Source organism: Saimiri boliviensis, chromosome 7 (assembly GCF_048565385.1).
Source record: "Saimiri boliviensis isolate mSaiBol1 chromosome 7, mSaiBol1.pri, whole genome shotgun sequence".
Taxonomy (NCBI): Eukaryota; Metazoa; Chordata; class Mammalia; order Primates; family Cebidae; genus Saimiri; species Saimiri boliviensis.
In genome coordinates, this window is record NC_133455.1 from 119,543,799 (window position 1) to 119,615,887 (window position 72,089).

At 38.5% G+C, this 72,089-nt stretch overlaps 1 protein-coding gene and 1 non-coding gene across 5 annotated transcripts; both read right to left on the bottom strand.

The window, feature by feature from the left end:
• Window positions 1-6,873: 6,873 nt before the first annotated feature.
• Window positions 6,874-6,978, bottom strand: LOC120360820 (small nucleolar RNA U13). The gene has a single exon (XR_005577237.1). It is a non-coding gene; the product is annotated as a small nucleolar RNA U13 (small nucleolar RNA).
• Window positions 6,979-19,604: 12,626 nt separating this feature from the next.
• Window positions 19,605-45,387, bottom strand: CLEC12A (C-type lectin domain family 12 member A). 4 transcript variants are annotated; one of them, XM_074403301.1, is made up of 8 exons: window positions 45,187-45,387; window positions 41,011-41,906; window positions 34,971-35,081; window positions 27,018-27,116; window positions 26,558-26,746; window positions 25,368-25,519; window positions 23,964-24,073; window positions 19,606-20,708 (listed from the first exon to the last, which is right to left on the bottom strand). In XM_074403301.1, the coding sequence occupies exons 3-8, from the start codon at window positions 35,059-35,061 to the stop codon at window positions 20,552-20,554; spliced, it is 798 nt and encodes a 265-aa protein (XP_074259402.1). In that variant the 5' UTR covers window positions 35,062-35,081; window positions 41,011-41,906; window positions 45,187-45,387; the 3' UTR covers window positions 19,606-20,551. The 4 variants fall into 4 exon arrangements, with proteins under 4 accessions (XP_039317628.1, XP_074259403.1, XP_074259402.1 ...); XM_039461694.2 differs by lacking the exon at window positions 41,011-41,906 and having other exon boundaries at window positions 19,605-20,708; XM_074403302.1 differs by lacking the exons at window positions 41,011-41,906; window positions 45,187-45,387 and adding an exon at window positions 35,191-36,452 and having other exon boundaries at window positions 19,605-20,708.
• Between the last annotated feature and the right edge of the window lie 26,702 nt (window positions 45,388-72,089).

Consider the following 72,089-nt stretch of genomic DNA (forward strand, 5'->3'; position numbering starts at 1 on the left):
GAAGATGAAAAAGAAAATATCAATGGTGTCTATTTTCACAATGGGAAAATAGACCCTGTCTTCTGTAAGAACAAACATTATTTAATGTATGAAAGGAAGGCTGCCTGGTTAATGTGGACCAACTATCTTAATGCAAAGAGAGGGACAGGATATCACAAATAAGGGCTTTATTTGTATAATAAAAGTTCTTGATGAATGAATCAGTAGCCAAAAATTGATTATTTCTTCCTTTCTTCTCTTTGCAGTCATTTTTAATATTATTTTTCATACCAGAATCACTTACCTACACCTTTCCTTGAGTATCCAGAAGACATGTGAATTGATCAGTTGCTTCCCAATATTATGTTTTCCTTTAATTTTCTTCTTGACTTCCATTTCTAGTGATCTGAACACAATATAAAGGACAGTATCTTGAGATATACACATATAAAATTAAAATCAGGACAACATAGGTTAGGGCTTAATTAAGTTGTGTAAAATATCTATGTTTAAAATCTGTGAAGAATACCTAAGTATGAAAGACAGTGTTAGATAGCAAAAAGAATACTAAGTGTGGAATCAGTAGAATGATTTAGATAATCTTACTTAACTAAAGTACAACCACAAACCAATCACATAGCCTCTTTAACTTCCCTTTTCTCATATTTAAAATAGGAATAATTACATTCTTTGTTCATAACTTACAGTTCTACAACTTAAAGTAAAATGTTTTAGTGTTGACTATACCCAGAGACTCCACAAAAGCAGACACAGTGACTTCTCCATTTATTATTTTATTGTCAGAACTAAGCTCAGTTCCTGGGTCACAGGAAACAGAGAGACATTGCACAAATACAATTACTATTTCAAGTTCATTTCTGCTTAGACTCAACAGCAGTAATTTTCTGTGCAAGAGAAGCAAAAGAAAGCTTACAAGAAAACTCATGGAGTTTGTAAAATGAATAAATGTTTCTTAACAAGGCCAAGAGGGTACTAGACAGAAGGAGAAGTAAAAAGACTTTGCCCTTTACCTAGGTCTTTCCCTAACAGTTCTATGCTTGTTTTTTGCTGAGTAACTCAGGAAGTATGTATAAAATATGTGGAAAGGCACTCTTTTACAGGATAACAGGCAAAAATTGCATATCTTTCCCACAGCTTCCCTTCTTTAGTGAATACAATTTGTAAACATATTCTCAAACATCTCAACTGAGGTGTTGGTAAAAAGTGGAGATGTTCAAACACAAATGCTAATGTTACTCAGTCAGAAGGCTGGGGAGACACAGAGGCTGGTGTTTTGAACAGGCGCCATCACGTGATTCTGATACAAGTAAACTTTAATACATTTAGAGAAATATTGCTTTATAACTTACTCTCCATGTGGTTTATGCTTAAGTTAATTGTGAAGCTCATTTAATATAATTATATAAATTATTGATCAGCATACCATGAATGTAATAAATATGAATTTATATGTAATTATGTTACTATATAATTATATACATGTATATATTATCTATAATAATTAAAAATAATATATTTAGAAGTATCGTTTAACTCTTTCTGAAAGAGTAAAGTATGTGCTTTTCTTAAAACCACACTACAGATCCAAGATGGCCAAATAGGAACAGCTCTGGATTGCAGTTCCCAGTGAAAATGCAGAGAGTGAGTGATTACCACATTTCCAAAGGAATTTTTACTGCCCACAGACCAGGAGATTCCAGAGCAGAAAAGTGCCAGGAGCCCCCAGCGCAGCTATTTCAGCTGGCGCAGTGGGTCTCCACAGAGAAACTCACACAATTCTGGGCGCCTTTTCAACTGGTGACTGGAAATCCTGGGAGGTGGAGTCGCTGTGCAGCTGTAAAAAAAAAAAGGGAACTGAGACAGGGAGCCAGGTGATCTGGCTAGGCCAGTCCCACCCCCACAAAGACCAGCAATCTGAAATGCTCTGTATTGAGAGCACAGCAAGCACAGCTGGACCTGGGATGGTCCAGCTCTGTGGGGTAAGGGCGTACCGAGGCAGTCTGCCATTACTGTGTCAATGGCCTCATTGTAAAATAACAATATAACTTACTTCAGAATATTGTTTGGGGATTAGACCATAAATATATATCAATATGGTGAGAATAGTCTTGCACAGAGTGAACACTCTGTCATTGTTTGCTGTTGTTCTCTGGAGTACATCACGAGTCATCTCTAGGTTTCAACCTTTGTGCATTTCAGGGAAAAAAAGATACTTTTTTTTTTTTTTTTTTTTTGCTCCTGATGCAGGGATATTGAGAAGTTAAAGTTTATGTGTAAAACATCAGCAGTACTCTGGAGAGAATATTTGCTTTAAAGTTAATGGATTCTCCTCAAATAAATCTATAGACAGTCTCTGTCCTAAGTCTGTAGGCCCCCTGAAGCATGAATTATCTTGTTCCCAAGAGATAGTTAATAGCTATACGTTGTAATTTACAGAAAGAACAAATTCCTTAATATTATTATATCACTTTTTACCGCTTACCATCCTTACACCTTACCACACAGTAGGTTCTCAACAAGTATTTGCTTAATTCAATATGATTTTATTCAGTTCTTCATTTCTCACAAAGAAGAGCTGAGGTATGTTAGATTCTCATCTTTTCTTCTTCAGGATAAGGACATCACTTACTTTGGACACAGTGGCTCATGCCTGTGGTTTCAGCACCTTGGGAGGCCGAGGCAAGCAGGTCACTTAAGGTTAGTGGTTTGAGACCAGCCTGGTCAACACAACATGGTGAAACCCTGTCTCTACTAAAAATGAAAAAATTAGCTGGGCTTGGCGGTGGGCGCCTGTGATCTCAGCTTCTTTGGAGACTGAGGCAAGATAATTGCTTGAACCAGGGAGGCAGAGATTGCAGTGAGTCAAGATTGCGCCACTGCACCCCAGCCTGGTTGAAGGAGTGAGATTGTGTCCCAAAAAAACAAAAATAAAAATAAAAAAAGCATCACTTAAATATACAAAGTAGAAATACAACCTAATTCACCAAGTCAGTGGAAATCATGTAAATAAAACTAAATACCTTGTTACCTAAAGGTTTTTTGGGTTTTGTTTGTTTGTTTGTTTTTTGGTTTTTTTTTAAACAATGTATAAGGTCATGTAAGGAAGGGAAAAGCATGTTTTTATTTTTATTTATCTTTGACCTGGAGTTTAAATGTGGAAGTTTAAATAAAAGAGACTTTTCTCTAGTGGTCTGCCGAACTTGGCAAAGAATAGCAGAGAAAACACAACATATATTGCCGTCTGTGTTTGGTTTTCACAGCTGACAGCTGGCAGCTGAATGTAATAGCCTGGAATAAAGAAGAAATGGTAGCAGAGTTTACTAGTAAAGACTGTCTTCAAAGTATTGTCATGGAGTTATGTTTAGAGAAAGGATAGGAAACATGTATAATTATTCTTAGAAAAAGTGCAATGAAGCAAAAGGGCAAACATCCTTCAGCTGATGTCATCCCCTGTGTGTGATGCAGCATTTACAAATTGGAATTTATCCACAGTGCAACTGACTTCAGCTCCTACACGTCTCCTCAGCAGCAATGCTGCTTTCCTCACAGATACTGTAGGTGGGAGATTCTTCTCTGCATGTTGCTTTTGGTCCAGGATTCAAGGCATTTTCGAGACAGCACTGGGAACACCAGTCATATCCTAGTCCCACCAACAATGAATTGGGCATCTTAGATCTCTCTCATCAAGTTGTAAGTTAGCTTTAAACAAAGGAAAAGAAAACAAAGTAAAACTGTCCTGCAAATGTAAAGAGGTTTAGTTAGGTAGTTTTGTTAAAGTACATTAAATGTGTAAAAAGAAAAACAATAGGATAACAATATTGGTAGAATTATAGTAGATAGTATTGGAGCCTAAAAAGTTATTCATACGTGAAGCTTATGCAAAAGTCAAGCACAGTTTAAATCAGATTATCCTGCTGTTTGTAATCTTCAAAAACCATAAGACTCTCTCTACAGAGGAGCTGACTCCCCAAATATTAAAACTGGCCCTGAGACAACCTACTAGACTTTTCTATGTTTATAATCTGTTTGCATCCCCAAAATAAAAGCTTCCCATTACCTTTTTCACACTTCCTGCTGTAACAGGGCTCATGGCCTGTCTCCTGTTGATAAATTCTGAGAGCGGGTTTGATATCCCTGGGTAAGAAGGAACTCGGTATGTATTTTAGGGATCTTAGCTCTGCTAAGAAAGGCTAGGCTCTTTGTTTGACTGTTCCTACAATTTCCTCAGAATTACATAAACAAGAACGTAGAAGAAAAAAAAAAGTCTCCTCATGCTGATAACCAATTCATGCAGTGCCCTTCTTTGGTTCTTAACTGGATATTGTTCTCGGCAAATCAGTTAAAATTTCATTTTATGATTATTTCCTATTCTTAAAATCGATGTGAAAAATTGAGTTGGGAGAATGTTATGCTACACTCTTTCTGTTGTTTTGAAATGTTTGCTATTTTTTTCCCTCTTCACTCTCTTAAGTGATACTACTGCTTAGTCCCAGACTTGGAAAGACACCATTCAACACTCACTCTGCAAGTAGCTAGACTCTTCACATCAACAGCGTTTAAAGAGATGCTTGCCATACATCCCTAAGCTGGCCTGCAACTACATAGGATGCTAGGGGTCAAAACATTTAGAATACATGTCTCTGTTTTACAACTTAATCCCCCAAATCATTTGACTTTCTCCATGAACCATATTTTCTTTTTGTAGCACCAAGGCTTACATAACAATTGCTTAATTACAGACTGAATTCTCCCTTCTTCTTGTGTATCTATAATATGAACTACTTTCACTGAACATCTGCTCTCATCACAGAAAATATTTGCTAATGATTTCCTTAGCTCCTTAATGCAGGCGTCCTTCTACAATTTTTTCTTAAATACAAATCTCCAAAGAAGTTTGTTGTTAAAACAAGTTTAACTACAAAACTTCTCCTGTTGTCTCCTTACATATTTTAAGTTCTGTCTAAAGGTTTCTCTGTACATTGTCTGAACTATAGCAAGGTGACATGTAAACAGACCCTAGCCTACACTTGTGCTGATCACCATATTCTGGTCAATCATATGTAGCCAACTGTTTGAACCATGTTCAAACAAGGCAAACGCTGAGCTGTAACCAGTCCAGTTTTTTCTCTACCTCACACCCTTTTTCTTTACTACACTTTGCTATTTCTGTCCATAAATCTTCTTCCACCACCTGGCTGTGCTGGAGCCTGAGTCTACTCTGGCTCAGGAGGCTGCCTAATTTACAAAACATTCACTGCTCAATTAAACCCCCCTAAATTTAATTTGTCTAAAGTTTTTCTTTTAACATTGTTTATGCATGTTTGTGCTCCCCTATATTCAAAAGTAAATCACTAGATCCATTTTTTTTTTTTTTTTTTTTGAGACGGAGTTTTGCTCTTGTTACTCAGGCTGGAGTGCAATGGCATAATCTCGGCTCACCGCAACCTCCGCCTCCTGGGCTCAGGCAATTCTCCTGCCTCAGCCTCCCGAGTAGCTGGGATTACAGGCACGCACCACCACTCCCAGCTAGTTTTTTGTATTTTTAGTAGAGATGGGGTTTCACCAGGTTGACCAGGATGGTCTCGATCTCTCGACCTCGTGATCCACCCGCCTCGGCCTCCCAAAGTGCTGGGATTACAGGCTTGAGCCACCACGCTTTTTAAAATATTTTCTTGATTTCTCTTACATTTTATATTGCAATTCAGATTATGAAACTGATTTCACATTTACCTCATTTCAGCTAACAGTAATATTATGAGGAAATTATAACTATTTCTACCTCATAAATAATGAAATATGCTCCATGAAGTAAAACAATTTGCCAAATAAGTAAATCAGAATAAGAGATCTAAAATCCTCATTTTTTGACCACAAATACAGTTTTCTTTGCAGGACACAATATATCGACAGAACTTGTTCAACCCTGAAGAAATGTTTAAGGAAATCAACAGAAAATGGGAAGTTCTCAAGGAAGAATCTGCAATAGTCTTTGCTAAGCAACAATTTATGAAATGAAGTCTTACGAAAATGAGCACTGTGTTCTTTCTATCATGTAATTGCTACTCTATGTTAGTTCAAAATGAAACAGATGTTTACTGAAAACAAAAGTGAAGCACCTTAGTTTCCACTATTGAAAAATAAAGATTTCTAATATGTTATCCTTCTAGCATCAAAACCCCATAATTGATTTATCAATGAACCAATAAACTTGGTAGCTGTGATGGTGTCACTCACAACAATCCCAGTTATGTTTGCTCATGGAGTCATCTCAAGAAAGGAGTGCCTACCAAAGGAAAAGCTACACAGATGTCACTGTCTGTTCATGTCTCATGATCTGATTAGAAATCATGTGCACTAATGCAACTCAGCTTACTCATCAACCAAGTATTGATGCCACGAGTTTGCCTCAAAATATTTCATTTTAGTAAAGTGTTAGAACTGTTCCCTTGTAGACAATATGCATTTCAAAGACGTCTTATTTTTTTCCCAAATAATCACATAATCAGTACTCTTGTCGATTCCCCAAAAACTCTCAGTAAGGCAGATTGTTATATTTTGAGAAGCACTCCCATGCTGAATTTTCCCCCAAATCGTAAGTCCATTCTAAAACACACACTTCACTGTGGTCGCATTTATTATCATTAAATCTTCAGTATATGAATGGTGTAAATTGGAGTCAAATGAAAGAAAATAGGGACGGAAATCAAACTATTACAGGTGCACATGAAGAGAGTGACTTTTTTTGGTCTTCAATTTTGAAGGGAATATCAGGGAGAGTAATTCTGATATGGAATTGAGTTGGGATATATTTCTTTCCCAGAAGAAATTCCTATGGAAGGCAGACAATTATCAGAAATCCACCCCCCCACCCCAGGTCAGATGGGTAATGTACCGACATCGTAACAAGGTTCAGAGGGAGGCATATATCACATGTGCTCATGAACACCCAATCATCATGCTCATGAACTACAAAAGGACCAAATTACCAGAATCTTAATGGACACAGGGATGGTTGTTTATAGGACATTGAGATTCTCATAACAAGAGACATCCCTGTTGGGAAGCAGGCCATAGACATAGTAGATGGGGTCTTTACTGAGGGACTGGGAAGTGAACAGTGTGAACTGAAACAAGAAAAAGATTCCTTGTGCATTTGGTGGTACAATCTGGGGAATGACTGTTAATTCAGATGGACTACTTGGCTGTCAGGGCAAAAGATGTTACTTCCCAATATTTCTTCTACTTTAAAAAGTTTCTCACTCCTCCAGATGTAAAGAAGACATGGAAACAGGGAGGTGATATTACACATTGAGAATAAAGAAAGCTAAAAGTTATCTCTAAGCCAAGAAGGTAGATGACATTATGAATTTCTGAGACTGGTTAGTGGCATATAAATAGGACTTCTTGTGACTGGTAAATATGTGCATGGACCCAAGCTTGGAAAGGCTGGTGACTGTGAGCAGGAAACATGAGACTCCATCTTGTACTAGTGACAGAGATGGTCTTTCCTGATAATGTTTCATTGCCCAACGTCTCAAGTAGCCCTTGCATTGACCTCACTTGGCTCAACTCTGTTGTAGTTGCAGCTGGAGAGTCTATCACTTTTGCCAAATGGTTCAGGGAGGCTAATGAAGGCTTTTTGGCTTCGCTTTTGCCACCCTCCTCTCACACGCACACCACCTCAACTCTTGACAGTCCTTTGAGAAAGCCATTCCGTTGATGATGGCCACACAGCCTCTGCTTCTTGGGGTTGTGTCATCTAATACAATATGAAACCTTTAAGAGAAGGAAAAAGTAAATTTAATCACACTCTATTTCTAAAGAATGGGATAAAAAATTGGAATAAAGTTCAGAAGAAATTCATTTCTCTCTCCATAGATAGATTATATGGAAATATACATAATTTTAAGGATAAAATGAATATTTTTGGCCAGATAAATGTGTGGACTAAAAATGAACTATTCTCAAATGTTTTGTCAATGGCATATACATCTAGTGAAATTAAAATACCAATCAATTTCCAAACCAAACGTGTACACTTTCTAAGAACTCTCTTTACCTATAAAATACCAATTTACATGGCCAGGTACAGTGGCTCACACCTGTAATCCCAGCACTTTGAGTGTTCAAGGTGGATGGATAACGAGGTCGAGACATCGAGACCATCCTGACCAACATGGTGAAACTCCATCTCTACTAAAAATACAAAAATTAGCTGGGCATGGTGGCACACACCTGTAGTCCCAGCTACTCGGGAGGCTGAGCCAGGAGAATTGCTTGAACCTGAGAGGCGGAGGTTGCAGTGAGCCAAGGTCACACCACTGCACTCCAGCCTGGTGACAGAATGACACTCCATCTCAGAAAAAAAAAAATTAAAAGTTAAAATACATATTTTCATATCCAGTTATGTTATCCTGAATTAAAATAACTGGAATTGGATTCAGGTTATCTACATTTTTGAACCAGTCCCTGTATGATTCTTAAAATTTGAAAACCATAGTTATGAGTTTGTTTACTTTTCTCTAGGAAAGAATTTGTAAGAACATCTGCTGAGGCAAATTGAGACATAACCCTGTATTTTATTTACTCATAGTATTATTTTTATTATTCTAGTTAATTGTTTTTATTGTTTTAAGTGTCTGCATTTGAACAGTCCCTTCATGTATAGGAACACAGACACATATGAACAGCACGCTCCCAATAACTGATGGTGAACTTGAAGCACAAATTCCTTATTCAGTTTGCCAGACCATTAGTTAAATAATACTTGGCTCTTGGTTTCACTGGTGGGAATTCCAGCTCTCTGTTGTAAGATAGCACGGGGGTAGAGTGACCAGGACATGCTTACCTCCAGTTTTGTCCTAGAGCACACGACAGAGTGTTTCAGTCACATGCTGCAGTTTTTCTGCAAGCTCCATGTTCTGGACCTGAAGAGATTTTAGCTGTTGGGAGATATTTCTTAAGGTTTCTTTCTGTTGCAAGGTGGTGTCTTGCTGAGTATTGACGAGATGGTGGTACTAAAAAACTAACCCAAATAACCAAGTCAGACCGGACAGCTTATTTCTATTTTCTGCATATGAGGAAGACAAACAGTATCTTTTTTAGTATCCCAGAGATCTTATATTGCCTATATTTAAGTTTAGATTCCAGAGCATATATGATATATTAATTACATCACTTTGGGAAGATTAACTTCTTTAAGTCTGTCTAAAAATGTAAAGTCACAGGGAGAAAATGACAGGAGACAGGAGTAAGGTACAGCTCCCACTTGTATGACAGAACCGTGTTTGAAGACTCAAACTGTAAACTTTTCTCCAAAAGCACCTCAGAAATACATGAAGCAAACTGAAAGAATTCATAGATCCATTGAAACAATTTGCCACTGCAAATTCTGTGAGATCGCCAAAAAAGTTCGTGGGGGAAAATCTGCCTCTGAACACACAGCCCCACTGGAATCCTGAAAGGGAGCCATGCAAAATATAAAAGTAGAAGAAGCAGCTGGAAGAGCCTGGTAGGTACTCCCATTCTCCAGATTGAGCCCAGCAAAGCGATGGATGACTTTATCTCACAGGGGTCCTTGGAGAAGGCGACCAGCAGAATTAGGGAGGATGTCTCAGGATGAAGGAAGCTTCCAACTGAACTTTGTAATTATGCTGACTGGGCACAAATTTTCTTGATGGCAATCCAGGGAGCAAACAGGGAATGCTGCAGATATAAGCACAGGAGCTGTGGCTTAAAGTGTGGGAAGGCATGGAGGGGTGTGGCCTAAATGCCTGATTGCTTTCTTGGAGGCTTGTAGCCAGGGGCAATGACTGATATAAACTTGGCCCTGTTGGTGGGTCACAGCAGGAGCAAGACTGGTCTCCTCAGCTGCCTGGGAGTTGGTTAAGGATTGTCACTGCCAGCTTTCTTCCACTTCCCTGGTGACCTGTGTGACGCAGCACAGGCAGCCATAATCCCCTATGAAACATAACTCCTTTGGCCTGAGAACCAACCCCATCCCTGACAGCAGCTATGGCAAGCGCCACCCAAGAAGAGTCTGAGTTCAGATATGCGTAACCCTGCCCCCACCCGATGTTCTTACTCTTCATGCCCAGGTATCCAAACACACGCACAAAAAAACATAAATTTTGGGAGCAATATGGCCTTGTTCATAGCCTAAGAAATCTGAATACTTATCCTGGCCAACTTAGAGCAAGCTTTTGTATCCCTTCTACTCCAACAGCTGTTGCTGTCTTGAAAGTGCCACCTGGCTGGAGCAAACAAACTCAAGCCATTACAGCAACTCATGGCAGTAAAACCCTGCTCAAAGTAAGAAGACAGCAGCCAATTCCACTGACTAAAACATCCTGGCTAAGCAGAGGTCCTGAGTCTGTCCACGTGACAACTTCATTGCTAGCATAACCAGCGCTCGAGAAAGTCAGCACACTACACATATCTACAATCAAGGTCCTCACAGAATCTCCCCTGCCACCTACATCAGTGCAGATCCTGGTTTCCATGGCTGGGAGACCTGAAGATGGATCATTTCACAGGACTCTTTGCAGACATTTATCGTGGACCGTCCGGGACGGGTAGGCACGTCTGCCCGGGGGTCTCTCGACCTGCAAGAGGGTCCCAATACCTGGAAGAGGGAGTGCGCCTGGGAAAATAATAAAGACAGAGAGAGAGAAAGCGAGGCGTCTGGAGGGCTGATAGGCTGTGCCTAAACAGCAAATTTTATTTTTCAAAGGCCAGGAATAAATACACTTTCTTGGCTCTGGTTTACATCATAGTAAGAGGAATGTAAATGTATGCCTCACATGGCCTATACAATAGAGAAGTCAAATACACAATGGTTGCAAGACGAAATGTAAATGTATACCTTACATGGCCTATACAATTGAAAAGTCAGATACACAATCAATGGTTGTAAAAAGTAACAATTTCCTGTGATCACAAAGCTTGTTTACATCCAGACATTATTCCTCCTGGCTGCAGGTATCTCTGGTTTGATCTTGTTTTAGAACTGAGATGTGAAAAGGTTTTCTGGTTTTGCTTATCAGAATATCTTTTAACCGGATTCTCCTTTGTCTACTCCTAACTCAACTCAATTTCCCCATTCAGGAATCTCTGAGTCAGGAATCAAAGCCATCCCTTATGGTGGCATTTTGCTTTGCAAATATTGACAGTTAAACCATTATCTAGGGTACAAGGCAGTCTGGTAAGTAAGGTTTAAGGATTATTCTTAAAGTCATAAAAAGGTTAAAAGCAGGAACTGGTTGCCGGTAGGGGGTCACTCGGTCTAGCAGCAATGCATAGTTTTAGGCCCAAATGATATTGTGGTTGATATTAGAAACTGATCATTCATCTTTCAGTTCCTATATTTCCGGATAGCTCAACTGCCTCCAGTAGGAAACTGTGTTTGGGATCAAACTCACCGTATTGTGAGACTCACGCCTTTTAGGGGTCTCACACGGGAGTGTTCCCCACAGACATTCCCCAGCAGCACCCTGGAGCCTGGTAGCCCTGCTAGGTCACTAGACCCTGAAGAGCAATAACAATCACTGCAGTCCAGCTTTCAAGAAGCCCAATCCATAGGGGAAAAAGGAGAACATCACAACAAGAGATTACCACATGGAATGAAAAAATCTGAACAGCAGCCCTTGAGTTTCAGATCTTCCAACTGAAATAATTTACCCAAATGAGAAAGAATCATGAAAATAATTCTGATAATATGACTGAACAGGATTTTATAACACACCCAAAAATCACACTAGATCCCCAGCAATGGATCCAAAACAAGAAATCTCTGAATTACGAGATAAAGAATTCAGAAGGTTGATTATTAATTTACTCAAAGAAGTACCACAGAAAGATGAAAACTACCTAAACAAATTATTTAAAAAATACAAAATATAAATGAATAATTCTTCAGAGAAATAAATATCATAAAGAAAAAAAAAACAAGTACACCTTGTGAAAATGAAAGACACACTTAGAGAAATACAACATGCATTGAAAAGTTTCAACAGTTGATTAGAACAGATAAAGAACTTTAAAGCTTGAAGACAAGGCAATTATCCCAATTTGACAAAGACAAAGAAAAAAGAATTTAAAAATGAGCAAAGTCTTTCAGTAAGTTGGAGTTATGTTAAATGGGCAAACTTAAGAATAGTTTTTGTTCTTGAGAATTAAGAAAAATCTATAAGTTTGGAAAACTTATTTGAGAGAATAAACCAGAAAAATGTCCCTGGCCTTGCTAGAGATGTAGACATCCAAATACAAGAAGTTCAAGGAACACCTGGGAAATTCATTGAAAAAAGATCATGACCTAGGCACAGAGTCATCAGGTTATATAAAATAAAGATGAAGGAAAGAATCTTAAAAGCTGCCAAAAGCATCAGGAAATCTCTCATGGAAAACCTATCAGATTAACAGCTGACTCCACAACAGAAATCCTACTGGTCAGAAGGATTGGGGTTTTACCATGAGCCTTCTCAAACAAAGTAGTTGTCAGCCAAATATTTTGTGTCCAGCAAAACTAAGCTGCATAAATGAAGGAAAGATAGTATTTTTAAACAAATAAATGCTGAGAGAATTTGTCACCACCAAGACAGAGCTACAACAAATGAAAGAAGAAAAAAAAAAGAGTTCTAAATCTTTATTTTTTTTCCAATGGAGTGCAATAAGGAATTCTAAATCTTGAAACAATACCTCGAAACACACAAAAAAATACTACTTTCTAAAAATATAAATCTCACAGGGCCTATTTAAAAATTAAGAGAACCACACACACAAGTTATTCAGGCAACAACTGGCATGATGGATAGAACAGTACCTCGCATATCCACACTAACATTGAATATAAATTCCCTAAATGCTTTACTTAAGAGATACAGAATGGCGGATTTCTAACAAGAAATCCAACAACTAAGTTTCTGCAGTCTTCAAGGGACTCAACTAACATATAAAGACTCACATAAACTTAAGATAAAGAGGTGCAAAAGGTATTCCATGCAAATAGAAAGCAAAAATAAGCAAGGGTAGCTATTCTTATAGCAGACAAAACAGTCTGCAAAGCAAAAACAGTAAAAATCTAAAAAGATGGACATTATATAATGATAAAATAAATTCTCCGACAGGAAAATACTACCATCCCAAATATATATGCACCCAACACTAGAGCTCCCAAATTCATAAAACTGTGACTACTAGATCTAAGAAATGAGATAGACATCAACACGATAATAGTGGGAGACTTCATCACTCTACTGACAGCTCAAGACATGTTGTCAAGACAGAAAGTCAACAAAGAAAGAGTGGACTTAAACTATATCCCAGAATAAATGGAGTTGGCACATGTTTATGGAACATTTTACCCAACAACTACAGAATACACATTCTTGTCATCAGCACAAATAATATTTTCCAAGATAAACCATATGCCGGGACACAAAACAAGTCCCAATAAATTTAAGAACATCTAAATTATATTAAGTAACCTTGTAGAACATGATGAAATAAAATTGGAAATTAATAACACAAGGCACGCTTAAAACTACACAAAATCCATGGAAATGAAATAATCTTCTCCTTAATGAACTTTGGATAAACAACTAAATTAAGATAGAAATTTAAAAATTCTTTGAACTAAACCATAATAGTGACATGTTATGAAAACCTCTGGCATACAACAAAAGCAGTGCTAAGAGGAAAGTTCATAGCATGAAATGCCTACATCAAAATGTCTGAAAGAGCACAAATAGACAATTATTTAAAGTAATATCTCAAGAAACTAGAGAAACAAGAATAAACCAAACTCAAACCCAGTAGAAGAAAAGAAATTACAAAGATCAGAGCAGAACTGAATCTAATTTAAAAATCTGGTTCTATAAAAAGATAAACAAAACTGGTAGACCATTAGCGAGATAAGTCGAGAAAATAAAAGTTCCAAATAAGCTTAATTAGAAATAAAACAGGAGATATTACAGCTGATACTAGAGAAATACAATTATTCAAGGGTATTATATACACCTTTTCATGCACAAAATAGAAAATCTAGAAAAAATGGATAAATTCCTAAAAATATACAATATCCTAGATTAAACCAACAATAAATAGAAACGCTGAACAGAACAACAGCAAGTACTGAAATTGAAACAGTAATAAAAGCATTGCCAAAAACAAAAAATTGCAGAACCTGATGGATTCACAGCTGAATTCTATCAGACATTTAAAGATCTCTTACTAATCTTACCAAAACTATTCCAAAGGATAAAGAAAGAATCTTTTAAAAGTCGTACTATGAAGCCAGTACCACTCTAATACCAAAACCAGTAAAGTAACAAAGGACAACAACAACAACAAACTACATACCAATATCCCTGATGAACATTAATGCAAAAATCCTCAACAAAATACTAGCTAAATGAATTCAACAGCATATTGAAAAGGTAACACCCCACAGTCAAGTGGATTCCATATCAGGGATTCAGGGATGGTTTAAAATATATAAGTCAATAAATGTGATATATCACAAAAATGGAATTTAAAAAATGACCATTTCAATAGATGCACAAAAGGCATTTGACAAAATCTAGCATCACTTTATGATTAAAACCCTCGTAACATTGGCATAGAAGAGAAATACCTCAAGGTAATAAGAGCCATATATGACCAGCTCACAGGCAGCATTATACTAAAAGTGGAAAAGGTAAAAGCATTTCTTCTGAGAACTGGAAAAAAGGCAAAGTGGCCAACTTTCCCAACTGCTATTCAACATGGTACCAGAAGCCTTAGCCAGAGCAATCCGAAAGAAGAAAAAAATAAAGGGCATCCAAATTAGTAAAGAAGAAGTCAAACTGGTTTTCTTGGTGATGATGTAACTGCGTACTTAGAAAACCCTAAAGACTCATCCAAAAAGTTCCTAGATTTGAGGAAAGAATTGAATAAAATTTCAATATGCAAAATCATCGTACACAAATGAGTAGCACTGCTGTACCCCAATAACAACCAGGCTGAAAAAAAATTAAAAACTCAATTCCTTTTACAAAAGCTGCCAAAAATAAAATAAAATACTTAGTAATACACCAAACCAAAAGTTGAAAGATCTATTAAAAAAATACAGAAAATGCTGAAAGAAATCATAGAGGACACAAACAAATGACAATACATCCATGCTCATGGTTGGGTAGAATCAACACTGTGAAAATGACCATGTTGCCAAAACAATCTACAAATTTAATGCAATTCCCATCAAAGACCATCACCATTCTTCACACAACTAGAAAAAATATTCTAAAATTTATATGGAACTGGAAAAGAGCCTGCATAGCCAAAGCAAGATTAAGCAACAAGAACAAATCTAGAGGCATCATATTACCTGACTTCAAACTATACCACAAGAATATAAATACCAAAACTGCATAGTACTGGCATAAAAATAGTCATGTATACCATTGAAGCTGAATACAGAACTCAGAAATAAAGACAAATATTTACAATCAACTGATCTTCAAAAAGCATGCAAAAACATAGAGTGAAGAGAAGATACCCTATTCATCAAATCATGCTGTGATGATTAGCAATCCACATGTAAAATAAAACTGGAGCCTCATCTCTCATTTTTCTTCTTCTTCTTTTTTTTTTTGAGACAGAGTTTCACTCTTGTTACCCAGGCTGGAGTGCAATGGCGCGATCTCGGCTCACTGCAACCTCCGCGGGAGAGAATTGTGGGGTTAGAGTCCCCACACGGAGTCACTGCTTGGGCACTGCCTAGTGGAGCTGTGAGAAGAGGCCTGTAGCCCCTTGCAAGTCTGAAATACTGTGGGGCAGTAAAATACACCCTTCGTTATGGCCAATTTCTCCCATTGAGAATGGCTGTATTTATTCAGTGCCTTTACACTCATTTATCTAGGAAGTAACTAACTTGCTTTTGATTTTACTACCTCATATGGAGAAGAGATTTGCCTTGCCTTAGATGAGACTTTGGACTGTGGACTTTTGAGTTAATTCCGAAATGAGTTAAGACTTTGGGAGACTTTTGGGAAGACATGACTGGTTTTGAAATGTGAGGACATGAGATGTGGGAAGGGCAGGGATGGAATGATATGGTTTCCCCCTATAAAACCATCAGATTTTGTGAGACTTATTCACCAGCATGAGAACAGTATTGGGAAAACCGCCCTCCTGATTAAGTTATCTCCTACCAGGTCCCTCCCACAACACATGGAAATTATGGGAGCTACAATTGGAAGTGATATTTGGGTGGGGACACAGCCAAACCGTATCAGAAGGGGACTGCCTGACTTTCCCTGTAAAATACCAAGTGAAGCACCCCAGATGAGGTGATTAATATGCTTCACATGCAAGCCGTATTGGACTGATTTTATAACTGGAATATCCTCCTAGCAAATGTGCCTATTACCCAGGTCATGGTAAATTTTGGGGTTAAGGGATCCCGTTTTGCGTTGGCGTCCCTCCCACAGAATCATAGGACTGTTTAAGAAGGCTTATCATACTTGCTGTCCCTCATAGGTCTTACAGATGCAACTCCCTGCTGGGAACCCAAATCTTTTTCACTAGAAAAGGTAAAATGGGCCTGACATTGTGACTCACTCCTGTAATACCAGCACTTTGGGAGGCCTAGGTGGGTGAATCACTTGAGGTCAGTAGTTTGATACCAGCCTGGCCAAAATGATGAAACGTTGTCTGTACTGAAAGTACAAAAATTAGCTGGGCATGATGATGGGCATCTGCAATCCCAGGTACTTGGGAGGCTGAGACAGGAGAATTACTTGAACCCAGGAGGCAGAGGTTTCACTGCACTCCAGGCTAGGCAACAAGAGTGAGACTCCATCTCAATTTAAAAAAAGAAAAGTTAAAATTATCTGGGGCTAAGAACAAAACAAGACAAAACAGAAAAACAAATGAAAACATACAGATTAAAAGAATCATCAAATGTAAGATGTTTAAACAAACTTTACAGAAAGTAGCTGTAAGCCCTTTACCTAAATATCTCATGAAAATGGGTACTACATTTGACTGGGGAATGTTTCCCCTTTCTGGTATTATAAAACTGAAGGCATGTAAGTCTATTCTTTTGGTAAATGTTATTTGAACACAGTAAATGGGAACTAGTAAAATTGCCTGAGCAAACAAAGCATTGGTTGGAGTGGTAGTCAGGATAAATCTTCCATTTCTTAGCTATTTATGGCACATTTATTGGGGCTGATTGCAAAAAAACTGCAAATAATTCCCAGTGACAATAACTGAACTGAGAATTTCCACCTGAGAGGCATTTACTGCCTTGCTATGGAATTTTAACTGAAGCTATCCCTATGCTAATACAAATGATGGTGCCCAAAATAGTTCCATAAAAAATAAAAAAATGATTTACATAGAATCTTGCTACCTGGGGATATTAGGAGAAAATACTAATAAGTAGGGAACCTCTTTCCTAGATTCTACCGTACCTGATAGACAGTTTTTATGAGCTGTTGGCTTGTAAACAGCATTTCCAAAATAAACAAACATGTTGTTTGAAAGCTACTGCTCTGGCTAAAGCATGGTCAGTAAAATCTTTTTCTTTTGAGTTATTCAGGCAAAGTGCCTTGTTGTAAGAAAATTTACCTTTCTCTTTGAGTTCTAAAATTTAGATTGTGATTTTGTGACAAAATAGTTATTTGCATAAATTCAAAAAATGTCTTTTAAAACAAAAGAATTTGAGACACTGGTTATTTTAACAAGACTTTAACTAAAATAGCATATTTTTAGGTAAATTTCTGGCAAGGTCAACTTCAAGAAGCCTATATGGCCAATCAATTCTTGCTGCATTATTTATTTATTTATTTGGAAACAAAGTCTCCCTCTGTCACCCAGGCTGGACTGCGTTGGTACAGTCTTGGCTTGCTGCAACCTCCGCCTCTTGGGTTCAAGCAATTCTGCTGCCTCAGCCTACCAAGTAGCTGGGACCATAGGTGTGTGCCACCACACCTGGCTAATTTTTGTATTTTTAGTAGAGATGGGATTTCACCATGTTAGCCAGGCTGGTCTTGAACTCCTGACCTCAGACAATCAGGCTGCATTTTATGCAAAATAACCAGGCCAAGTATAATAAGTCTAAAACTTATTTTGAACACAAATTGGTCTTGTTATAATTTCTCTTTAATAAAAAAGAGGGGGGGCTAAAGAAATTGCTTCAAAGGAAAACATTTAATACTAGATTTCAGGACTAACTTTTTTTTTTTTTTTTTTTTTTTTTTTTTTTTTTTTTTTTTTGAGTGCAGACTGAATCATTGTTTCTTGGCTACAATAATCCACTAGAGAATACCAGATTATAATTTTTCTTTATATTTTTAGTGGGTACCCTAATGGAATATGTTCGTTTTTCTGTTCTGACGCACACATTACTCTTTTAATTGTCAAACTACAAATATTGTTTATCTCTTCTTGTTTTACTTCCAAGAAAGCCCAAATCATGGTATTTTGAAGACCAGAGATGTTAATCTCCCTCATCTTGGCATCCCACTGAGCCGGAATCTGTATTTCATTCTGCAGCAAAAACTATAACAGCAACCTTCCCTCTAGGCCCAGCTACTGTAACAGAAGAGGGAGTGTGTAAGATTGTAAGGGCTGATTTTGAGGGATAAAATTCATTCAAGGTCAAACACTCCAAATCAAGGAGAGGTACAAAAATGCCTAAACAGCTGGTGAAACAAGTTTAGTTGTCTTCTAAACTGTTATGTGTCACTTTTCCACCAACCCAAACTATAAAACAGTTTTTGCTTACTATAGAATTACAAAAAAATTTTTTCCTAACTAGATTTAAAAAATACTTTGTAAGTTTCCATGTAGTTCTGAGGTTTTTAGTGCGTTTCTTGATTCTGAGTTCTAATTTGATTGCACTGTGATCTGAGAGACTGCCTGTTACGATTTCCATTCTTTTCCATTTGCTGAGGAGTGTTTTATTTCCAATTATGTGGTCAATTTTAGAATAAGTGAGATGTGGTGCTGAGAAGAATGTATATTCTGCTGATTATGGGGTGGAGAGTTCTGTAGATGTCTATTAGGTCCACTTGGTCCAGAGTTATCCCATTACTAAGTATATACCCAAAGGATTATAAATCATTCTACTGTAAAGACACATGCACACATATGTTTATTGCAGAACTATTCACAATAGCAAAGACCTGGAACTAACCCAAATGCCCATCAATCATAGACTGTATAAATAAAATGTGGCACATATACACCGTGGAATACTATGCAGCCACAAAAAAAGGATGAATTTATGTTCTTTGAAGGGATATGGATGAAGCTGGAAACCATCATTCTCAGCAAATTAACACAGATACAGAAAACCAAACACTGCATGTTCTCACTCGTAAGTGGGAGTTGAACAATGAGAACACATGGACCCAGGGAGGGGAACATCACACACTAGGGCCTGTTGAGGGCTGGGGATCTAAGGGAGGAATATCATAAGAAGAAATGTAGATGATGGGTTTATGGGTGCAGCAAACCACCATGGCATATGTACACCTATGTAACAAATCTGCACATTCTTCACGTGTATCCCAGAACTTCAAGTATAATAATAATAATAATAATAATAATAATAAATACCTTGTAATAAAGCCTCTTGGGTATAATACTCCCAGTTGTGAGTTATGAAGATAAACATATATACATAATTTTTTCAGAACAATGCTTATGTTTGTGTAGCTAATTGCTTTATGTCTGTAACAAAGACCAAGCTTATAGTAGCTCAACACACAGAAGTTAAAAATAAGTCAGTCTCATAACTTTGCCTTTTCATTTTTGTTTATTGGCTTTTACACAAAATAATAATTTTAAGAGGTAATACATGCCTGTTCACATCCATTCTTATCTGGTCTAAAACAATCAATTGGCTGTAAGTCCTTCGACTCATAAGGCCTTCAGCCACAGAGAGTCCCGTGGAAGTACAGGACGGACCTGGGACAGGCAGCCGTGCCACCCTGGCAATGCTACAGGACAAAATAAAAATTTGCTGGTCTTTGATGTTGCCTCTGACAAATCTTGACCAGACTGGGAAGAATGTAAATGAAAAATACAATTCTAAGCCGCCCCCCTCCAACCAACTGAATGGACTTACTCTTCAACCAGGACTCTTTTAAAATTCACCTGAAAGACTAGATCAGGCCATGATGGGAAGTGGGATGTCCCACATGCTTCATTATACCTCTCCGGCATTAACATTCACAATCTATTCTATCTGAAGCCTTCTACCTAAATGTTTCACCTGCATGATGAAATCCCAGGTCTTTAGACAAACTCAACCAATTGTTAACCAGAAAATGCTTAAATTTACCTATAGCCTGGAACGCTCCCACCCCACCCCCACCAACCGCACTTCTTAATTTTTTCATTTCATTTTATTTATTATTTTTGATTTTTAGAGATGGGGTTCCATGTCTTAAACCCTGACCTCTTGTGATCCGCCCTGCTTGGCCTCCCAAAGTTCTGGGATTACAGGGGTGAGCCACTGTGCCCAGCCTGCACTTCTTAAATGTATTTAACTGATGCCTCATGTCTCTCTAACATGTATAAAACCAAGCTGCACTGGATTGGCCATCTTCTCACATATGCTTCTTTCTTCATGAGTGCAGATGCCATAATTAACATATTGTCCATATATATATCCACAATACATGTTCGTTAAGTCAGATACGTTTGCTGTAACCCTGAAAGAGAAAGTAAAGAATTACACTTGGCAAGTCAGATATTTGAAACATATTCACAGAAAAATCATTACATTTCCAACATTGATATTGCCCTAGACCTGCATTCTTTAAACTAAATCTAATTTAATGTTCGGAGCATCAAAAGTGTCCAAGTTGATTGTTTATACTGACACATATGCAATGTCAAATACTGCTTCATTTCTCCCTGCCTTTTCCACTTTCTAGCATCTGATATTTGCTGTCCTTTTCTTACAGACTTAGCAACACCCCCCCCCACCTTCATATATAATATCATTTGGAATAATGCCATTTCCGAAGACTCTCTAGTCTAACTGACCTAGTAGTAAGTCTGGGACCCTGTCTTCCTCAAGTGCGTTTCATAATCATCAGAGTCCAGGAATTCACCTAAGGTATGATGCCTTAAGTTCAACATCGTCTCCAAGTGACGCTTTCATAAGATTTTACTCTGAAGTTCTAATACCAGCCCATCAATACTGGATAAATGATCAGGGATTATACATTAAAAACAAATTTGTAAATTAAAAATATTACCTTTTAGATTAATTTAGTGTCCACACTTGGGTAAAAAGATAATGATATCAACCAGTAAATAACTTCATCATTTAAATTTTTAAGAATGAGATTTATTTCTGGTGACATAGGACAGATGTCAATTATTACTGCCCCCTTTCAGAAACAAACCCCAAAACAACCCAGAATTAAAAGATGAAAATAAGGTATTTATGTACATACATGTCATGCATACAATTATTATAGACTTTTTTCAGTTTTCCTTTCGATAATTGAAAATATCTACTGTTTTCCATTCCATTATAGATTGCATTTTCAATGATTACAAACACATACATATTCTATATTTTCAAAACAAGATTCCATCTGTACTCTCTCCTGACACACACATTACCTTTGTCTCTAGTCCTTCACTCCAAACGAGACCTTTAAAATATATGTCCTTCTCCTTCCATTTGGAGATAGCTTATCTTCCATTCTATCCTATCATTGCCAACCACCAGAGGTGGGGCCACCTTGTCTTTCTGACCCACACTCCTACACTTACTATTTCTATCTGAAAGAAAAAGCAAACAAAACAAAAAATTCCGTTTGCCATTATGGCCCAATGTGATGAGTACGCAGGGATCACAGTGCCTAAACTCAGTGTGGTGGCACCTGAACGCAGTTGGCTCAGAGCTGTCTCCTGCTAAAAATATATACTAAAAAACACGTGTTAAATGAAGAACTTCTGGCCCTGTGCGGTGGCTCAAGACTGTAATCCCATCACTTTGGGAGGCTGAGGCTGGCAGATCACGAGGTCAAGAGTTCGAGACTAGTCTGTCCAACATGGAGAAATCCCGTCTCTACTAAAAATACAAAAATTAGCCGGGTGTGGTGGCGCATGTCTGTAATCCCAGCTACTCAGGTGGCTTAGGCAGGAGAATCAATTGAACCCTGGAGATGGAGGTTGCGGTGAGCCGAGATTGCGTCACTGCACTCCAGCCTGGGCAACAAGAGCAAAACTCCGTCTCAAAAAAAAAAAAAAAAAAAAAGAACTTCCAACAGTGTCCAGCAGGTTGAGACTCTGGTTTCTTTGTCTGATATCGTCTGCTTCCCAAATCTTAAAGATTAAAAAGTACAAATGAAATTTGTCACTATTTTATTATTATTACTATTATTAATAATTGAGAAAGAGTCTCCCTCTGTCGCCCAGGCTGGAGTGCAGTGACGCCATCTTGGCTCACTGCAACCTCCGCCTCCTGGGTTCAAGCCTCGGCCTCCTGAGTAGCTGGGATTACAGGTGCCTGCCACCATGACCTGCTAATTTTTCTATTTTTAGTAGAGACGGGGTTTCACCATGTTGGTCGGGCTGGTTTCGAACTCCTGACCTCGTGATTCACCCTCCTTGGCCTCCCAAAATACTGGGATTACAGACGTGAGCCACCATTTTTATGTAAAGACTTATTTTTTTCTCATTATAAGCAGAAAAAATACAACTCATAAACCCACTTAAAATAGCATATAACCACATTCCTCATTATACTACACAAATTATTTTATCTCTACTATATATGTAATGTATCATGCTAAGGTTTATTCTTTGACCTGAAATGCTCTTCTAAACCAGTCTTTAAATTTTTCATTCAAAAAATGCCCATTTCAGAATATAAGTCAGTGCTACAGCAATTTCTCAAAGAACTAAAAATGGAATTACCATTTGATCCAGCGATTCCACTCTTGGGTATTTACCCAAAGGAAAATAAATTATTATATTAAGAAAAAGACACCTACACTCCTGTGTTTATTGTAGCACTATGCACAGTAGCAAAATCATAAAAATGTCCTAAGGATTGTTTTCTTTCAGGGTATATACACCATGAAATGCTACTCAACTATAAAAAAAAGAAGAAAATCATGTATTTTGCAGCCAAATGGATAGAGCTGGAGACTATTCTCTTAAGCGAAATAACTCAGAGACATAAATTTAAATACTGTATGTTCTCATTTAAGTGGGAGCTAAATAATATGTACATATAGACATAAAAACTGGAATAATGGACATTGTAGACTCCACAAAGTAGGAGGGTGGGAGGAAAATAAAGAAGGAGAAATTACCTGTAAAGTGTACACTATCCAGGTAATGGTTACACTGAAAACACAGACTTCATCACTATGGAATATATTTATATAACAAAACTGCACTCATACCCCCTTATTCCAGAAAGTTTTTTAAGGCTCATTTCAAGTGTCATTTATAACAAAAGTAGCATTGCTAAAATTTATGATTGGTTAGTCTGTGTATTCTTGCTGAGGCATTATCACGCTATATTCTCTTTATCTCTAGCATCATTCAATCAGTCGGCACTTACTATCAATGGTTAAGTAACTTTAGTGATGAATCAATCTTTCACTCATCTTTGAACCCCAGAACTTAGCACAATATTAAGTATTTGTTAGAATCCAGCGACTTTTCTGGGCTTCCATAATTTTTCTTAAACTTATTATTTTCAGAAGTCTCCATACTTTGGCTACTGTAATTTTGTTAGTGGCTTGTCAAAGTTACCAGAAGACATTTATGGTAACTTTCTATATTAGAAAATCATCAAAAAAGCATGAGAGAAAATGGTTCTTTTAGGCTGCAATATCTACTGAAGCTAGTTTTAATTTGAATCTACAGTGCTCCTAAGGAAAATACCTCTGCTCAAACCCAACTATAAAATTTCAACAAGAATAGACACTTACCAGTCAGAGGAGTTGATTATATCATCAACGATCTTATGATTAGTTTGATCTTTTTTGGGAGATAATCCCAGCCAATATCCATATAATTTATTTTGGGATTTTATAAATTCCTACAGGAAATACAAATGGTCTATTTGAGAAACAGTTTCTTACTTTTGTATTTTACATTATAACATACTTTCTTACAAATTGCTGTTTTAAGGTGACATACTTGACATTGCACTACTACTATTAAATGCCATTAAAAGAAATTGAAAGAAAGTACTCCTTACTATAAAATTTCAACATTTAAAAAAATATTATCATTGCTGGTCTCACAAGAAGAGAGGCCCTACTAATCCACGTATAACCTTAATTTACAGTCATTGAAAAGTTCACAATGACAAGTTCAGGATTCAAAAATCTGAGCTGTAAACATTGTGTCCAGGGGCAAAGGAGGTGGCTGATGGCTACCAACAAGAGTTAATAGAAACAGAAAGAGTAGGAAAAAATGCCCCACACTCAGATGTGAGTGGTTATAAAACAGAATTCAGAACAAGTCCAGAATCTTGTAGCCAAATAACAGGTATTTTTTCCTTGTTCCACACTTAAAAAACACCTTTTTTAGAGTAAGTAACTGTGAATGGGTCACTTGAGAATAATGTGATGAGGAAGAGATTATGGATTGATTTCTCTCCCTTCTAAAGTATAATGAAAGTTTCTTGTTGTGAGGAAGCAGAGACTTTTAGAAAATGTAATTTTCATTACAAATATATGATTATTATTTAAGAGACCAAAAATGCTATATAAAATAAGTATAACATGGAAACACTAGGCAATAAAAACTAAGAAAATGAATAAATCAATAAAACTACTAGAAAACATATTTTTCCTGAGACTCAAGGACTCAGTGCAATACATCTGTTTGACACTTGGCTGTGCCACCTTCTTTCAGCTCTTCTTGTTTACACATATTTTATGCCAGCCTACTATAACTTGCCTATTTCTCTTAGTGAATTAAAAAATACAAAATGGTAGAAACAAAACAAATCCTCCAATGTCATTTTTATGGAATTAGTAACCCTCAGGAATAATGTCTGTATCCTGTTTTTAATGTTTATAAATTACGTTCTGAGATTTGATTCCCAGATTCTAATTTGGAAATACATACAGACCTATAAATTCCTGCGCGCCCTGTATCTACTCATCTACCTGTCAGCTAGTAATATGCCTGTTATGCTAAGGTCCTAAGCTAAGGTTTTATACGTTTTACCATGCCTATGATATCTTGAGATAAATGTACAAAGTTCCAGTCATTTCTCACCCCAACTAAAATAAACCAGAATCATGAGTGGTTGATTGAGGTCTTCTCTAACATGCCACACCTCCCTCTATCCCATGATGGTAGAAACATCTGGGCTTTACCAATGCACTTTTATTGTTAATCTCCAACAGGCTGGCATTGTGAGCAGCACAGGCCTTTTGACTCTCCTGCCATGTTTGGTAATCATCACTTAGGAAATAACAGCTGTCCCCATGCCACATCCATCTCTCTGGACAAGGCTTGCATTTGTGCTCTGAAAGAAGAATATAGTTTTATTTGGGTTTTATTAATAGTCTTAATAATTCTTATTATTTCCTTTCCTCTCTATGTGACATTCTCCACATTTGCTGTTTCTTATTCTCCCTCTTTCTTTCTTTCCTTCTTTCTTTCTTTCTTTCTTTCTTTCTTTCTTTCTTTCTTTCTTTCTTTCTTTCTTTCTTTTCTTTTTTGAGACAGGGTCTTGCTCTCTTCCCCAAGCTGGAGTGTAGCGGCACGATCTCAGCTCACTGCAGCCTCCATCTACTGGATTCAAATGACTCTCCCCTTGGCCACCCAAGTAGCTGGGATTACATGCTGTTTCTTTTTTTTACATCAAAGGAGAAGTAAGTGAATCCTGTATTCTAGCTCCCTATATACCATCATAATGTGTCAGACACATAACTTGCACAAAAACATTTCAAATTAAGCACTGGGATTCAAGTGTATCTTCCTATATCAATCCCTCTTTGCTATTTTTTGTATTCTTTAATGACAACAAACACAAATTATAGGAAATATTCTGTATAGTGAAATATAGTGTATAGTTTCTCAGAAGCAAAAGAAATATGTTTTAGTAACCATGACTGTAGAAACTTAGGGAGATATTATAAGACCAACTTCCCCTGATCCCGAAGGTGACATCTCAATTTATTTATTTTTTTGTGTGTGTGGACTTTGTTATCAATCACTGACTGAAATTTAAGAATGAAGTCACCTATAAAGAGGTGTCACTTCCTCCCTATCTTTTATTAACCTCATTGCCCAGAATAATGATAGTGACAGATTAGAGAAACGGTTCTAACATTTTATCATGTAACTGTTATCTCCTGATAATTTGGGCTCTATTATTATTACTCTTTCTGTCTTTCTTCTAACTGCAAGGAAATGAATTCTCTATCAACCACATGTAATTCCTTCCCCCAAATTATGACTCCCTAGGAAAAGGCTGCTAGCTAATTATAAAATGATTCTTAAGAGGCTCAGTGCTTTAGTTTATTGTCCAATAAATGACACCAAGAGAATACAGGAATACCTTTTTTTCCTCTATATAGCTCACGACATAATTTGGTGGCTGTTGTTTGCAGTGTGGTGGAGAGGTTCCTGATCTTGTCAGAGCTATTCATGTTACTCATCAGTTGTAGAGAAACATTTCTCTGAAGCTCTTCATTGATATTTTGTAGTTCATTCACTTTTTCCATTTCTATCTTCAAAGTTATGTAAACTTCACATTAAAAATGACAAAAAATTGTAAACTCTCAATAGAACCATCATCCTTTATCATTTGCAGAAGTAGTATAAAGATTAAAGGGGTAGGGAAAGCCATTACTCTACAGGAGTGAGGGAAAGACACTACATTCCACATCTTAAGTTCTCCTTGTGGGCATATCACCTATCATTATTACAAATCTTCCACTCAAGGAATAAACGTTTATTGTTAAATATTTGAAATTCTAGATACTTTCTCTTTTAACTGAAACAGGACTAGTACATACATATGCTTCCCAAGACTCCCAATCCAATGAGCAGGAGAAGGCACAGAAGAGTCAGAAACAAGGCTGCTGGACGCCATACACGAGAGGGAGCGGGAGGTGCTGTGGAAAGCAAAATTAACAGGGAGGACTAAACATGGTTTATACTTTCATTTGAATTATTTACTCATTCATTCATTCATTCATTTTACTTTTATTTCCTAATATACCTATTGGAAAGGAATGGATTTGTTAGACATTCAAGGATATTTTAAAAATATTTTGAAGAACATGTCAAGAATAAGTCAAAATCACTGATTTGTTTTGTATGTAAATTGATTCTGGCATGAGAAGCTGTTAACTGGTAGACTGATTCAAAAATCAGAGAAGCAAAAACAGAATTTATAATAGAGAATGGAGAACACCAGTCAATCTAGATATAGTATACTTTGTACAAATTTGGGAAAAGTGAGTAAGTGGAAATTAACAGAGAAGACAATATGAGTAGTTGTTGCTTGAATAGACAATTGTGGCATGTCAGGAAAAACAATTTCAGTTGTTTACATATCCCTCAGGTAATTCTGAGAGCTTAGCTGCAGAATAAACAAGATAGGCTGTCTCTTTGTAATGTCTTTGGGTGTCCTCCCAGTAGCCTTTGATCTTAGTCAGTCCAGATATACACCGTTTTTTATTGTAATTTTTCAAATTTTTTCATGTTTTTTTCACAGGAAACTTTTATTGAATACTTCCTTTTTAGTGACTAGAGAAGTCAAGAATAGACAATTTCTCTATTTTTAAAAAAACAGGAATTATAAATTTTATATTATGAATGAATTATTATTGTGACTAAATTATTTAAATCAACACTATGTGTATAGGTAAAGACTAGCTAGATATTTCAAGAAAATACAATTCAGGGATACCATGATAATCTTACTATACTTCTGAGCTATGTCTTACATCTCATAGAGGCAGACACTCAATATCAGCTCATGAAAGCAGCCAAGAGGGAAACTGTACCCTGCAAAGCCACAGGGGTGGAGCTGCCCAAGGTCAGCTCTTTCATCAGAATGATCTGCATGTGAGACATGGGGTCAAAGGAGATGATTTTGGAGCTTTAAGAGTTGACTGCCCCATTGGATTTTGGACTTGCATGGGTCCTGCAGCCCCTTTGTTTTGGCCAATTTCTCCCATTTGGAATGACTGTATTTATTCAATGCCTGTACCCTAATTGTATCTAGGAAGTAACTAATTTGCTTTTGAATTTACGGACTTATAGGTGGAAGGGACTTGCATTGTCTCAGATGATACTTTGGATTGTGGACTTTTGAGTTAATGCTGAAATGAGTTAAGACTTTTGAGGACTGCTGGGAAGGCATGATTGGTTTTGAAATGGGAGGACATGAGACTTGGGAGGGGTCAGGGGTAGAATGATATGGTTTGGCTGTCCCCACCCAAATCTTGTCTTTAATTATAGCTCCCACAATTTCCACATGTTGTTGGAGGGACCTGGTGGGAGGTAATATAATCTGGTGGTGGGGTGGGGTGGGGGTAAGGGTGGGGGGTCTTTCCTGTGCTGTTTTTGTGATAGTGATTAAGTGTCATGAGATTTGATGGTTTTATAAAGGGGAGTTTCCCTGCATAAGTTCTCTCTTCTGTTGTCTGCCACCATGTGAGAATTGCCTTTCACCTTCCACCATGATTATGAGGCCTCCCCAGCCATGTAGAACTGTGAGTCTATTTAACCAATCAGTAATAAAATGGCAGGATCAAATTCACACATAACAATATTAACATTAAATGTAAATGGACTAAGTGCCCCAATCAAAAGACACAGACTGGCAAATTGGATAAAAAGCCAAGAACCATCGGTGTGCTGTATTCAGGAGACCCATCTTATGTGCAAAGAAAGACACACATAGACTCAAAATAAAGGGATGGAAGAAGATTTACCAAGCAAAAGGAGACCAAAAAAAAAAGCAGGGGTGATAACCCTAGTCTCTGATAAAATTGACTTTAAACCAACAAAAATCAAAAGAGACAAAGAAGGGCATTGCATAATGATAAAAGGATAAATAAAACAAGAAGAGCTAACGATCCTAAATATATATGCACCCAATACAGGAGAACCTAGATACATAAAGCAAGTCCTTAATGACTTACAAAGAGACTTATACTCCCGCATGATAATAGTGAGAGACTTTAACACTCCACTGTCAATATTAGACAGATCAATGAGACAGAAAATCAACAAAGAAATCCAGGACTTGAATGCAGATCTGGACCAAGCAAACTTAATAGACAGTTACAGAACTCTTAACCCCAAATCCACAGAATATGCGTTCTTTTCAACACTACATCACACTTACTCTAAAATCGACCACATAATTGGAAGTAAATCACTCATCAGCAAATGCAAAAGAATGGAAATCATAACAAACACTCTCTCAGACCACAATGCAATCAAATTAGAACTCAGGATTAAGAAACTAACTCAAAACCGCACAACTTTCATGGAAAATCAACAACTGGTTCCTGAATGTAGACTGGATAAATAATGAAATGAAGGTAGAAATAATGGTGTTCTTTGAAACCAATGAGAATGAAGACACAACATACCAGAATCTCTGGGACACATTTAAAGCAGTGTCTAGAGGAAAATTTATAGCAATAAATGTTCACATGAGAAGCAAGGAAAGATTTAAAATGGACACCATATTGTCAAAATTGAAAGAGCTAGAGGAGTAAGATCAGAAAAACTCAAAAGCTAGCAGAAGACAAGAAATAACTAAGATCCAAGCAGAACTGAAGGTGATAGAGACACAAAAAAAAACTTTCAAAAAAAAACAACAAATCCAGGAGCTGGTTTTTTGAAAAGATGAACAAACTAGATACACCACTAGCCAGACTAATAAAAAAGGAAAGAGAGAAGAATCAAATATATGCAATAAAAAATGATAAAGGGGCATTACCACTGATTCCACAGAAATACAAACTACCATCAGAGATTACCACAAACAACTATATGCACACAAACCAGTAAATCTGGAAGAAATGGATAAATTCCTGGAGATTTGCACTCTCCCAAGACTAAACCAGGAAGAAGTTGAATCCCTAAATAGACCAATAACAAGAACTGAAGTTGAGGCAGCAATTAATAGACTATCAACTAAAAAAAGCCCAGGTCCAGACGGGTTTACAGCCAAATTCTACCAGACATACAAAGAGGAGCTGGTACCATTCCTTCTGAAACTATTACAAACAATATAAAAAGAGGGAATACTCCCCAACTCATTTTATGAGACCAGCATCACCCTAATAACAAAACTGGGAAGTGACACAACTGCAAAAGAAAACTTCAGACGAACATCCATGATGAACATTGACACAAAAATCTTGAATAAAATACTGGCAAACAGAAAACAACAGCAAATCAGCTTATTCATCATGATCAAGTAGGCTTCATCCCGGGGATGCAAGGTTGGTTCAACATACACAAGTCTATAAATTTAATCCATCACATAAACAGAACCAAAGGCAAAAACCACATGATTATCTCAATAGATGCAGAAAATACCTTCAACAAAATTCAACAGCCCTTTATGCTAAAAACTCTTAATAAACTAGGTATGAATCACAAAATAATAAAAGCAATATATGACTAGCCCACAGCCAATATCATACTGAATAGGCAAAAACTGGAAGCATTCCCTTTGAAATCTGGCATAAGACAAGAATGCCCTCTCTCACCACTCCTATTCAATATAGTATTGGAAGTTCTAGCCAGAGCAATCAGGCCAGAAAAAGAAAGTATATTCAACTAGGAAGAGAGGAAGCCAAATTGTCTCTATTTGCAGACAACATGATTGTATATTTAGAAGACCCCATCATTTCAGCCCAAAATCTCCTGAAACTGATAAGCAACTTCAGCAAAGCCTCAGGATATAAAATCAATGTGCAGAAATCACAAGCATTTCTATACACCAGTAACAGACAAACCAAGAGCCAAATCAAAAGTGAACTCCCATTCACAATTGCTATAAAGAGAATAAAATACCTAGGAATATAACTAACAAAGGATGTATATGACTTCTTAAAGGAGAACTACAAGCCACTGCTCAATGAAATAAGAGAGGACACAAACAGATGGAAAAACATCCCATGCTCATGGTTGGGAAGAATCAACATGTTGAAAATGGTCATATCGCCCAAAGACAGATTCAATGCTATCCCCATCAAGCTACCTTCTTCACAGAACTGGAAAAAAACACTTGAAACTTCATATGGAACCAAAAGAGAGCCCACATAGCCAAAACAATCCTAAGCAAAAAGAGCAAAGCTGGAAGAATCATGCTGCCTGACTTCAAACTATATTACAAGGCCACAGTAATCAGAACAGCATGGTACTGGTACCAAAACAGAGACATAGACCAATGGAACAGAACAGAGGCCTCAGAAGCAACACCACACATCTACAATTATCTGATTTTTCACAAACCTGAGAAAAACAAGCAATGGGGAAATGATTCTCTGTTTAATAAATGGTGTTGGGAAAACTGGCTAGCCATGTGCAGAAAGCAGAAACTGGACCCCTTCCTGACACCTTACGCTAAAATTAACTCCAGATGGATTAAAGATCTAAACGTAAGACCTAACACCATAAAAACCCTAGAAGAAAACCTAGGCAAAACCATTTAGGACATAGGCATAGGCAAGGACTTCATGGCTAAAACACCAAATGCAATGGCAACAAAAGCCAAAATAGACAAATGGGATCTAATTAAACTCCAGAGCTTCCATACAGCAAAAGGAGAGAATCATTAGAGCGAACTGGCAACAAACAGAATGGGGAAAAATTTTTGCAATCTACCCATCTGACAAAGGGCTAATATCCAGAATCTGCAAAGAACTAAACAAATTTATAAGAAAAAAAACAAACAAACAAACCCATTCAAAAGTGGGCAAAGGATATGAACAGACACTTTACAAAAGAAGACATTGATGAGGCCAACAAATATATGAAAAAATGCTCATCATCGCTGGTCATTAGAGAAATGCAAATCAAAACCACATTGAGATACCATCTCACACCAGTTAGAATGGTGATAATTAAAAAATCTGGAGACAACAGATGCTGGAGAGGATGTGGAGAAATAGGAACACTTTTACACTGTTGGTGGAAGTGTAAATTAGTTCAACCGTTGTGGAAGACAATGTGGCAATTCCTCAAGGACCGAAAAATAGAAATACCATTTGACCTAGCAATCCGATTACTGGGTATATACCCAAAGAATTATAAATTGTTCTATTATAAAAACACATGCACACGTATGTTCACTGCAGCACTGTTTACAGTAGCAAAGACCTGAAACCAACCCAAATGTCCATCATCAATAGACTGGATAAAGAAAATGTGGCACATATACACCATGGAATACTATGCAGCCATAAAAAATGATGAATTTTTGTCTTTCATAGGGACATGGATGAATGTGGAAACCATCATTCTCAGCAAACTGACACAAGAACAGAAAACCAAACACTGCATGTTATCACTCATCGGCGAGTGTTGAACAATTAGAAGACGTGGACACTGGGAGGGGAGCATCACACATGGCAGTCAGTCGGGGGGGCTAGGGGAGGGACAGCAGGGGATGGGGAGGGTGGGGAGGGATAATGAGGAGAGAAATACCAGATGTAGGTGATGGAGGGATGAAGGCAGCAAACCACCTTGCCATGTATGTACCTATGCAACAATCCTGCATGATTTGCACATGTACCCCAGAACCTAAAGTACAATAAAAAAACAACAACAACAACAAGAAAAAATGATTTGTTTGTGTCCTTTGTAGGGACATGGATGAATCTGGAAACCATCCTTCTCAGCAAACTGACATAAGAACAGAAAATCAAACACTGCAAGTTCTCACTTATAGGCAGATGTTGAACAGTGAGAACACATGGACACAGGGAGGGGAGCATCACACACTGTGGTCTTTTGGGAGGTCTAGGGGAGGGATGTGGGGAGTGGGGAGATAACACAGAGAGAAATGCCAGATGTAGGTGACGGAGGGATGGAGGCAACAAACCACCTTGCCGTGTATGTACCTATGCAACAATCCTACATGATCTGCACATGTGCCCCGGAACCTAAAGTACAGTTAAAAAAACAAACAAAACAAAACAAAACAAAATTATAAAGACCTAAAATTAGGAAGGATAATGTTTAACAGGAGATGAAAAGATTTAATGAGAATGTAGAAGACAGTATTCTCTTAGCTTTTTGTTTTTTGTTTTTCTGAAATGATGTTGATGCATCCTAAGAGATGATCTATGCCAGAATGGTATGCAAATAAAATATTGTGATACCTAAGGAAAAAAATCTCTTTTTATAGAAATGGCATCTCTCTACTTTGCCCAGGCTGGTCTCAAACTCCTGGCCTCAAATAATCCTCTCATCGTGGCCTCTCAAAGTGCTAGGACTATGGGTTGAGCCACTGCACCTAGCCAGAACTAGAGTTTTTAGTGGAAAAAAAAACAAAGCACGTTGGAGAGGGGAAGTGTAAGAGACTAAGGGTGGATGTTGCATAATACAATGTGAAATTGTGTACATAGGTTCTAAGCTGGTTAAAGAGAAAATTAGATGAGGTTAAGAACATGAAGAAGACATGGATTCAACATCTCTGTGAATTAAAGGAATTCTTGTGGTGGGAACTTAAAATAATTTGGATTGGCAGGAAAGGAGGTGGGAAAGGGTGTGAGAAGACAGTTAAAGGGCAATTGTTGGTACTGTGAAGCTCGTGCTATGGCAATCCTCTTTCAGCATATAAAAGAAGAAATACAAACAAGGAACTAAAGACAGAAAATAGTGTAAAATTCTTAGACCCTTCTTCTTTCTAAAAAAGTGACATTGTTAAAAAAAAAAAAAAAAAAAAAAAAGCCCACAAAATTAATCTGCTAGCCTTTCTCAAGATTTACCATGCTCATAATAAATGGATCCAAGATTTAACAATGAAATTTCTGTTTATAGCAATGCTTGAATATTATAGATGTTGTATTCTGTGTGTTCTCCATTATCATTAATTAAGTTACTTTTAACTCAAACACATTGATTTCAACTATGGATTCACTAGGGCAGATTCCACTCCAAAAGCCAGGAGCCAGAAGGCAAGAACCATACATATAGTAAAACTACAGGATTCTGAGTAAGATGAAGAGTAGAGTTTTGTTGAAGTGAAAGATGAAAGTCAAAACAGATGGTTCACTTATTTCATGATTTAGGTTTAAATTGAAAAATACAAAGCTTCCTGACATAGTGTGGTTTTGAATATTACAAATATATTTTGTCTTCTGATATTTCTTTATCTCTTTTCCTCCTTTATTCCTTAATGATTCACTTCATTTAACTTAACATCTTTTATTTTTTAGTAAGTTAGTAAAACATCTCCAAAAGAAGTAGGAGAAATTTTAGGATGATATATGTCGAGTTTGGTAGATAGTCAAATGGAATCCTTAACAGGTCACTCTGGCTACCTGTCTGTCCGTCTTTCCTTCTTTTTGACACACACATATATATAAAGCATTTTCTTATTAAAAAAAAGAAAAAGAAAAAGAAAAAAAGAAAAAAACACATAAGAAATCCTGAACACATTCCTTGTTCCATGGCTTCATCTTATAAAGAAATAAAATCTTTATACAACCCAATCATTTGAAAAATTATGTCCCAATTATCTTGAGTGTGATAATAAAAATTTCAAAAATATAAAATATTGAGTGTTCAATGCACTGGTAACTGTTCTTACAGAAACCTTTTTTTCTAATCATTTTGTTTAAATTCCTTTGGTTCCTTTGCTTAGATATAGGAGACTTATTGAAAATTTAAGTTGAATGATAACTATATCACCAATACTGAAGATGCAGGACTGAAACTACTTCTATTATACAACTGTACAATACATCTGCAACTCAAAATCTTACCTTTTCTCCCAAATTTGTCAGTTTCTTGGATATTTTCTGTCTCAGTGGAGTTCTGGAATTTAAGATCTGCATAAGTAACTTCTTCAGACATTGATAAATATGTGAAGAAATCTTGATAAAGTGTAAAAAAACAAAGAGGTGAGAGTAAGTTAACAGAGCTGAATGTTGAACAGGACCTATGATTTTGAACTTCTGTTTATAAACGGAAGCTTAAGCTTACAAGTTTAAACTGTTTCTAAATCTACTGTACCAATCACCAGTATGTCTGCAAATGAGTCACATCTCATCTGTGGCTTCAGTTAAGAACATTTAACTATTGCAACAGATAACATCTGTCTTCCTCATATTTCTTTCTTTTTTCTCTCATTTCTATGTATTTACCAACTACAGAAAGTGGTTTTTGAAATTTTGTTTGGATAATATTACTAGTGTAATGCAAGAGTACACAAATGACTAGGACCACATGGTGCAAACATAGTGCAGGATTTATTGGTGAAAAACTTTCAAGCAGAAAAATAACAGAAAAGACACAGTTCCCAGAGAGTCACTAATCTGCAGCTATGGCCTGGCACAGATGTTCCTTACGTATCATGATGAAGGTCCTGTTAGAAAGGTTCTCTTCACGGGGACACTGACCATGCGGAGAGCACTCCGAAGGAGAATGAGACAGTTAATGCCATTTCTTCGCCGTGTTGCATATCTATAGACTTCCCTAAGAGAGCTAGGGAATGCCTGGTTTCTCTAAATAACAATATATAGGTGGGCACAAAAGTAATTGTGGTTTTTGCTATTACTTTAGCACCAACCTAGATATTAAGGGATTTGAGACCCAGAAACCCCCACCAGGGAGCATGTATACTGATGGCCAAGGTCTGTATACTGAGGGCTCTGGGAACAGCTTTGTAGGACAGGAAAACTATAACCAGCCTTGCTATCTCTCTGCAGACTGACTCAATCCATTTGATCTCACCTAAGCTACCAAAAGCGGGAAGGAAATGAGTCTCCAAAGTCCAGATTTGTGTCTTATGAGCTTGACTCAATAGTCTTAATATTTTTAATTTCATTTCTTGATCAAGTATGCAAGTGGAAGTGAGGGGGTGCAGAGCACTGTTTTTGAGTATGTTTTCTAATTTTCGTTAGTAAATCTTACTTTAAAATTCTTCTTGGCATTTCTTCATGTAAATCATAGAAAATGGTTAGGTATTATTATTATTATTATACATATAAAAGAGAATGCATAATGATTTTTGAAAATCAAAAGCTAATTGCTTTATTATGTTAGGATAGACAGGAAAAATGAAGACTCCCTTTATAAGAGCTACTAAAAAGTAACTAGGAAAATATTACAGATACAAATCAACTAGATATTTGCATAGCCAAAATGAACAAAAAGACTAAAACTATTGAAGAAAAGAAAAAAGTACAAAAACACTCCTTCAGATTAGAAGCCTCAAAGTGTAAAAAAAAGAAATTAAATTTGCCTAAATATATCAAAAATTCAATTTCAATTTAATTAAAACAATAATATATTTTCTCCTGATACTTAAATAAAAAGTAATGAAATACATCTGAAAATATTACCATGAAAATATTGGCAGCAAAATTTAAAGGAAAATATATACAAAACATGATTACTTCATCCTATGTACTTTACCAATGTTGGTTTTATCTTTACAACTCTCTATACCAGGTATCATTATTATCACTCTTATTTTACAGATGGAGAAGTGAGTTGCAAAGTGGTTAAGGCTTTTTTTGTTTTTTGTTTCTTTGTGTGTTTTTTTAAGAGAGTCTCACTCTGTCACCCAGGCTAGAGTGCAGTGACGTCTTGGCTCACTGTAACTTCCACCTGCAAGAATTCAAGCTATTCTCCTGCCTCAGCCTCCCAAATATCTGGGACCACAGGTGCAGACCACCACATCTCGCTAATTTTTGTATTTTTTAGTAGAGACGGGGTTTCATTGTATTGGCCAAGCTGGTCTCGAACTCCTGACCTCGTGACCTACTTGGCCTCCCAAAGTGCTGGGTTTACAGGCGTGAGCCACTGCGCCCATCTGCGAAGTGGTTAAGTTTGTATCTAACATCACACAGTTGGTGAGTGGTAGAGTTGAGACTTCACCAAAGACTCTGGCTGCCTTGTTCAAATACATGCACAATCTCTAATGCCTCTCCCTGTGGGAAAAAACTAGCCCTCTGTTTTTCCTAGGTGGATCAAGTGTTTGTATATAAATATTTGTTTATAATATCTCTTTGTTTATAAAAGGATGAAAACTGACCACTCCACAGGTAGAGTCCTGTTCTGTGTTATATTGCTGTTTTTTCATGTGGAAGGTTGTTTCATCAATCACTAGAAGATAAAGAGTATGATGAATTGTAAGGGGCAACAACTGAAAAATCTAAAAGTCCTGTTTGCAAGGTATTCTTGTTTGATAAAAATATTTGATAACTATTACTTCATACAAAATCCTTGGTTTAGAGCCAGCTAAAATATTTATAGCCATATGAATAAGCTGAGATCTGAAATTATTTGATGGTTTGCCCTTCGCAGTCTGTATCAGTTTTTTTAAAAATTTGTTATTGATAGGGCCGGGCGCGGTGGCTCAAGCCTGTAATCCCAGCACTTTGGGAGGCCGAGGCGGGTGGATCACAAGGTCGAGAGATCGAGACCAACCTGGTCAACATGGTGAAACCCCGTCTCTACTAAAAATACAAAAAACTAGCTGGGCATGGTGGCACGTGCCTGTAATCCCAGCTACTCAGGAGGCTGAGGCAGGAGAATTGCCTGAACTCGGGAGGCGGAGGTTGCGGTGAGCCTAGATCGCGCCATTGCACTCCAGCCTGGGTAACTAGAGCGAAACTCCGTCTCAAAAAAAAAAAAATTGTTATTGATATATAATAGTTGTATCGATTTTAGAGGTATATGTGATATTTTGAAACCTGAATACAGTGTGTAATGACCAAATCAGGGTAATAAGGATATTCATTCCCTCAAACTTACCTTTTCCTTCTGTTGGGAATACTACAATTCTCTTTTAGCTATTTTGAAATATACAATAAATTATTGTTAACTATAGTTTTCCCACTGTACTGTCAAATACTAGAACTTGTTCCTTCTACCTAACTGTATTTTTGTACCCAACCAACTTGTCTTTATTCCCCACAACCCCTTTCCAATTCTCTGGTAACCACCATCCTACTCTCAACGAGATTCATTCTTTTAACTCTCACATATGAGTGAGAACATGTGATATTTGTCTTTCTGTGCCTGGCTTATTTCAGTTGACCTGATGACCTTGAGTTCCACTCATGTTTCTGCAAATGACAAATTCCTTTTTATGGCCAAGTAATATTCCACTGTGTATATTTACTACAGATACCTGCACTTCCATGTTTATCATGGCACAAGATATGAAATCAACCTACATCAATTTTCATTCCAGTTGAATACTAAGAGATGATCTGCAAATATCAACTACAAATATCTTCCAATATTAAACATAAGTGATAAACTATCCATTACCTAAATTATGTATTTTCTGGGGGTTGTCATAATGGAAAAAAGGGAAATAAATAAAGATAGGTGAAGAAAAGTGCACAGGGGTGAAAAGTTATAGACACACATCTTCAGAGTCACATAATTTAAAAGTTGAGAGACCACGGTGACCATGATATACTCATACAAAAAAAGAAACACACACTTGGGATCCAAAAACAATAAAAATGGTTACACATTATAAAGAAAATTTAAGAAGATAAAATAATGGGACAATTTACAAGATGTAGATAAGACCAAAGGAAACTAAATGGGATAGTGAAATACCCCAGGGGTAGCTACTGTGGGAAGCCTGAGAGAACAATACTGGTAGCAATTAGCTGAAGCAGCAGAAACTACAGCTGATGAAGGCTGCCTCCCTGGAGGTACACTCAGTGAGAAAAACTCCATATCCATTTCCTAGTGCTGTAGGGAAGGATTCTCCCACCTTTTAATCTTTGCTTATTCTTCCTATTAGCACAAAAGTGCCTAGAGCTTCAGGACATTAGTGTCCAGGGATATTGTACATAAGACTCAGCATCCCGAGGCACTGAAAAGGGATTAAAATGGTGAAAAGGAGGTCTCTAAGAACAAACAGAATATCCAACACAGCTGATCTCTTTCACCCTCAGCATCCACTCTTATTGTTCCAGATGAAAAGTGAACACAGAGGACACACAAAATCCTGATGTAACAGGAAACTTTCCTTGACTGTTTCACAGTCCTTGCGACAGGGGTGCCTTGCTTACTCAGCCTGCAGCTCTCAACCGCTCACAGGAGGGGGAATACACAGGTGAGTGGGTGCAGAAGCCAGAGTGAGTGCTTTTGGGTACTCAAAGGAGCAAAATTCTGTGTGGCCCCACAGAAGCATCTAGCCGGTACTAGCGACCCCTGAAAACCAAGAGGACATTTGTTACAGTTTTTTAAGTTTGCTGCTGCAGATGGCGTAAGTGTTAACAGCTCAGTGGAGGGGCAATGTAGCAGCCTTTTGCACCTGCACCCGAGTCCTCGTCTGGCATCCAGGAGGAATGAGGTTGCACGAACAAATTGAAGGGTGGTGAATGTGAAGGATTTTACTGCTGATGAAAGTGGCTCTCAGTAGGAAGAAGTGCCAGAAAGGAGATGGAGTGGGAAGGTGATATTCCCATGGAGTCCAGCCATCCCCAGCAGGACTCTTCTCTGAAGTCTTGCTATCAAAGCCATCCCTCTGAAGTCAAGTGGCTTCTTTTTGATGTCTGGCTACTTCTTCTTTTCCCTCCTTCTCTGCTCTTTGACAGTGGAGCCTGTGGTTTTTATGGGTACCGGATTGGGGTAGGGTAGGCCAGGGGTGGTTTTGCAGAAGGCAACATTTAAGTGAAAAACAGGGATGTAAAGTTCTCACTTTGGACCACAGATCCAGGCCTGAGGGTGAGGCTCTTGCCAGGAGCCCGGCCCTTTTCTTCCTAGAATGTCTCTGTCTCCTGTCCCTATCACTATCAGCTGCCATATCATTATGGGTTAATATCAATTCAGTAATACTTTAAAATAGATCTATAATATTTACTACTACCTCTGCAATTTATACTGTAGCAGGAATGGTCGTGGGAAAGAGATTTCCCCAAGACCAAGTGTGTTATTTTCAGGAAGGAGATTCAGGAGGCACCAGCTGTTCTGCTCTCTCCTCTATTGAGATGCACAGTGGATGACAAAGGGGGAGAGAATCCCAGATGCCTGGGTCTCCTTCCTCACCCCACTCTTTGAGACCCTCACCATTTTATAACATCAGTGAGAGGTCTCACTTTCATTCTCACTTTCCAGATTTTCCGAAGAAACTGACTGATAATGTTTCATATAATATACTTGTGATGTCATTTTTTGGCTAACTACAGTAGTGATGAACCCCCTAATCATCTGAAGGAACAGGGGGAGTAGATAAGGGAGCAACAAACAAACACCTATTATTATTATAACACTTATGATGAGGGTTTTGAATCCTCCCAAGGATGAGAACCAACCTCCAAATAAGGACTCAGGGTTAAATCCGTGCCACATGTCTCGCACAATATCTTCTACTGCTTGACCCTGGTCATCTATGTGCATACAGCAGTTGGTTAGATGAATTTTCCACAGAATCCTCCTTCAGCTGCTAGCAAATAATCTGGGGCCAGCTGGTTCTGATAAATTGCATTTCTCATTTGAGTCTCTTGTCAGGCCAAGAGAGGCAGAGCTTTGCCCATTTAATTAGTATTTCCAAAACAGCCTGCAATCGGATGATCCAGTTCAGCCTGTAAATAGGGGTCCGGTATCCCCATGAGCCACCCTCAGCCCATGTAGCCGGCCCATAATACTCAATAATTTTCTCCGGTGGCCACTTACCGTTTGTCCAATCTTCTATTTTTAGGTTTCTTTTCTCCCTAGTGGAGTAGACTGAATACATTAACAGCCCACCTGTCTTAACAGATAATAGGAAGAAAGAGGGCTTAATGATGCCTATGACACAGCTACCTGTCCATCTCATGGATTACGCACCTTATATTGAGCACCATTATATAAACAGGTTCCCTTCTGTGTCCCTGTGTAGCAGGAGCGGCCGCGGGAAAGGATCTCTCAGACACCGGATACAGGAGGAAGGAACTTGTCCTACAGCTGGGAGCTTTGTTGGCATGTGTACCTAATAGCAAAACTCGTCCAAAAAAGGAAGGTTCAGCCTTTATATAGGCTTATACTTTAGATGCTACACGTGGAAGAATGTTAAGTTCACAGTTTCAGGAATTACATATGAAAGGGTTTCAGTTCATAGTTTCAGGACTCACATGTGAAAAGGTTTCGGGTTTAATCTTGTTTTAAGTAAAAATAGCACCTTCTGAAGTTTCCCCAAGGCCAAGCCTGTTGTTTTCAGGAACAAGTTTCAGGAGGTGCCAGCTGGCCTGCTCTCTCTTCTATTGAGATGCACAGTGGATGTGACAGAGCGGGGAAGGAATCCTAAATGCCTGGGTCTCCCTCCTCATCTGTACATTTATAGGAACTGCAGGACAAAAGAACAGCAGTAAGTTTTATGTCCTACCTGACGTACATACGGAGGGCATTCTTTAAAATTAGTTAATGTTCCTACTGTACAAGTCCAAATATTAAGAACAAGTCCCATGATAAATTTCCTCATGCTTTGGCCATGCATGAACCAGCCAGCTTCCAGGATGTGGCTGGAGCAAGGCTTGTTGTCCTTCGTAAGGTGATTCTGCAGTCCTTTCCTTGGTCCAAGTCTCAGCTGTTGCTGGTTTTTACACAGCCGTGGTGGATTCAGGCTGGGAGTCCCTCTACCTTCACAGCTGTGGGATTGGTCAGGATCTGAGGTCCTGAGGTCTGAGGTCCTTTCCATTGTGGCTTTAGAGGGGCCGTACTCCTGCCTTTTATCTACACGTGATTACCTAGTGAGAAAGGATGAACTGAGGAGAAAAAGGCTTACAGGACATTTGTTATTTACTCAGGTTGAAGTATCCTAAGCGATTCTCCCTGGAGCTGATAATTAGCATCCTAACTCAATCTCTGCCCACTCCCAAGGAGTTCCCAGGAGTGCCCAGAGTAGGGGAGGGGGCCTACATTATAAGACTTCATAGGGGAATATCCTGTTTTCCTAGATGGGGTGCATCTAATTTTGAATAACGCCAAGGGAAGTGCCTGCACCCACTCTAATCTTGTTTCCTGACACACTTTCCCTAAGCTGTTTTTGATGGTCCAATTCATTCTTTCCACTTTTCCGGAACTCCGGGGTCGGTAAGCAGCATGCAGCTTCCAGGTGATACCCAAGGCCGTTGCTGTTTTCCGGACTAAATCTGCCACATATGCTGGTCCGTTGTCTGATCTGATGCGAAGTGGCAGTCCAAACCTAGGGATGGGATCTCGAAGCAGCAAACAGGTTACTTCATGGGCCCCTTCAGTCCCACCCAGAGTATGTGCACACCAGGACCAACAAATACCTATGTTCCCCACACTTGGACATTTCAGTAAAGTCTACCTGGAGATCTTCAAATGGAGCTGCTTCATAGATTGAATTTCAGGGGGAATAGTTGGACCCTGCCTCGCGTTGCATTGCCAACATGTAATGAATGCATCGCTGTGCCACAGTTTTGGTCAAGGCTGATAAGTGTGAGATGTAAAAGTACTGGCCCCACATCTTTTCAAGCGACTCTTCACCTAAACAAGTGGTCTCATGTACGGCTTGTATAACCACTGCACATAGCAGGCCCTGGTATTTGGCAGGCTTGCCAATGAGGTCTTTTGGTATTCATTAGAGTCACCGCTGTGTGGGGTGCTTCGATATTTAAATTCTTCCCAGAATTGAGGCTAGAATCTTTGATTGCCATTTTTCTTCTTTGTGTGTGTGGTTTTCTTTTTTTTTTTTTTTTTTTTCTTTTTTTTTCTTTTTTTTGGTTTTTTGTTTGTTTGTTTGTTTTTTCTGACAGCATGAAAAGGCTGTGTTAAATCGGCTAGCCTCAAAGCCAGGGCTGACAGAAGTTTCACTTTTAGCTTCTGCCCCATTCATAGGGTGTCTTGTACCGACTTTGTCACTTTGTGTAATGGTTTGGCCAATACTGTGAAGTTTGGAAATCAACAATTTATAAAACCCACCACTCCCAAGAGCTCTCTCAGCTGCCTTTTAGTCTCAGGTTCTGTCACTTTGCAAGCGGCTTGCTTCCTCTCTGCTTCTAGGCTGTGTTCTCCCTTCCAGAATGTGAGCCTCAGATACTGCATTTGCTTTTTGGCAAATCTGGGCTTTCCTTTTAGACACTTTATACTCACAGTCCTCCAGGTGCTGAAGTAAGGCATTTGTCTGCGCACCCGACTGCCGTGGGGTGTCCCAATAGAAGGTTATCAGCATACAGGGGCAGCATGCAAGCAAGAAGCTTCTGGGGGGCAGTCACAGGCTGATGCCTCCCCAAGGATGATGAAAGAGTTTTTGAGCCCCTGGGAAGCTGGATCCAGGTGTATTGTGTGGTTACACCTGCTTCTGATTTTCTCCCATTGAAATGCAAATAGTTTTTGACCCTCCGAGGCCAATCCAATGCTAAGGAGGTATTCTTTAAGTCCAATTAAGTGAACCATCTATCCTCTGCTGGCAATAATACCAACTGCGTATGTGAGTTGGGTGCAAAGCCACCCAAGCCCTGCATGGGCCTGGGTGATAATAACAGTCTTCTGCTTCTGGCTAGGAAGTCTCCACCCTCCTTTCCTAGGGATAATGAGAACCCAGATAACCCCCGACTGAGGCAGTTTTAGCTGCAGGGAGTCTCTTTTGTTGAACAGGATAGTGGCTCTGCTGGAGAAGGGAGAAGGTGGGCAGGGGCAGTCCATTAAGTACAAGAAAGTCTGTTCTCTTAACACCTTAATAGCTGTAACAATATTGGTTTTATTTTTATTTTTTATTTTTTTTTTGAGGGGGTTACAGGGCTGTCGTCTGGACCATGGGCTCTTTGGGGGACATATGAGTTCGGCCCTCCTCTCTTTTAGTCCATCGGCCCTTCCATTAGATTGAACAGAGCCCCTTCACTTTTATCTGGATCCTCACGCTTAGGATCGCCCTGTTCTCCAATTAACTGTGGACATTTTTTCTTCCAATGTCCTATTTCTCGACAAAATGCACACTGATTGCATGGCAGGCATGGGTGGGCAGACTGTGGGGCTTTCCAGAAACCCCCCTTTTTCCACGCTCTTGGGGGCGTTCCTCTCATAGCAGCAGCTATCAAGTCGGCCTTCTGTTGAGCCTGAAGTTCCTTTTTCCTGTGATTTTCCCTCTGGCTTACTGCCTCTTGGTTTACAAACACCGGGTTAGCTATTTCCAATAACTGAAGTATTCATGCATGCAAATCCTGCCTGTTTCTGCCACTGCATTTGCCTGGACTTGGGAGTCCCCATTTCTCGGCAGTGAGGGGGATGGTGGTTTCTAGCAGTCTGTCCCTTGGCTACTAAAACAGTCACGGCCTGCTCTCTTAGACACTTTGGAGGGTTTAAAACTAACTACAACCACGAGTCTATGTATGGAAATTGATCGAGATGGTCTAGTTCACCATATATAACCTCATGCCTTACTTTGGAGACAAGGGACCTGTCTAGGGCCCCCTCTGGGGCCCAACCTACCCTAAATGCTGGCCAATCTTCTCTACATAAAGCCCTTAATTTCTCTGTTGTTATAGTTACTTTATAACTCCCACTAAATCCCTTCTTGAAATTTTTCAGCATGGTTTCCAAAGGGGTGGGCTTGCTATGGGGGTGACCCTATTAACACTTCAGAGAAACAATTCCCACAGTTAGGAGAGTGTTAGTTCACTCACAGCAGTTCCCAACTAGCAAGATGCAGCACAGAGCACTCTCCGATTTACATTCACTTCAATACTTTCACAATGCCCAGAGGCTTCTTCACTCAGCCTTATGTGGCTGTCTCTAATTCTTACAAATTGCTCAATGCATGATACCCTCCTGATGGGCCTGATACCTTTCACAACTGACGAGTCCGGTCAGACACATGTACACACACAGACACACATCCAATTGCTCTCCTTCCAATTCAAAACCATAAGCAAAAAGCTTCCAAAGTTAGTTACAGAGAGAGAGAGAGCTACATTCAAAAGTGCTGAATCTGGCACCCGTAGGTGATCAGGCCACACTTCCAACCCAAAAGGGTGTGGGCTACTTTCCCGGGTTCAATCTTACCAGATTCAGGAGTCCAGACTTCTCAAATACCCTTTCCTCCTCAGTGTTCAGCCACTGGGTGGATCCGCACTGCAGGGCCTTTCTGCTCTGCTCTGGTGAGGCTTTTCCACTGGGCAAATACCTGCCTAGGACCGCTCTCAGGATGCATCACCCCAGCAAGCAGGAGCCCCCCACAGGGATGCTCCACAGAGCTAGGCAAATCAAATGTAGCAGGATTGGCTGTGGGAAACAGATTTCCCCAAGACCAAGCATGTTATTTTCAGGAAGGAGATTCAGGAGGTGCCAGCTGGCCTGCTCTCTCTTCTATTGAGATGCACAGTGGATGACAGAGGGGAAGGGAATCCCAGATGCCTGGGTCTCCTTCCTCAATAGAACAGAGCAGAATAGTGTAGGGGAAAGGGGAAAGTTCAATGTTTGAAAAAAATGCTATTATTGTCTTTCCACATATAACTAAAATAGAATTATAGCTTTCTTTTCCAAGCACTTATTTTACATTCCCTTTATCCTCTTCCAGCACTGTTTTCACCATAAGCTGACCCTCATATTCATTCTCACTGAATCTGAGTTTTTAGTAGTCCATCTACGTAGGACTGTCATAACTTTCTATTGCCTATTCTCTTGATAAAGAGAGGACAAGGTGCTGTGTGTTATTCCTTGAGTCCTAGATACAATCCTGCGTGTCTCATTATGTAGCCATACTCAAATTGCACTTAGCATTTGAATCCTTCACTTTGAACAATATTACCCGTTGTTTTAGGGGCATAAGCAGCACACAATTGCCAGTAGGGACCTGGCTCTCAACTTCTAAATTATTAAGAACCAAATTCCTAAATTATTAGGATAATAATTTCTGAATTTTTATTTCTAAATTAATAGGAACATGACTATGTTCTTTTATTGGAAACATTACAACCTTCGGGACTGGGACCTCTAAACACATCAAAATTTAGTCTGGCAAACAAGAAGCACATATTTATTATGCGGGCTCTCACATGTAATACACAAAGCAGCTGCTCCTACTTTCACATTCTACATATAGAAGGTTGACACCATATTTTGACAGGTGTTTTAAAGCAAATACAACAAGTTATACAAGAAAACACTTCAATCGGCTTAAGTATTGTGTTCCCTATTATACCACAATTAAGTCTTTAAAACAGCATTCAACTCATCCCTCTGCTCTAACAAGCTAGCTGATTTTGGGTGATGGATGTGTTTGTTAAATACAGTAAATCGGCACTCACTGCCCCATTTCTTTTGCCATGAAATGAGTTTCTTTGTCAGAGGGCATATAAGAAATACCAAGGAGATTAACAACTCATTTTGTAAATCCATGATTAATAAATTACTCCATAAACCTCATCAATCTAATTCAATATGAATCCTTCTCTTTTAAAAAAATAGGTCTCACCAAGTTCAACAAAGACTATCTTTTTACTATATCCATGGAATATTCCTTAAGTCTTAACTGACTTGATTCCTTAGAACCGTTTGATGTCCATAGCTACTCCTTCCTTCTTAAACACTTTCATTTGTTGGATTCTCTCTTGCCCTCTTCTATTCCTTAATTAAATTACTCTAAATTTTATAGTTATTTATTTCAGTTCTATAATTTTTATTTATTCTTTAATTATTTTATGTTGTTGAGATTCTTAATACTTTTCTCCATTTACTTGAACACACTAATCATTATTGCTTTACATTTCTTTCTAACACATGAAAGGAAAACTCAAAAACCCAGCTCACTATTCCAATAAGAAAAAAAAAAAAAAAAAAAGCTGAAAGGTGAATCATGCAAAAAACTGCCTCTCTTGCTGTTCCTAAGCAGATAGCTACAGATGAAAAGTTAAACATCTCCACAGACAGCTACTCTGTCTTCACCTTATCTTAGGTAAAATACCCATTTACTGTGAGGAGTGCATCACTGATGATTCCCCTTCCTGCTCTTTTTCCCTTGCAACATGTGGATTACCACACCTTCACTTTTTCTCCTAAAGCTTGTTTTTCCCCTTTAAAATTGAAACTCTCAAAGTCATCTTTGTAGAAAGGCACAGACCACAGACTATTTTTGTCTTTATATTTTATTCTCCTGGGCATGTCCTTAAGCTTGGCAAAATAAACTTCTAAATTGAATGAGACCTGTCTCAGATAATTTTCATTTTACTGATATTATTATCTGAACCACATGTAGGTCAGTTTTTATAATTTGGCCTATTGATCGATGTTTTAATATTTAGTTCTTTTTTTTAGGTCATCTCATAATTTTTTTTATTAAATGACAGGCCTTACCTATTAAATACAGAGATTTTAAATGATCTTCCTACCAAAAAGCTTCGTTTTCTTTTTGTGTGTGTGTGGCAGGCAGTAAACCTTGATCAATTGGAGCCCCTCAAGTTTTGCCTTCTCAGTTGTTTTATAAATTTTATCCATCTTTTATAATTATGTTTTTGTAGGTTTCTCTCATCTGACACAAGCTGCAGTGCTATGACTAGAACTGGCTTTATTCTGGCTTTGTTCTCCAACAAACTAAAATTGGGAGGTTATACAGTGGGGAAGGAATATAGCTATGTGCAGGCAGAAATGTAGCTGTGTGTGGGGTGTAAACCAAAAATAAAATTCTAAGACCCTCCAACCATCTGAATGGACTTCCTCTTCAACCAGGGCTCTTTGAAAATTTAACCTGAGAGGTTGGTTCAGGTCATAACAGGAAGTGTAAAACGGGAATTTACAAGTATGTGTAACAGACATTTGTTTTCCATGACCTCCCCTCTGCGCTGCCTCATGGCTGCAATCAGACTTTACTTAATGGTAGCATGTCTGGCAGCCTTGCTGTGTCACCTAGATAAAAGATCAGGAATGCAGCTGCAGAACAATCAGGGTTCGGGGTGGGAAGTCAGCTTGCATGGAGGGGATTTTCTGAGGCAATCTGTCCCTAACACTTAATGACCTAGCTTCTGTTTCAAGGGAGGAAAAAAATCCTCAAGCATCAGAGAGTCCACAAAAAATCTCCAAGTCAACATTTTGAAAGGGGCTAAGAGCCAACCCATTTCTGGGGGTTACCAGTACACTTAGCAGGGCAAGGGGGCAAAATCTTTTCCCAGGTAAGATTTAATTCTTGGAAACTGAGGTCCCCTTGGAATATGCCAGAGGGTAAATTGATGGCCAAACTTTATTTTGTTCCATATCATTTCCAGGGTGGGATGACAACCAGCTCAAAGTCCATCCTGTTCCTCATTGGGACCCCTATAGCCAAGGGACTTAGAGTCAAAAAAAGCTTATAACCAATTAAATATTCTAGACCAGACAAGAATAGAGGTGCCAGGTACTCATTAACTGTTAAAACTGTAAGCAATTTAAGAGCAAAAAACCAAAAGCCAAAAAATAAGCTTAATATTTCTTTCTTTTTTCTTTTCTTTCTTTTTTTTTTTTTTTTTTTTTTTTTTGAGAAGGATTTTCGCTCTTGTCACCCAGGATGGAGTGCTGTGGTGCAATCTCAGCTCACTGCAACCTCTGCCTCACGCAAGCAATTCTCCTGTTTCAACCTCCGAGTAGCTGGGATTACAGGTGCCCACCAATGCACTTGGCTAATTTTTTTGTATTTTTAGGAGAGACGGGGTTTCATCATGTTGGCCCAGCTGGACTCAAACTCCTGACCTCAGGTGATCCACCCACCTTTGCCTCCCAAAGTGCAGGGATTACAGGTGTGAGTCGCCGTGCCTGGCCAAGTTAATATTTCTATCATTGTTCCCGGACCAAACCAAGAGTCAGACTGCTATTTCTCCCAGCGCAATAACGAGTTGCAAATAAACTGGGGAGGAAGACAGTTTTGATTTCTGTAACCAGTTATAGGGAGAAGGCCTGGAAGATACTGCCAGAACAACTCAAAATTACAAAGTCTTCCAGAGCTTATATGCCTTCCAAATTATTTGTCTGTGTGTAGGTGTCCTTCATCTAAAAACAAGTGATTAACTTCTTTTAATCTACAACTTGAGATCTGAGTTCTGAAGACCTTCCTCTGGAGGCTCAGTAAATTTACTTAATCTAAATGGGTCCAGGTGCTGGAGTGATTATCCTATCTTGTTTCCTGCTAAATCATGGAGGTTTGGGAAATTCCTAAGACCCCCCCCCCCAATAAACTTGTTTGTGGAGGCTTGGGAAGTTTCTTCAGACCCCCAGAATTAAACTTATTTAATCCTAAAGGGGTCCTGTAAGGATGCCTTCATTATCTTGCCCATGGTCCAAGGCCCGTGAAAGTCCTAGGCAGAATTCTTGGTGGACTTTTGTTATAATGCAGCCTTTGTATGAGGGCACTGACTCTTTTAGCTTTTAACATTTAACTTAACCACTCAGTCAGCACTGAAACAGTTGTTATGGAGGCCTGCATCAGTGACACTTGGCCTGCCACATCATTATAAAGCCAGTCCCCCATGGCTTACATTTGAAGCATATCTGTTGCTTCATCTGGAGTGCTCCACTTGGCATTTATAAGTGGAGTGGGACAATTCTCCTTCTCAGAGTAAATAGTTCTCACAGTGTTTTATCCAGTCCACCAAGTAGCCTGTTCTTTTGGGAATAACATCCTGTGTGTCTGGATTCTATACACCCATCTGTAATTGTTCAATTGTGAGCTATGGGCTCTGTATCAAGCAAAACCTGCTCTTCCAATCTGAAGCATTTAAAACCATAGACACTGCATCTAAATTAATTACTCTCACAATCCGTTTTAGTAAATGTTCCTCATGGAAGCTCATTATATTTATTTACAAAATGGAACAATTCCTTCACATTATACCCTGTAGTTTCAGAAGTTACTTGGTTTCACCTCTTCCCCACATTAACTACCTTCCAGGAAACCAAAGGTCTCAGCAGTACTTTCTGGTTTCCTGGCCTAATTTTCTCACTTGTGAGTAGCCTTGAGGCCAGTGATCTGAGCTCAGATAGACTGGCATCTAGGCTTGGTTTAGCCTCTAGGCCTGACCCAATATTCTCTTACTTTAATTTCAGCTGTTACAGATATGAAAGGAAAATAAATCTAGGGACCCCCAAATCATTAAGCCAAAGGGAGAAGTCAGGCTGGAAACTGTCAGGCAAAACTGATTCTCATTTTACTCCGTTGACTTTCACCCTGGCATATAAACTGATAATGTATCTTCACAGGTATGGGACAAAGCAGGGAAGTCGAAGTCATCCCTCTGCTCATCTGAAACAAATGCGTCTCTGATTGCTTCCCCTGCCCTTTTGTTTGTATAAAAACGCAGATTCACTGAGCCAGACTGAGGCAGAAGTGACTATTACTTTACTCCTTCTCACATGTAATTGTGTATTCAGTGAAAGGCCGATCAAAGTCTCAAAAGAATGCAACCATTTGTCTTTATCTTCCTACACCTTTTAAAAATTTCTTCCTGTTTCCCCAATATCTGCCCTTTCTCCTTTAAATATTGAAGCCCTCAAAATCATCTTTGGAGAAGGGCACAGACCTGTCTCTCAGGCACGTATCCTTACCTTGTCAACATAAACTTTGAAATTAATTGAGACCTGCCTCAGATACATTTTGGTCATATAGATAACAAAAAACAATGGATTGAAATTTTTTTAAATTAGTTCTTATTTCCTTATGCATCCAGGGAACCAACTTCTTAGTATTGAATCCATACCTAAATTCCACTGGTAACCTTTACCTTTAATTGCTGAGAGCAACAGAGCAGCGCAACCTTATCATGGGCAACCAGCTTGCCACAGGTCAAAGATTAACCTAATAACAGGTATGCTATAGTTTTCTTCCAAAACGTAATTTTTCTCTCTCCAGTTCTCCATTTCCATGAAAGGCAAATCATAGTAGGACCAATTTATTTGCAAAATCAGTTTTAAGGCCGGGCGTGGTGGCTCAAGCCTGTAATCCCAGCATTTTGGGAGGCCGAGGCGGATCATGAGGTCAAGAGATCGAGAGCATCCTGGTCAACACGGTGAAACCCCGTCTCTACTAAAAATACAGAACATTAGCTGGGCATGGTGGCGCGTGCCTGTAATCCCAGCTACTCGGGAGGCTGAGGCAAGAGAATTGCCTGAACCCAGGAGGCGGAGGTTGCGGTGAGCCGAGATCGTGCCATTGCACTCCAGCCTGGGTAACAAGAGCGAAACTCCGTCTCAAAAAAAAAAAAAAAAAAAATCAGTTTTAATGTTACTATAGTTTGCCTGATTATTTGCACAAAGTGCAGCAAGAATTACTCTTCATAAAGGCTCTTTTAAATTGGCTTTGCTGGAACTTTTCATCATAAGGAATCTCTGATTTGATTTTTAAAGGCCTCTTGAGCACAATTAAGAATTTATCTGTGCTTGCAGATACCTGTATGAATTGGGTGAATTCCTCTTTTCTCGAGTTTCCAAAATTCCTTGAGGTTTCTGGGCCTGAAAGCATTCATGTTTCTCATTTATAAAATGCTAATATCTGATAGACAGCTCAGGATTTCATGCTTCCTAGGTTTCCATTGAAATTTAGAGTTATTAAGAATAAGAATTCTTGTGAATTGTATAATTCCATGTACAAAATGCGCCAAAGAAGATGTGTTCTTATTGATAAAAAGGATAATTTTGTTTAACTCAGAAGTTATCTAAAGGTTAATTCAAATTATGGACTTAGGTTGTTTGTGAAACAAGCTAAAAAGAAACCAGAACCAGTAATTAGGGGAGAGAGATCTAGATTAGTTCCCTGTGTTAGAACAAGATTTTCTTAAAATATTGATTGGACAAGAAGTTTTGATTTTGATTCTATAATCCGTTACTTTTTGAAAACTTCTCACATTTAGATCTTCAAAGCGTAACTTCATTGTGTTTCGTTGTTTTTAGCTTGTCTTTCATTGAAGGAGCCTGAAATAATCACTCTCCCCTTCAACTTTGTCAGTTTCTATTTTTTTTCCTCTGGCCTTAACTGCTGTTGTGGTCTGATACTGAAATATTTATTTTGAAAGTCTAGAAAAGCAATGTTTTCCTCCAGTATAACTTGATTCTGTCCTCTTGGCTTTTCTTGATATGTCCACATTGTTTATCAGGTTTGACTTTCGGGTTTTCAAAACGGGATTTCCATAGGAGAAGCACTCACTGCAGGAGGTTTTTCTCTGCCTTTTGACAACTGATTAAGGAACAGAGTTCATATTTTATCAAAATAATTTCTATGTCATTTTTGTTAAGTTTTTAATTGTTTAGGAAAACTGAGATTTAAAGGAATTAAGGTTCTTACATCATTTAACTTTCTGTATTACAACCCTTTCAAAATTGGAAATGACCCAGACATCTCATGAGCATCTGAAATAACTTCAAGTTATTAAATTACGCAAAAAGTTTACCTAGAGCATTTATGCCATTTGTATTTCATTCACTTTTTAGCAATTATCTATCTTACTTATGAGAAAGGAGATATCAAAGCTATTCATTATTTCCTTGTTAACCTTTTTACAACTTGTGCCTATTAGATGTTCACCTAAGTAAAAAACAGCAAGTTAAATGCATGGATACTTGCAGCAATAATGCAAAAGTTGCAGCTGTTTTTATTAAACGAACAATATTAAATTAGTCTTATTTATCAAAAAATCAGATAATTAATAAACAAAAATAAATAATAAAGATAATTTTGTTCTTGGCTGGGTTTATAGTCTTATAACCTTTTTGCCAAACTCTGACATTTTAAAATATCTAGCAGAGACAATTGTAAAACCAAAGCAAAAAGATATGCTGACTACTCCGAAGACATGTCTATTTTTATTTTACAAATTACCTAAAAGCTATCTTGTTTATTAAAGTTTTACTTAAGTCATGTAAACTTGAAAAATACTGACTCATCTACTTAATTTATGAACACTTTTTAATTTATAAGCCAATTTATTATCCTCTAAAAACAACATGTAACATCCAGACACATATACCTACACTAAAGCTTCACAGAGAGGTGTGACTTGCGGTTTAAGTAGAGAAAAACCCCAGACCAAGCTTTGGAGTACTTATGTAACGGTAAGACAGATTCTTGTAATCTAAGGAAGATTGTCAGATAAACTAGGAGATATCTAGTTAAATTTGAATTTCAGATAAAAGTGACTTATTTTAATGTAAGTATTGCTCATTCAATGTTTGTATCTGTTGTCTCTATAACATTTGTGGTTGATCTGAAATTCAAATTTAACTGGAAATCTTGTGTCTAAATTTGCTAAATATGGCCACCATATCCATAAGCCCATTGGAGTGGATTGGCTAAAAAAAAAAAAAAAAAAAAAAAAAAAAAAAAAAAAAGAAGAGAAATTTGTATATGCAGTAAACGTTTTTTTAATGAGAAGGGAGGTTTATTCTCACTACCCACCCTAAAGTGCACTCTCCCCACCCTTCTACCCACATTGTCAGTCAACATTTTCACCACCCAATCCCATGTTTTTCACAGCATTCATCAAGTATTTAGGTGCCCAGTTAATATTTTCCAGATGACTGAGAGGCATCAGGACATTCATTATGTTTCTTTTATGGATTAGCTGCCTGCTACTCTAGGTTCTGTCCTTCACAAGTCACTGAAAGCTTATGGACTAAAGCAAGAACCTATCTACTAAGGATTCTGCAAAGTAACTTTGTTAGTAAAAGAAACTTCATAGAACCAAGTTCTAAATTCAGACTGCCACAACCATAGCACAGAATAACTGAACTATATGCACTTACACACCACAACGCTAGGTCTGGTTGTCACTATCTCTGCCTTTTTTAATTTTGCAACTGGAAATTTGATGGGGAACAAACACCCCACAAGCTCTGTGCAGTAGTACCTGGAAGTGAGTCCAGTCAAGGGAATGTTGCCAGACAACCAGCTCAGCTTCAGAGCATCTTCAGATCAATACCCTCCAGGGACCACAGACCCTTATGGTCCATATTTTTGGTTACTATGATTGAAGTTGGTTTGTAAATCTCAAAAACTGTGACCATCAATGATACAGATTTTTTTTATCCACTTTTGTCTAAAACATTAAATACTCATTCTGAAGTAACTCATCTCAAAATTCAATGCTAGAAAAATGGACATAATTACAGGCAGATGCAATGATTTAAAGGCTTAAAAGAAGCGGTCCATTCTGAGGACTAAGAGGGAATCTTTCCTTATGAAACAGTTATTGAAATAAATAGAAAAAAAAACCCTCCAACACAATCATGAGATTCCAGAAAACATTGTATATTTACAAAAAAAAATGTAATTTGTATGAATAAAATATTTTTTAAGGTTGTGCCTTTCTTCCCTTCCACCCAACAGAAAATGAAATTACTGGGTTTATGTCAAGGAAAAATCAGTAATCCACAGCCCTCAGACACACTCAGGAAAATGGGAAGAATGCATCATAAAGACCAGAAGGCAGAGAAACAGGTGACTCTTGTGGTTGGAAAGAAACACACTTTGGTATGTACACAGAGAATTCACTTTATTTTCCACTCAAGCTCACTCTGAGATTTAGCAGTCCCCACATCTGGGTAGGCTGGAGTCAATCCCATGGCTGTATGGTCCCTTTAAGTAGCAAGAGCAGTCTCATGTCAGAAATTAATAGGTCCAGTCAAGCACAATATTGAAACTCCAAACTTCAATTTAAAACCCCTGCTTGGAAGCCTACAGAAGAGGGAGGCTATTTTGCTGCCTCTTTTTACCCTAGCATCATAAAATCCTCTATTCATTGGCTGCTGTTCCTTAAACTTGTCGTGGGGGAGAGTAATAGAAGCACAGATATCTGCTGTTAATGGCTCTTCCTCTTACCAAGTGCTCTTGTGGGTTTTTCAGAAGTCATGTCACATGACTGAAACTTACTTCCTATCAGAGGCACTTCTTTTAAGCTGATTTCTCCTCAACTTTTGGGATTCTACAGGTTCTCACCATTAGGATTTCATTGCCCAGCAGTCCTCTAGGATACTACTTTTTAAAAATTGTGGTAAAATACACATAACAAAATTTTTCGTCTTAACCACTTTTAAGCGTAACGTTCAGTAGTGTTAAGTACATTCACATTGTTGTGCAATCAATCTCCAGAACTATTTTTATCTTGCAAAACTAAAACTTTACCTTTGAAACAATGACTCCCCATTTCCTCTTTCCCCCTCCCCCAGCAACTACCATTCTGCTTTCTGTTTCTTAACTATTTGAACTACTTTAACTACTCTATGTACCTCATACAAGTGAAATCATACAGTACTTGTCCTTTTGTGACTGAGTTTATTCCACATAGCATAATGCCTTCAATGTTTACTTATGTTGTAGCCTGTGCCAGAATGTCTTTCCTTTTTAAGGCTGAATAATATTCCATTGTTATGTATATACTACATTTTCTTAGTCTGCCCATCGATGGACATTAAGGTTGTTTTAACCTGCTGAATGACCTGCTGAATTATTATGAATAATGCTGCTATAAATATGGCTGTACAAATCTCTTGGAGATCCTGCTTTAATTATTTTGGCTATATATCCAGAAGCAAAAGCTGGATTGCATTATAATTTCATGTTTAATTTGGGTGGGACCACCATATTGTTTTCTGTAGTGGCTGCATTATTTTACAATGCCATCAAAATTTCATTAGAGTTGCAATTTATCCATATCCCCATAGTATTTGTTATTTTCTGTTTTTTGTTTTTTGTTTGTTTTGAGACAGAGTCTTGCTCTGTCACCCAGGCTGGAGTGCAGTGGCGGGATCTCAGCTCACTGCAACCTCTGCCTCCCAGCTTTAAGCAATACTCTCCCTTGGCCTCCCGAGTAGCTGGGAATGCAGGTGCCCGCCATCACGCCCAACTAATTTTTGTATTTTTAGTAGAGACGGGGTTTCACCATCTTGGCCAGGCTGGTCTTGAACTCCTGACCTTGTGATCCACCTGCCTCCTAACATGCCGGGATTACAGGCATGAGCCACCGTGCCCAGCCAACAGGAGTAATCTTAATGGATGTGAGGTGGTGTCTCAGTATAGTTTTGGTTTGAATTTCCCAAATTATTAGTGATATTAAATGTCTTTTCATAAGTTTGCTGGCCATTTGTTTATGTTTTATGAAGAAATATCTATTCAAGTCCTTTGCCCAGTTCTTAAGTCAAGTTATTTTTATTTATTTCATTTGTTTGTTTTCTATTGCCTTAGAGGAATTTGTGATATATTCTGCATTTTAATTCCTTATAAGATATGTGATTTGCAAACATTGTCTCCCATTTTGTAGGTTGCCATTTCACTCTGTGCATTACATTCTCAGATGCACAAAAGTTTTTAATTTTGATGTAGTCCAATTTGCCTATGTTTACCTTTGTTGCCTGTGCTTTTGGTGTCATTTCCAAGAAATCATCGCCAAATCCAATGTCATAAAGTTTTCTTCTTAAAAGTTTTATAGTTTTAGCTCTGACATTTAGGTCTTTTATCTATTTTTAGTTAATTTCTATTTATATTGTAAAGTAAGGGTCCAACTTTATTATTTTGCATGTGGATATCCAGTTTCCCCAGCACCATTTATTAAAAAGACTGTCATTTCCTCATTGAATGAGTTTGGCATCCTTGTTGAAAATTATTTCACTATATATGTGAGAGTTTATTTCTGGGCTCTGTGTTCTATTCCATAAGTCTATGTCTGTCTTTATTCCATAACCATGCTGTTTTGGTTTCTATAACTGTGCAATAAACTTTCAGTTCAGGAAGTGTGACATTTCTAACTTTGAGCTGATTTTGTTTTGGATATTTGAGATATCTTAACATTTCACACAAATTTTATTATAGATGTTTATATTTCTGCAAAAAACACCATTGGAATTTTGATAGCGATTGCATTCAGTCTGCATTGGATACACTTTATAATCACCCAAACCACTTGCCCAAGGTGGGATGCACATTTGGTTCTCCTCTGTTCTTGGTGAAAGTAGAGGAACTCCTTTGCAGTCTTTTCTTTCCTCTAATAACTCCTGGCTGCTCTGTAAATCCTTTTTAAACTTCTCTAGTTAGGGTCTGCTAAGGGTCACTGCTCCTCCATTCTAACTCTATGGAGTACATTTGTATCTACTGAGTGGTCCCTTGGAAGCTCCTGTCATTTGTTTGGGGCTGAGTAGGAAACACTTTCCCTCCTTTACTGTGGATCTTTGAGATTATGCACGGCATAATGATAACTCATTCCAAATACATTTCTCCTTTCTATTTTTTTACTCACATTTCTTTGTATTCATAAGGAGAATCATGGATTAAAGTAGGTCAACTTGGTATTATATTCTCTTAGTGTCTCCTGCTAAGTGATATATAGCATGTGTATCTTTAGGATACAAAGCTACTCAAAACTTCTGAATTGTTCTTTTTTTCTTCTTTTTTGTCTTGAATATGTTATTTCTTTTTTTATTATTATTGCATTTTTGGTTTTGGGGTACATGTGAAGAACATGCAAGATTGTTGCATAGGTACACAAATGGCAGTGTGGTTTGCTGCCTTCCGTCCCCTCGCCTGTATCTGTCGTTTCTCCCCATGCTATCTCTTCCCACCTCCCCACCCCCCTGTCCCTCCTCCATTTCCCCCCAACGGACCCCAGTGTGTAGTGCTCCCCTCCCTGTGTCCATGTGTTCTCATTGTTCAACACCCGCCTATGAGTGAGAATATGCGGTGTTTGATTTTCTGCTCTTGTGTCAGTTTGCTGAGAATGATCTGAATTGTTCCTGACCTTTGAGACCTCAGCTGAAACTGAGCAGAATCAGTTTTTCTTTAGAATATTTCATTATAGTATATACGAATGGTATTGGCACTTCCTTTTTTTTTAAATGGGACTTTTTTTTTTTTTTTTTTTTTGAGACGGAGTTTTGCTCTTGTTGCCCAGGCTGGAGTGCAATGGCGCGATCTCAGCTCACCGCAGCCTCCGCCTCCTGGGTTCAGGCAATTCTCCTGCCTCAGCCTCCTGAGTAGCTGGGATTACAGGCACGCGCCACCATGCCCAGATAATTTTTTGTATTTTTAGTAGAGACGGGTTTTCACCATGTTGACCGGGATGGTCTCGATCTCTTGACCTCTTGATCCAACCGTCTCAGCCTCCCAAAGTGCTGGGATTACAGGTTCGAGCCACCGCGCCCGGCTCGACTTTTTTTTTTTTATGTCTCGCAATGAGTAAACAACTTCCATACAGATGCAGACTCTGCAGTCTCTCTCTCTCTCTCTCTCTCTCTCTCTCTCTCTCTCTCTCTCTCTCTCTCTTCTCTCTCTCTCTCTCTCTTTCCCCCTTGGCAATAAGACTGTGATTGGTTACATGTCCAAATCCATTCTCTTCTTTTATATTTCAGGTAGAGTCCTAATTTTGGCAGTGGGGAGTGGGTGTATATAAAATTATCTATATCTATCCCTAGTTCCTGTGCAGAACTTCTAAAAACGTAATTTCCTGAACAGTAGGGGTGCTAGGGATATCTTTCAATATTTGGTTTTCCACCTTGGTTCCTGACACAGAGTGCCTAACACCTTTGTAATTGGCTGAATGACAGGAACATCTAACACAGACCTCCTAAATCCCTTGGAATGTTCTGGGCAATAGGAATATCTCTGGTTCTAGTGAGGTGACTCTTGGTAGGTTCTCAAATGAAGTCTGGTTGCCAGAAAGACCAAGACATGGTTAGAAGCCTAGAAATTTCAGTCCCACCCCACATTCTCCATAGATGGGAAAGGGGCTGGAAAAAGTTAGTAATCAATCATGCTACATAATGAAACCCCCGTAAAATCCCAAAAGTATGGGGTTCCAACAACTCCCAGGTGGACAAACACATCTATGTGCTGCGAGGGTGACACACCCCAACTTTATAGGGACAGGAGCTCCTGCAGCCCGGACCCTGTCAGTCCTCCTCCAACGATCTTTTCTATCTGAATATTCATGCAGACCCTTTATTAATATCATAAACTGGTAAACACTGAGTGTTTCTCCATGTTCTCTGAGCCCCGCTATCAAATTAATAAAATTTGATAATAATACATTGAGGTGCCGAGGGAACCCTCAATTTGTAGCTGATTGGTCAGCGGTTCCAGAGGCCCAGACTTGACACTGGCATCTGAAGTGGAGGGCAGCCTTGATGGAATGAGCCCTTAATCTGTGGAATTTGATGCTAACTCCAGGTAGATACTGTCAGCATTGAACTGAATTACAGAACACACAGTTGGTGTCCCCTAGAGCAGCAGTCCCCAGACTTTTTCAGCACTAGGGACCAGCTTCAGGGAAAACAAATTTTCCACAGACCCTGGGGTGGGGGAAGATGATTTCAAGATAATTCAAGCGCATTGCATTTATTGTACACTTTATTTCTATTATTGTTACACTGTAATATATAATAAAATAATTATATAACTCACCATAATGTAGAATCAGTGGGAACCCTGAGCTTGTTTTCCTGAAACTAGATGGTCCCATCTGGGGGTGATGGGAGACAGTGACAGATCATCAGGCATTAGATTCTCATATGGAGCACGCAACCTAGGTCCCTGACATGCACAGTTCACAGTAGGGTTTGCGCTCCTAAAATCATCTAATGCAGCGGCTGATCTGACAGGAAGTGGAGCTCCGGCAGTAACACAAGTGTTGGGAAGTGGCTGCAAATACAGATGAGGCTTTGCTCTCCTGCCACCCACCTCCTGCTGTGCAACCCAGTTCCTAACAGACCGTGGACCCGTACCGTCCCAGGGCCCAGGGGTTGGGACCCCCTGCCCTAGATAATTTATTGATTTGAGGAGAAAGCCTCTCCCCACACATCTGGTGTAGAAAGTGAAGTATTGAGAGTGTTGCAAGGAGAAAACAACCCCCCTGCCCCCCATATATATACGTATACTTATGTCTGTGAGGGACAAGTTGATCTTATCTGTAATGATTTGGTTGAATTTAATCTAAGCCAATCGTTGTGTAGTGTTTCTATTCCTCTTGAAAGTCATCATCTTAAGAAGGAATACATGCTCTGGCGAGGTAAATGAAAAATGAGGGAAATCTTCTGGTCGAATCCTAGAAACTATTTTCCACTCATTAAGAAGATGGAGGCAGAGACTGGCATGGTGTGGCTTCATGGTAAGGATCAGTAAGAATTGCCAGCAGCCACCAGAAATCGGAAGAGAGGTGTGGAGCACGTCCTGCCTCAGAGCCTCTTTATTCTAGACTTACAGCCTCCACAACTGTGAGAGAACACATTTCTACCATTTATAGCTTTGAAATTGGTGCTAATTGATTACTGAAGTCACAGTAATACATAAAATAAGCATAAATAACATATGTATAGAATAAGGTATATACACATAGAATACATGCTTATACATGCACATATATTTGTATAGTATGTGTTTGTATATGTATACACACACATTTTATTTTATTCATTTATTGTATTTGTTTGTATATGTATGCATACACACACACTTTTTATTTTATTTTCTGAGACAGAATCTTGCTCTGTCACCCAGGCTGAAATGCAATGGTATTATCTCAGCTCACTGCAAGATCGGCCTCCGAGGTTCAAGTGATACTCCTGCCCCAGGCTCCTGAGTAACTGGGATTACAGGCACCCACCACCATGCCCGGCTAATTTTTGTATTTTTGGTAGAGACAGGGTTTGACCATGTTGGCTAGGCTGGCCTTGAACTCCTGACCTCAGGTGATCCACCCACCTTGGCCTCCCAAGGTGCTGGGATTACAGGAGTGAGTCACTGCGCCTGGTTGTATATACATATTTTAAAGAGAATGTTTGTGGGGAGTAGGGTGTGTGTATACACTTTCCTTTGCATGGTTCTAATATGCATAAACTGCACTTTCCACAGTTTAATTAAATAACCCCCCAAAAGCACAGTTTAATTCTTTAAGCATACTTACCTCTATTTGTACTATATTTACTGTAAGTAATTATATAAAGTAGAAACTTCTATGCTAGTTTTTCAGTTCACAAATCACTGTATACGTAACAGGTTTTTATTATGACTAATGACCAATCACGTCACTTCTTTCCAAGTCTGTCAATGATTCATTGGTCACCATGCACCTGTTATTTGAAACAGTCTCAATATATACATGTATGTATGTGTAAATACATATATACATAGACAAACTCATGTGCATATATTCTCTATGTGTGTATACCTTATGTATACATATGTTATCAGTTATCCATTATTTTGTAAATGTCACATGGGTTTGTCACTGAGTGACAAATTTCAAAGGAGATTTGAAACACGAAGACAGGAAGAGAAAGATAACTGAAACAGGAAATTGGTTAGCAACACAAAGTGCAGCCAAAAGTGTTGATACTGGAAGGGAAAATCAACTAGAAGATACGTGAAGTTCGAGAAGCATAGCCTGTTGATAGGGTTATTAATACTCCACCTTTTGAAGTGTCTCTAGATAATGCAACCAGAGGAATTTAGTGAAGGCCAATTCATTGACAAAAATAAGTCAAGTGGTTGTGATGAAAAGAATGAAGAGGTCCCAGAGGAAGTTATTCGAGCAAAAGTCTTAATATCAAATGAACTCTCAAAGTGTTTCATAACATTTCAAGTTCAAAGGATAGAATATTGGAAGTCGATCCAAATTTAGGAATAAAAAAAGCTTGAGAAGGCATCAGAAAGATGCTGCCTCCATACTGTGATACAAGAGTATGTGCTCAATTCATACTATTTTTTTTTTTAAGCAAAAAGCTTGAAACTCAATGTTTTTAATGTTTTAATAGGAACATACTTTAAAAATATTAATTCTATTGTTTTTCACATTTCCCTACACGTTAATAAGTGAAAGGAAGAGAATTTTCAATTAGGAAAAGAAGATAAAGGAAAAATTATAGTTCTCTATTAATTATTAAAATAGCTTGGTGTGATTTCAGCTTCTGCAGTAATTTTAATCTTCATACACTGCTGTGCAAAATAAAAACTGTATATGAAACAAGCTTTCATTAGTTCCTACGAAAACATGTAAAAAACAATATCTTTGTTTTCCCAAATTTTACTAAACACTCCACAGGTAAATTTAGAACACAGTGGTTAGACATACAGAACAGAAAAAAAAAGTTATTAAAAAACAGAAAATGTGGGCAGATCTGCCGTGTGGTGTGAGGGAATGTGTATACTTTCCAGCGCAGGCAGTTTATGTTCTGTAACTTTGTCTGATCTGAGATTTTTAGGGAGACAATATAAAGAAGCCCGAAAAGGGCGGGTATGGGACTCCCCATTCTCTGTTCTGCGTAGCAAGCAGGTGAGAGGCGAGCTGCCCATTAGGTTGAATTCTCAGTTATCGCTGTGCCCCAGCCAGTCACGGGCTGCGGAGGCATCGCTGCCGGGGCAGAGGTACTGTTGGTGCATGCCGGCTACCGTTACTGCCCCCCAAAGGTCAGAGAAGGCAAATGGCACGCCCATGGGGACCATCTGGCCAAAATCCAATCTGCAGGCCTGAGCCAAGGATGCCAGCTCGCGGCGCTGTTTCTCCTCCAGTCTTGCTGCCGCACTACCCCTCAGAAACACCGGGTCCTCAGTATCCTGCGGTTTGCACTCACCAAATAGAACGACCAGTTTGCAGTACACCCGCAGGATGATTCCAACCGCTGTGATCTCACACAGAAGGAAGAGCCTTCTGCATGAGGGTGGGAGATGGAGGTGGAAGGGTTGGAGAATAAGGATGGGATGGCCGTTGTGGAGCAGAGGACCAACGCGCCAGGTGGGTGAGGTTGTGTGATCATTCTAGCATCTTTTCTTGATCCCAGCTTGCACCCTTAGCATTGGGAGGGAAGAGCAGGATGAAGGATAGTGACCATAATATAGGTCTTAAATAAACGCAGTTTTCATTTATAAAACAAAGACTCTAATAATAATAATAATAAATGGAGATTCTAGCCTTCTCCACCATATTGGTAAAGACAGTATTTCATTAAAAATACTTGGAATTTTCCCTTGGAAAAGGCAGCATTTCATTAAAAGACCCTACGAGGAAACTGTCGGTTTTCTGTTCTGGAAGCAGGGCAGAAGAATGAGTAACATAGTTCTCCCAAATAGCACAGGAAAATGGAGCCAAAGCACCTTTGAGCCCCCTGATGTTCAAAAGTTAGATCTTAGTTCTCCTTCTCAGTTTTCTAATATACTAGTTGCTGAATTGTGAACAGTAGATCACACAGAAGATAGAGAAAAGAGATAAACATGCTGGGTTTTTTTGTTTGTGCGCTTGTTTCTCTCTGGAAGATGAGCAATGACATGTGTTTCTCTTTGGAAGGTAAGCACTGACATGTTTTTCTTAGGTATAATAAAAGGGAGAATAATGGTCATCTCAATTTTGATTTGTGGAGGCATTTTTTTTCCTTTGGTGGTTTTTAGGATTTCCCAGAAAATGTGAGTGAACACTTTCTGCTAAAAGTATTAATTGTATTATTGATTCAGTTGGATACCAATAACTAGTCTTTTCTTCCTTAATATAGAACAGTTTGGAAGCAAATGTATTCTTCAAGACAGGGCACCTAATTGCTCTTCAAAGTTAGTCACCTGCTTCACCTTCTGGAATGATTAGTCTTTCTGTAAATATGTATCAAGCTTCAGGCACAGTGCTAGACGCTGATGATACAACAATGAAGAAATGGTATTTCTTGCCTGAAAGTAATTTATCTTTAACGGAATAAAGAAGCATGTAAGTGAACAACTGTAACACAAAAGAAATAATTGCTAGATAGAACTACGTTCAATTCAAAGCAGAAGAGGAGATTATAAGTTAGCCTCTTGTAGTTAAGTAAGGCTTTAATGAAGGGAGAAATATTTGTGCTGAATCGTAAAGTCAAGTAGGCATTTATCAAAGATCACCTTAGAAAGAACATACATGTAAGAGAATCACTCCAGGTATAGCTACGATGAAGTTACAAAGAAGTCGGATGGGGAACTGGTAATTGTATTCCATTTCCCTAAGTGCGTTAATTCTTTGGCTGCCATTCATGAGTAATTTATACCTTCTCCCTCATCTCCATGAAAATGTCTACCACGTGGTAGGTGCTCAACTGGTGGTTGTTGAATGCATAAATGAAGGAATGAACTAATTAGTGAATAAATGAGAAAACTGGCTTTATGGTGACCCAAGTTTTCAACCAAGCCCTTGATTTTAACATTGGTTACTGATTCGAGTTTGACATTTTAAAATAATTTTGAACATAACAGTTCCAAATAATTTTGATAACTTGATTTTTTCACTCCACTCTTACACCAGGTCTCACCTGTATAGAACCATATAGCTAGCTGATCCTTCTCATTGAGGGTTTTCCCATTCACGGGTTTCAGTATAAACGTCATTTACTTTAGCTGTGGGTAGGAGGTGCTCCTAGAGCTTGTTTCTTTCAGGGTTATACCTTAACAAGTAACTTCTTTTAAATAGCGCAGTAAGTTAAGGAGTAAAAAGTGGAGAGTAAAAAGCCAGAGAAATTTTAGCATTCTTTTCCCTCTTTCAGTGGTTCTTGTTTCATAAAGGACAAGGAAACTGCTCCACCTTCTGGAGAAATGCTGTCTTTGAAAGACAATTTAGTCTCAGTTAAGCCAATGATAGAAACCAGCTCACTAAAGTTATGAATATAGAAAAATTTGTTTATTTACACTGCAAATTGCCTTAGAGAGTATACTAAATTCTAGGAAAGGAAAGGGATGAATAAAGAAAATTCAAGTAGTATAAATAGGTAGGAGGGAAAATGGCTGGAAGATACAGAATTTCTGGAAGTTTGTTATCAAGTTTTAAAATTTTTCATAGATCTCATTCTCCAGTGCTTATTCCTTTCATGTTTTGTTCTAGATATTCAAATTTTTTTGAGTTGATGTTTAAAGTTAAGTCGCTCCAATTGAATATGTAAATAAAACACATTAGTCTGAGTTATGTAATATTTTACTCTGAGACTCAAACTCTTTCTTCCTCGGATACTTTCTTTATTCTTCTTCTCCGTCACTTGTTAATTTCAGCTGGAAATCCATGGCACTCAGAAACAAGACATGCCTAGAGAATTTAACTATAGCCCACAAGGCTGGAACCAAATCAATAATAATTGCATCTTTCAATCTGAACATGAAACAACTTGGATCAATGGCCAAGAAAACTGCAAAAGTTATTACGGATTTCTGGCCAGGATCAACTCTCAGAATGAAATGGTTAGATTTATTCTTTGTAATATTAATCTCATTTAATAGCTAGGCACACTTCTAGGATGTGAGACATTAGGAAACCAGAGTCAAAGATCTTTGTCCCTGTGGAGTTTGCATCCTAGGGAAAGAAATAAGCAATGGAAAATTATCTTAATATGTAAGTTATATACTTACATATTTAGAAGTTAGTAAGTTTTATGCAAAAATGTACAAATTAAGGGATATAATGAGTTCTCCAAGTGGGTTTATTGCAGGTAAAGTTATATCCCAATAAGATGGTGACATTTTAGCAAGGGTATGAAGCAGGTAAGGGACTTTCTGGAAGTGAACTTTCCAGGAAAGGAAAATGGCTGGAGCATGTGTCTTGAGGCCAGTGAGTGTCTGGAATATTCAAGGAACAGAAAAGAAGCAGCCAGTCAATGTATCTAAAATGAGGGATTGAGTGAAGAATTGGATCTACTGACTATCTGCAATAGTCTTGCAGGCTATTGTAAAAAGTTTTATTTTTGCTGCAAGCAAAATAGAGAGATACTGCCAAATTATAAGGAAAAATGTGATAGGATCTGAGTTGAATTGTGAAAGAATCATTGTCTTTGCTGTGATGAGACTGGCACATCTCATACTGAGTGGCAAATGTAAAAGCAGGGAATCATGGTCTTTGCAGTAACTGTGGCAAGATAATAAGAACTTAAACAAGGACGACGGCATTGGAGGTGGTGACAATGAGAAAACGAGGAGAGATCTGTGACAGCACTCTGTATTGTGTAAAAGGAATCTTTGATGCCTTACCTGGGGCCCTCTTCCTCATGGTTTGAACTGAGCAAGCACAATGCAAACAAAACATGGATGTGGGCCGACGGAGCTGCATTCAGCAATTGAGAAGCCTTAATAGCACGTATTTGCTCTTAACTGAGGAAAGTGTGGTAAAGATTCTGAGTCTATGATTGGCTTCCTCCATCGATTCCTCCACACCACCCCTCCAAAAGGCCCTCAAAAAATAGGTACTGAAGAGAATACTCAAAGTTAAGGATTTTAGTGAGGGTTTGGCATCACATACCAATATTTAAGGATTATGTTGAATTGGTATACACCACATGTGAATCACAAGTGTTCCCTTTATCCTAAACTAGATACAAGTCTAAGTAGTTTGATTCTTTCCTCTTTCCACCTGGGGTCTTGCCTGTTGTGGTGGTGGTGGTGGTGGTGGTGGTGGTGGTGGTGGTGGTGGTGGTGGTGGTTGCTGCTGCTGCTCCTTTGGCCTTTCATTGATGGGAGAGCATTACAGAGTGTCCCGAAGCCTACGCTTTCCACACCCACCAGTGGCCTTACATGGAAGAGAGTACATGAAAAAGAGAACATGTTTGCCCATTTACTTTTGTTTAAAATTCAAGAGCTTCTTGATATTCTGTAGCTTGAAAAATTCATTGTACACTTAGAACCTATTTCGTTCTCCAACTTCAGGGTGAAGAAAGTCATATAAAGTCATATTAAGCTGTTAATATTTTTTTTTTTGAGACGGAGTTTTGCTCTTGTCACCCAGGCTGGAGTGCAATGGCGTGATCTCGGCTCACCGCAACCTCCGCCTCCTGGGTTCAGGCAATTCTCCTGCCTCAGCCTCCTGAGTAGCTGGGATTACAGGCACGTGCCACCATGCCCAGCTATTTTTTTTTTTTTGTATTTTTAGTAGAGACGGGGTTTCACCATGTTGACCAGGTTGGTCTTGATCTCTCGACCTTGTGATCCACCCGCCTCGGCCTCCCAAAGTGCTGGGATTACAGGCTTGAGCCACCGCGCCCGGCCTAAGCTGTTAATATTTGCTTTTAAAAAAATATCATATTATATTGAGTTCTCAATATGCTTTGGTGAGCTAAAGGTGACCACTAGCTACCATTTATTGGCTGCCTACTTTGTAATAGATACTGGTTCTGTGGCACTCTGTGCCAGACATTACATGTTGTACATAATATAATAATATTAGTAGGAGAAGTTTCTAAATTTGAGAAAACTTTCTTGTGATTATTGTATTTACATCCAATTTGGAATAAAAATGTACAACAATTTGAGAGTGATAATATACCCAATATTATATATTTACCTTGGAAAATGTAAAAGAAAAAGTGTGACAGATTAAACTTTCTGACTGTAAAATAAAATATTACATTTTCTTGAAAGAAAATATTCACAGCTTAATGTGGCATTATATATTATATATAGGCCCATCAAAAAATGAGACAGGAGTTAACATTAGTGTATGGACTTGCTAGAGCTGCTGTAATAAATGCCACTAAATGGGTGGCTTAAAGACAGCTCTGGAGACCATTAAGTCCAGGATCGAGGTGTTAGTAGGGCTGGTTTCCTTCTTTTTTATTTGTATTTTTCATATATTTTTTATTGTTCTTTAGGTTCTGGGGTACATGTGCAGATCATTCAGGATTGTGCATAGGTACATACATGGAGATGTGGTTTGCTGCCTCCAACCCCCCCGTCACCTATATCTGGCATTTCTCCCCATGTTATTCCTCTCCAACCTCCCAACCCTCTGCGTCCCTCCCCTAGTCCCCCCCAGCTGACTCCAGTGTGTGATGTGCCCCTCCTTGTGTCCATGTGTTCTCATTGCTCAACACCCACCTATGAGTGAGAACATGCAGTCTTTGATTTTCCTTTCTTGTGTCAGTTTGCTGAGAATGATGGTTTCCAGATTCATCCATGTCTCTACACAGGACACAAACTCATCGTTTTTTATGGCTTTATAGTATCATGGTGTATATGTGCTACATTTTCCTTGTCCAGTCTATCATCGATGGGCATTTGGGTTGATTCCAGGTCTTTGCTATTGTAAACAGTGCTGCAATGAACATACGTGTGCATATGTCTTTATAATGGAACAATTTATAATCCTTTAGGTATATACCCAGCAATGGGATTGCTGGGTCAAATGGAATTTCAATTTCTAAGTCCTTGAGGAATCGCCACACTGTCTTCCACAATGGTTGAACTAATTTACACTCCCACCAACAGTATAAAAGTGTTCCTATTTCTCCACATCCTCTCCAGCATCTGTCTCCAGATTTTTTAATGATCTTCATTCTAACTGGCGTGAAATGGTATCTCAATGTGGTTTTGATTTGCATTTCCCCAATTTGACCAGCGATGATGACAATTTTTTCATGTTTGTTGGCCTCATATATGTCTTCTTTTGAAAAGTGTGTGTTCATGTCCTTTGCCCACTTTTGATTGGGTGGTTGCTTTTGGTTTTTTCTTGTAAATCTGTTTTAGTTCTTTGTAGATTCTGGATATTAGCCCTTTGTCACATAGGTAGATTGCAAAAAATTTTTTCCCATTCTGTTGGTGGCTGGTTCACTCTAATGATTACTTGTTTTGCTGTGCAGAAGCTCTGGAGTTTAATTAGGTCCCATTTGTTCATTTTGGCTTTTGCTGCCAATGCTTTTGGTGTTTAAGTCATAAAGTCCTTGCCTATGCCTATGTTCTGAATGGTTTTGCCCAGGTTTTCTTCTAGGGTTTTCATGGTGTTATGTCTTATGTTTAAGTCTTTAATCCATCTGGAGTTAATTTTAGTGTAAGGGGTCGGGAAGGAGTCCAGTTTCTGCTTTCTGCACATGGCTAGCCAGTTTTCCCAACACCATTTATTAAACAGGGATCCTTTCCCCATTGCTTGTTTTTGTCAGGTTTGTCAAAAATCAAATGGTTGTAGATGTGTGGTGTCGCCTCTGAGGCCAGAATATTGGTCTATTCTGTTCCATTGGTCTATGTCTCTGTTTTGGTACCAGTATCATGCTGTTTTGAATATTGTAGACTTGCAGTATTGTTTGAAGTCAGGTAGTGTGATATCTCCAGAAAATACATCTACACCATGAAATACTACTTAGCCATTTAAAAGAATGAGATCATGTGCTTTGCAGCAACATGGTTGGAACTGAAGGTCATTTTCCAAAGTGAACTAATGCAGGAACAGAAAACCAAATACCACGTGTTCTCACATATAAGCATGAGCTAAACATTGAGTACACATGGACACAAAGAACAAAAGACACCAGAGCCTACTTGAGGGAGGAGGGTGGAAAGAAGGTGAGGAATGAAAAACTATCAAGTACTATGCTTATTATCGGGGTGATGAAATAATTTGTACTCCAAACCTCCATGACGCATAATTTACCATATAACAAACCTGCATTTATACCCCTGAAACAAAAAGTTTAAAAATACAACTTGGTAAGAAGGTCCGTGGGAGAAATACTCAGAAATTGATTAGGGTCTCTGACCTTGCATCACCATCAGGGACCAAATTCCGGGGAAATAAAATTCATACTGAGCCACGTGCAACTTCCTATGATTCCCTGGGTCTTTAGTGAACATACTAAACTGGCAAATTATTTACATTAAGTGGATTTGTTGTGGCTGTTGTTGCTGAAACTAGTGGAAGAATCAGGTTTTGTGCTATGAGTTATGGAAGCAAAACATGAGTATTTAGAGATGGAAGAACCACGAAGTAGGAAGCCCTGGTGACTTGAAGAAATCATGGAGATTTCTCTGGATTCCCACAAAGCTCTGGGGTTTAGATTCCAGGTAATACTTAAGCAGGTCTCAGAGGGACACAGGGCAAGCGTGAACATCTGGCTGTCATTAAAAGTCTCTGCACCTTTTAATATTTTACTTTGGCCTAGTTGCCTTTTCTTCACTTTTACATTTCCTGAAATAGTGAGTATTAAGTTGTACCATGAACTATGCTAAATATTTTCATCCTTCAATGATGAATTTTTTTTAATCATATTTTGGCTTAAATAAATGAGCAAGTGAAAGATTATTTACCTGGGTGCTGAGAGCAAATTCTGACGTGTGTGAGAAATCATATGATTTGCTAGAAGGGCAGCAAGGAAAACCTAGTCAGCCCCCCAAAGTGGAAAACTGCCTCTCAAAGCAGAAAATGGCTCAAGGAAGAAAACAGCTCAAAGCAGAAAACAGCTCAAGGAAGAAAGAAGCAGAAAATGGCTCAAAGCACTATAAAGCAGTAACCAATACGAATATGTCTCACGCCAGACGAATTCGTTTTTTGAACACAAGAAATGTGACTCTTTGCTTTGTTCTCTCTAAAGAGTGCTTTCTAGTTTATCTTTAACCTATAGTAAACATCCACGAGCTGCCTGGTTAGTTTACCTTTAACCAATGAAAGAACACAGAGCATCCACTTATAAAACTTGTCACTAGAAGTAAAGAATAAATACGTGGATCAGAGTCGACTCGGGGCTCTCAGCCGGAAATGCTGTGAGACCCCTGGTGCTCCACTCTGAACCCACCTTTTGCTTCCTATCTCTGTGTCTATTTCTTAATTCCTTCAGCATTTCCTGGGTTAGGGTCTCCATGGCTGAGCTGGTCTCAGGAGGTGATGCCCGAACAGTGGGGCTCGAACACAGGACAAAGGGTTGCCTGAGTGACAGAAAGAGGAAGCTAATTTACACTGAATGACCTGTGTCTTGAAGAAGTTGGCTTTCTTTACAAGGGAAGGAAATCATGCCAAAAAAAAAAAAAAAAAAAAAAAAAAACCCAAACAAAGAAATACCTGGAGTGGAGAGAGTATTCCTGCTGAGACATGCATCGGAAGTTTTTGTCCCTGCTCTGAATGCAGGCAGCACCTACAGCAACTTGGAATGAGTCAGAAGCAGTGTGTTAACTATTTGATAAAATGCACTCATTATGCAAGTCGCCGACTCTCTGCTACCTGGACTTTTATTCTTATGGATCAGGAGGGAGGCCCTCTCCTTCAGACTTGCTACAGAATCGTTTTGTATCACGTATGGTCTGTGTCTCCCCAGTCCCCTCAGAACCATGCACATGGATGGTGACTGCTGGCTCTGTCACCTCGTCAAACTGGATGTGACCCATGCCACCTTGTTGGATTGCTGGAATGTAGACAGAAATGTACTGGTGTTTTTTTTTAACAGTGTAATTGCTACTGATAAGGACCGAACATTATTCTAGTTTCATGTTTAATTTGAATTAAATATATTCTGTGGTTTATATGGAAATAATTTTTTTTTTATGTGAAGAAATGGGGGCAAGGTAGGACCACAACCAAGAATGATGTGGTCAAAATTGAGAATCGAACAAAAAAACTTTGGAAATTATTTATGACCCTGAAACCAATAAAGGTCTGGGAAGGAAATTTTACAGGATTGCGTTACAATCATTATTATTCATTAGAATTTGTGAAAAATGAAACTCTGGATTCAGAGCTGTTTTAAACCTCCTTATCTTTTAGTAGTGGGAAGGTTACAGATTAATTTTCTTAACTCCAAGGTAACATGTTGAAATTGTAAATTGTTTTCTTGTATTAATGACTCCAGGTTTGACACTTGTAACTCTATATTACTGGTGAGAACCCAAGAGGAAATATGGCTACCAGTAAATCTGTCTTGTCCAGGGGAAGCATCCCCATCAGTACATATTCTCACTTAAATTTTACAAAAGGTTCTAAAACATACCAGGAATTTCATTGCCACCTTAATTTTCATCACTATGGGTCTAATTGCAGTCATGGCTATAGCCGCTGCAGCAGAATTGGCTCTGCATTCGTCAGTACAGGCAGCTGAGTTCGTTAATAATTGGCAGAAAAACTCTACCTTCCTGTGGAATTCTCAAACAAAGATAGATCAAAGTATAGCTAATCAGATTAATAATCTTAGGCAAACTGTTCTCCAGCTAGGGGACAGGGTAATTAGAGTATAAAATTCAATTACAGTGTGATTGGAATACTTCTGATTATCATATCACTCCTCATCTGTATAAT

Excerpts from the sequence above, each read along its gene's own strand:
- CLEC12A (XM_039461694.2), bottom strand. The coding sequence starts at position 35,061 with ATGTCTGAAGAAGTTACTTATGCAGATCTTAAATTCCAGAACTCCACT. Across the intron at positions 26,747-27,017 it reads GGGAGTCTTGGGAAGCATAT|TTTACATAACTTTGAAGATA; the intron begins GTATGTACTAGT and ends TTTAATGTGAAG. Across the intron at positions 20,709-23,963 it reads ATAATCAACTCCTCTGACTG|GGTTACAGCAAACGTATCTG; the intron begins GTAAGTGTCTAT and ends TTTCTCTTTCAG.